Consider the following 71,364-nt stretch of genomic DNA (forward strand, 5'->3'; position numbering starts at 1 on the left):
TGGCTAAGGAGATTGCTCATTATGTTGACAGATGTTTAACTTGTTTACAGCACAAGGGACATGTTTCAGGGCCTAATCCAATTCAGGTGTACCCAGCAACTAAAGCTCCTTGGGAACGAATATCGATGGATTTATTGACAAATTTTGCGGAAACAGAGAAAGGGAACAAACATTTGCTTGTAATGGTCGATAATTTTTCACGGTTTTGCGAACTAGTTCCTATCCCGAACAAAACAGCAGAAACCATAGCCAGCGCATTCCATGACCAAATAATTTGTAGATATAGTATGCCTAAAGTAATCCTTTCAGATAATGGTCCAGAATTCAGTAATAGTATTCTAACTAGCTTGTGTGATTTATATAACATCAAAAAATGTAGCATTATGCCTTACCATCCGGCAAGTAATGGACTAGCTGAACGTACTAACAGGAAAGTGTTAGATGCCTTGAGAGTCACGTTGAATTTTGATAACAACAATTGGGATGATTTTATACCCTTAATTCAGTGTGCTATAAATTCTTCAATTAATGTTTCTACTGGTGACACACCTCACGCTATTCTTTATGGTACAGATAAGATCCTCCCTAATGAATTGATTAACGTACCTCCTACTCCCTTATATAACGTAGATGATTTTGTTCAAGTGAAGCGTAGACAAATGCAATTAGTATTCAAGAAAATACGAGAACAACTGTCCAAAGCAACAGCCGAGTTCACTCTAGCAAGGAATGCACGAGCTAAACCCAATAAAATAACTATTGGATCTGTAGTAATGATACTTAACCAACACAGGTCTGGTCCTATGTACAAGTTAACTAAGAAATTTTTGGGTCCATATAAGGTAATCGAGCTTATTAAAGGTAACAAATACAGACTTAAGAACTTGTTAACAGGAGAGTATATAAATGAACATTTAGACCACATGAAGTTAGCTAAAATGACTGTTGACGAGACTGATGAGGAAGATGACAATGAACTTACCCAGACAGATACTCCTACTCGGACACCACCTCCTGTGGTTGACAGACCACTGGATGTTCAGCAACCCCATACTAGCAATTATAATCTTAGATCTAGACCTCTCGTTTCAACCGTGCACTCACCACACGTCCATTGGCTAGATGTTAACGAGGATATCTCTCAAGATGATAGTTTGTCACATGAAGTTTCATCTGTTCCGGACCTTCAGTCAGAGCCAGAGTTGTATAGTGCTCTGGATGAGCTAGGTGTAGATATCCGCAGAATTTATAATTGATTGCACTCTGCAGTTATTCTGTTTTTTTTTTTCAAAACAATCATTTGCAGTATTTCTACCACATGTGTCTTATTATTACCATTATATATAATGTATAGTTTTTCTCAACTTTATTTTGTTATGAATTAGATGCCATTGTCAAGTCTACTACCATTTGTATTTTTACAGTGCTTGTCATAAGAGTTATTATTGTTCTAGCAACCACATTGTGGCCAGTGAATCCTGACTGCTATCACGCAGATGTTAGTCTTCTTGATCCAGGTCTTGTATATGCTTGTAAATATATTGCACATTATATATATTGTACATTGGTCTTGTAAATATATTGTATATTTCGAAAAAAAAAAAAAAAAAAAAAAAAAAAGAGAAAAAAAAAAAAATTATCTATCTTGAAATTCAATTGTGGTTGTTAGGTCAAAACTTTGTTCTATTAATGTAATAATTGTTTAATTTTGTATGGTTTTCAAGCACATGCCATTGACACATGTTAATAATTTTGTTTAGGCAATACCTTGAGTTGTATTGTTCATATCTGATCAGTAGACATACACATGTTCTTAATACTCTGATTTAATCAAAGCATTGTTACCATGATTTTCACCTATTATGATGAATTTTTTTTTGGTGCATATATGCCGAGTTGTTTGTATTACGCACACCTGATCTTCTTTCAATGTTTTATTATGCAAATTTCACATGTAAGCCATTATTGTATGCCACCGAGGTCCTTTCAGTATCATTGTAACTATATAGCTAGCCAGAGCTTGTCGACAAGGGACGTCGACTTGGTAGCGTGTCCGAGCGGTGTTATACTCAAATTCTGTCAGTTGAAATGTAACCAATCACAGGCGAGTAGGCCTCTGACGTCATGCCAGACAGAGGAGCATCAGGCATGCTCCCAGCAGCCTCTGTTATCCTCACAGACCCAGAGTAGGTGGACCTCGGCTGGCCAGTTATACACCTGTTTGCCTCACTCAATAAATATATACAGAAGCGACTACTGTGTCTACATTCAACCCGAACAAGGCAAACGAATATGGCTCCTGATGGTAGTGTGGCTCCTACTGGTAGTGTGATGGTTCTTGCTGGTAGTGTAGTTGCTCCTGCTGCTAGTGTGGCTCCTGCAGGTAGTGTGACGGCTCCTGCAGGTAGTGTGGTGGATCCTGCTGGTAGTGTGGCCTCTGCTGGTAGTGTGACTCCTACTGGTAGTGTGGCTCCTGCTGGTAGTGTGGCTCCTGCTAGTAGTGTGGCTCCTTCTGGCAGTGTGGCTCCTGCTTGTAGTGTGGTGGTTCCTGCTGGTAGTGTGGCTCATGCTGGTAGTGTGGCTCCTGCTAGTAGTGGGGCTCTTGCTGGAAGTGTGGTGGCTCCTGCTGGTAGTGTGGCTCCTGATGGAAGTGTGACGGCTCCTTCTGGTAGTGTGGTGGATCCTGCTGGTAGTGTGGATCCTGCTGGTAGTGTGGCTCCTGCTGGTAGAGTGACTCCTGCTGGTAGTGTGGCTCCTGCTGGTAGTGTGACTCCTACTGGTAGTTTGGCTCCTGCTGGTAGTGTGGCTCCTGCTGGTAGTGTGGGTCCTGCTGGTAGTGTGGCTCCTGCTGGTAGTGTGGGTCCTGCTGGTATTGTGGCTCCTGCTGGTAGTGTGGGTCCTGCTGGTAGTGTGGCTCCTGCTTGTAGTGTGGTGTCTCCTGCTGGTAGTGTGGCTCATGCTGGTAGTGTGGCTCCTGCTAGTAGTGTGGGTCTTGCTGGAAGTGTGGTTGCTCCTGCTGGTAGTGTGGCTCCTGATAGTAGTGTGATGGCTCCTTCTGGTAGTGTGGTGGATCCTGCTGGTAGTTTGGATCCTGCTGGTAGTGTGGCTCCTGCTGGAAGTGTGGTGGATCCTGCTGGTAGTGTAACTGCTGCTGGTAGTGTAACTCCTGCTGGTAGTGTGGCTCCTACTGGTAGTGTGGTGGCTCCTGCTGGTAGTGTAGTGGCTCCTTCTGTTAGTGTGGCTCCTGCTGGTAATGTGGTGGCTCCTGCTGGTAGTGTGGTGGCTCCTGCTAGTAGTGTGATGGCTCCTGCTGGTAGTGGGCCTCCTGCTGGTAGTGTGGTGGCACCTGCTGGTAGTGTAGTGGCTCCTGCTGGTAGTGTCGCTCCTGCTGGTAGTGTGGTGGCTCCTGCTGGTAGTGTGGCTCCTGCTGGTAATGTGGTGGCTCCTGCTGGAAGTGTGGTGGCTCCTGCTGGTAATGTGGCTGTTGCTGGTAGTGTGGCTCCTGCTGGTATTGTGGTGGCTCCTGCTGGTAGTGTAGCTCCTGCTGGTAATGTGGTGGCTCCTGCTGGTAGTGTGGTACGTGGCTTCTGCTGGTAAGGTGGTGGCTCCTGCTGGAAGTGAGGTGGCTCCTCCTTGTAATGTGGCTCCTGCTGGTAGTGTGGTGGCTCCTGCTGGCAGTGTGGTGGCTCCTGCTGGTAGTGTGGCTCCTGCTGGTAATGTGGTGGCTCCTGCTGGAAGTGTGGTGGCTCCTGCTGGTAGTGTGGTGGCTCCTGCTGGTAATGTGGTGGCTCTTGCTTGTAGTGTGGTGGCTCCTGCTGCTAGTGTGGTGACTCCTGCTAGTAGTGGGGCTCCTGCTGGTAACGTGGTAGCTCCTGCTGGTAGTGTGGTGGCTCCTGCTGGTAGTATGGTGGCTCCTTCTTGTAGTGTGGTGGCTCCTGCTGGTAGTGTGGCTCGTGCTGGTAGTGTGGTGGCTCCTGCTGGTAGTGTCGCTCCTGCTGGTAGTGTGGTGGCTCCTGCTGGTAGTGTGGCTCCTGCTGGTAATGTGGTGGCTCCTGCTGGAAGTGTGGGGGCTCCTGCTGGTAATGTGGCTCTTGCTGGTAGTGTGGCTCCTGCTGGTAGTGTGGTGGCTCCTGCTGGTAGTGTGGTGGCTCCTGCTGGTAGTGTAGCTCCTGCTGGTAATGTGGTGGCTGCTGCTGGTAGTGTGGTGGCTTCTGCTGGTAATGTGGTGGCTCCTGCTGGAAGTATGGTGGCTCCTGCTGGTAATGTGGCTCCTGCTGGTAGTGTGGCTCCTGCTGGGAGTGTGGTGGCTCCTGCTGGCAGTGTGGTGGCTCCTGCTGGTAGTGTGGCTCCTGCTGGTAATGTGGTGGCTCCTGCTGGTAGTGTGGCTCCTGCTGGTAGTGTGGTGGCTCCTGCTGGTAATGTGGTGGCTCCTGCTTGTAGTGTGGTGGCTCCTGCTGCTAGTTTGGTGGCTCCTGCTGGTAGTGTGGCTCCTGCTGGTAGTGTGGTGGCTCCTGCTGGTAGTGTGGTGGCTCCTGCTGGTAGTATGGTGGCTCCTTCCTGTAGTGTGGTGGCTCCTGCTGGTAGTGTGGCTATTGCTCGTAGTGTGGTGGCTCCAGATGGTAGTGTGGTGGCTCCTGCTGGCAGTGTGGTGGCTCCTGCTGGTAGTGTGGTGGCTAATGCTGGTAATGTTGCTCCTGTTGGTAGTGTGGTGGCTCCTGCTGGTAGTGTGGCTCCTGCTAGTAGTGTGGGGTTTCTTGCTGGTAGTGTGGTGGCTCCTGCTGGTAGTGTGGTGGCTCCTGCTGGTAGTGTGGTGACTCTTGCTGGTAGTGTGGTCCCTGCTGGTAGTGTGGTGGCTTCTGCTGTTAGTATGGCTCCTGCTGGTAGTGTGGTGGCTCTTGCTGATCGTGTGGTGGCTCCTGCTGGTAGTGTAGCTCCTGCTGGTGGAGTGGTGGCTCCTGCTGGTAGTGTAGTGGCTCCTGCTGGTAGCGTGGCTCCTGCTGGTAGTGTGGCTCCTGCTGGTAGTGTGATGGCTCCTGCTTGTAGTGTGGTGGCTCCTGCTAGTAGTGTGGCTCCTGCTGGTAATGTGGCTCTTGCTGGTAGTGTGGAGGCTCTTCCTGGTAGTGTGGCTCCTGCTGGTAGTGCGATGGCTCCTGCTGGTAGTGTGGTAGATCCTGCTGGTAGTGTGGCTCCTGCTGGTAGTGTGGCTCCTGCTGGTAGTGTGACTCCTACTGGTAGTGTGACTCCTACTGGTAGTGTGGCTCCTGCTGGTAGTGTGGCTCCTGCTGGTAGTGTGGCTCCTATTGGTAGTGTGATGGCTCATGCTGGTAGTGTGGTGGCTCCTGCTGGTAGTGTGGCTCCTGCTGGTAGTGTGGCTCCTGCTGGTAGTGTGGCTCATGTTGGTAGTGTGGTGGCTCCTACTGGTAGTGTGGCACCTGCTGGTAGTGTGGCTTCTGCTGTTAGTGTGACTCCTACTGGTAGTGTAATGGCTCCTGCTGGTAGTGTGGTGGATCCTGCTGGTAGTGTGACTCCTGCTGGTAGTGTGGCTACTGCTGGTAGTGTGGTGGCTCTTGCTGATAGTGTGGTGGCTCCTGCTAATAGTGTGGCTCCTGCTGGTAGTGTGGTGGCTCCTGCTGGTAGTGTAGTGGCTCCTGCTGGTAATGTGGCTCCTGCTGGTAGTGTGGCTCCTACTGGAAGTGTGGCTCCAGCTGGTAGCGGATGGCTCCTGCTGGTAGTGAGGTGGCTCCTGCTGGTAGTGTGGCTCCTGCTGGTAGTGTGGCTCCTGCTTTTAGTGTGGCTCCTGCTGGTAGTGTGGCTCTTGCTGGTAGTATGGTGGCTCTTGCAGGTAGTGTGGCTCCTGCTGGTAGTGTGATGTCTCCTGCTGGTAGTGTGGTAGATCCTGCTGGTAGTGTGGCTCCTGCTGATAGTGTGGTGGCTCCTGCTGGTAGTGTGGCTCCTGCTGGTAATGTGGTGGCTCCTGCTGATAGTGTGGTGGCTCCTGCTGGTAGTGTGGCTCCTGATGGTAGTGTGGTGGCTTCTGCTGGTAATGTGGTGGCTCCTGATGGTAGTGTGGTGGCTCCTGCTGGTAGTGTGGATCCTGCTGGTAGTGTGGTGGCTCTTGCTGCTAATATGGTGGCTCCTGCTGGTAGTGTGGTTCCTGCTGGTAGTGTGGCTCCTGCTGGTAGTTTGGCTCCTGCTGGTAGTGTGCTGGCTCCTGCTGGTAATGTGGTGGCTTCTGCTGGTAGTGTGGCTCCTGCTGGTAGTGCGGTGGCTCCTGCTGGTATTGTGGTGGCTCCTGCTGGTAGTATGGTGGCTTCTGCTGGTAGTGTGGCTCCTGCTTGTAGTGTGGCTCCTGCTGGTAGTGTGGCTCCTACTGGTAGTGTGGTGGCTCCTGCTGGTAGTGTGGCCCATGCTCGTAGTGTGGTGGCTCCTGCTGGTAATGTAGTGGCTTTTTCTGGTAGTGTGGCTCCTGCTGGTAGTGTCGTGGCTTCTGTTGGTAGTGTGGCTCCTGCTGGTAATGTGGTGGCTTCGGCTGGTAGTGTGGTGGCTCCTACTGATAGTGTAACTCCTACTGGTAGTGTGGCTCCTGCTGGTAGTGTGGCTCCTGCTGGTAGTGTGGCTCCTGCTGGTAGTGTGGCTTCTATTGGTAGTGTGATGGCTCCTGCTGGTAGTGTGGTGGCTCCTGCTGGTAGTGTGGCTCTTGCTGGTAGTGTGGCTCCTGCTGGTAGTGTGGCTCATGTTGGTAGTGTGGTGGCTCCTGCTGGTAGTGTGGCTCCTGCTGGTAGTGTGGCTCCTGCTGTTAGTGTGACTCCTACTGGTTGTGTGATGGCTCCTGCTGGTAGTGTGGTGGATCCTGCTGGTATTGTGGCTCCTGCTGGTAGTGTTGCTCCTGCTGGTAGTGTGGCTTCTGCTGGTAGTGTGGTGGCTCTTGCTGATAGTGTGGTGGCTCCTGCTGGTAGTGTGGCTTCTGCTGGTAGTGTGGTGGCTCCTGCTGGTAGTGTAGTGGCTCCTGCTGGTAATGTGGCTCTTGCTGGTAGTGTGGCTTCTACTGCTAGTGTGGCTCCTGCTGGTAGCGGATGGCTCCTCCTGGTAGTGTGGTGGCTCCTGCTGGTAGTGTGGCTTCTGCTGGTAGTGTGGCTCCTGCTTTTAGTGTGGCTCCTGCTGGTAGTGTGGCTCCTGCTGGTAGTGTGGTGGCTCCTGCTGGTAGTGTGGCTCCTGCTGGTAATGTGGTGGCTCCTGCTGGTAATGTGGTGGCTCCTGCTGGTAGTGTGGTGGCTCCTGCTGGTAGTGAGGATCCTGATGGTAGTGTGGTGGCTTCTGCTGGTAATGTGGTGGCTCCTGATGGTAGTGTGGTGGCTCCTGCTGGTAGTGTGGATCCTGCTGGTAGTGTGGTGGCTCTTGCTGCTAATATGGTGGCTCCTGCTGGTAGTGTGGTTCCTGCTGGTAGTGTGGCTCCTGCTGGTAGTTTGGCTCCTGCTGGTAGTGTGCTGGCTCCTGCTGGTAATATGGTGGCTTCTGCTGGTAGTGTGGCTCCTGCTGGTAGTGCGGTGGCTCCTGCTGGTATTGTGGTGGCTCCTGCTGGTAGTATGGTGGCTTTTGCTGGTAGTGTGGCTCCTGCTTGTAGTGTGGCTCCTGCTGGTAGTGTGGCTCCTACTGGTAGTGTGGTGGCTCCTGCTGGTAGTGTGGCCCATGCTCGTAGTGTGGTGGCTCCTGCTGGTAATGTAGTGGCTTTTTCTGGTAGTGTGGCTCCTGCTGGTAGTGTCGTAACTACTGTTGGTAGTGTGGCTCCTGCTGGTAATGTGGTGGCTTCGGCTGGTAGTGTGGTGGCTCCTACTGATAGTGTAACTCCTACTGGTAGTGTGGCTCCTGCTGGTAGTGTGGCTCCTGCTGGTAGTGTGGCTCCTGCTGGTAGTGTGGCTTCTATTGGTAGTGTGATGGCTCCTGCAGGTAGTGTGGTGGCTCCTGCTGGTAGTGTGGCTCTTGCTGGTAGTGTGGCTCCTGCTGGTAGTGTGGCTCATGTTGGTAGTGTGGTGGCTCCTGCTGGTAGTGTGGCTCCTGCTGGTAGTGTGGCTCCTGCTGTTAGTGTGACTCCTACTGGTAGTGTGATGGCTCCTGCTGGTAGTGTGGTGGATCCTGCTGGTATTGTGGCTCCTGCTGGTAGTGTTGCTCCTGCTGGTAGTGTGGCTTCTGCTGGTAGTGTGGTGGCTCTTGCTGATAGTGTGGTGGCTCCTGCTGGTAGTGTGGCTTCTGCTGGTAGTGTGGTGGCTCCTGCTGGTAGTGTAGTGGCTCCTGCTGGTAATGTGGCTCTTGCTGGTAGTGTGGCTTCTACTGCTAGTGTGGCTCCTGCTGGTAGCGGATGGCTCCTCCTGGTAGTGTGTTGGCTCCTGCTGGTAGTGTGGCTTCTGCTGGTAGTGTGGCTCCTGCTTTTAGTGTGGCTCCTGCTGGTAGTGTGGCTCCTGCTGGTAGTGTGGTGGCTCCTGCTGGTAGTGTGGCTCCTGCTGGTAATGTGGTGGCTCCTGCTGGTAGTGTGGTGGCTCCTGCTGGTAGTGTGGCTCCTGATGGTAGTGTGGTGGCTTCTGCTGGTAATGTGGTGGCTCCTGATGGTAGTGTGGTGGCTCCTGCTGGTAGTGTGACTCCTGCTGGTAGTGTGGTGGCTCCTGCTGCTAATATGGAGGCTCCTGCTGGTTGTGTGGCTCCTGCTGGTAATGTGGCTCCTGCTGGTAGTTTGGCTCCTGCTGGTAGTGTGCTGGCTCCTGCTGGTAATGTGGTGGTTTCTGCTGGAAGTGTGGCTCCTGCTGGTAGTGCGGTGGCTCCTGCTGGTATTGTGGTGGCTCCTGCTGGTAGTATGGTGGCTTCTGCTGGTAGTGTGACTCCTGCTTGTAGTGTGGCTCCTGCTATTAGTGTGGCTCCTACTGGTAGTGTGGTGGCTCCTGCTGGTAGTGTGGCCCATGCTCGTAGTGTGGTGGCTCCTGCTGGTAGTGTAGTGGCTTTTTCTGGTAGTGTGGCTCCTGCTGGTAGTGTGGTGGCTCCTGCTGGTAGTAAGTCTCCTTCTGGTAATGTGGTGGCTTCTGCTGGTAGTGTGGTGGCTCCTGCTTGTAGTATAGCTCCTGCTGGTAGTGTGGCTCCTGCTAGTAGTGTTGCTCCTGCTGGTAGTGTGGTGGCTCCTGCTGGTAGTGTGGTGGCTCTTGCTGGTAGTGTGGTGGCTCCTGCTGGTAGTGTAGCTCCTGCTAGTAGTGTGGTGGCTCCGGCTGGTAGTATGGATCCTGCTGGTAATGTGGTGGCTCCTGCTGGTAGTGTGGCTCCTGCTGGTAATGTGGTGGCTCCTGCTGGTAGTGTGGCTCCTGCTGGTAGTGTGGTGGCTCCTGCTGGTAGTGTGGCTCTTGCTGGTAATGTGGTGGCTCCTGCTGGTAGTGTGGTGGAATCCTGCTAGTAGTGTGGCTCCTGCTGGTAGTGTTGCTCCTGCTATTAGTGTCACGGCTCCTGCTGGTAGTGTGGTGGATCCTGCTGGTAGTGTGGCTCCTGCTGGTACTGTGGCTCCTGCTGGTAGTGTGGCTCCTGCTGGTAGTGTGACTCCTACTGGTAGTGTGGCTCCTGCTGGTAGTGTGGTTCCTGCTGGTAGTGTGGCTCCAATTGGTAGTGTGATGGCTCTTGCTTGTTGTGTGGTGGCTCCTGCTGGTAGTGTGGCTCATGCTGGTAGTGTGGCTCCTGATGGTAGTGTGGCTCTTGCTGGAAGTGTGGTTGCTCCTGCTGGTAGTGTGGCTCCTGCTGGTAGTGTGATGGCTCCTTCTGGTAGTGTGGTGGCTCCTGCTTGTAGTGTGGCTCCTGCTGGTAGTGTGGCTCCTGCTGGTAGTGTGACTCCTAATCGTAGTGTGGCTCCTGCTGGTAGTGTGACTCCTGCTGGTATTGTAACTCCTGCTGGTAGTGTGGCTCCTGCTGGTAGTGTGGCTCCTGCTGGGAGTTTGGCTCCGGCTGGTAGTGTGCTGGCTCCTGCTGGTAATGTGGTGGCTTCTGCTGGTAGTGTGATGGCTCCTGCTGGTAGTGTGGTGGCTCCTGCTGGTAGTGTGGCTCTTGCTGGTAGTGTGGCTCCTGCTGGTAGTGTGGCTCATGTTGGTAGTGTGGTGGCTCCTGCTGGTAGTGTGGCTCCTGCTGGTAGTGTGGCTCCTGCTGTTAGTGTGACTCCTACTGGTAGTGTGATGGCTCCTGCTGGTAGTGTGGTGGCTCCTGCTGGTAGTGTGGTGGCTCCTGCTGGTAGTGTGGCTCCTGCTGGTAATGTGGTGGCTCCTGCTGGTAGTGTGGTGGCTCCTGCTGGTAGTGTGGCTCCTGATGGTAGTGTGGTGCCTTCTGCTGGTAATGTGGTGGCTCCTGATGGTAGTGTGGTGGCTCCTGCTGGTAGTGTGACTCCTGCTGGTAGTGTGGTGGCTCCTGCTGCTAATATGGTGGCTCCTGCTGGTTGTGTGGCTCCTGCTGGTAGTGTGGCTCCTGCTGATAGTTTGGCTCCTGCTGGTAGTGTGCTGGCTCCTGCTGGTAATGTGGTGGCTTCTGCTGGTAGTGTGGCTCCTGCTGGTAGTGCGGTGGCTCCTGCTGGTATTGTGGTGGCTCCTGCTGGTAGTATGGCGCTTCTGCTGGTAGTGTGGCTCCTGCTTGTAGTGTGGCTCCTGCTATTAGTGTGGCTCCTACTGGTTGTGTGGTCGCTCCTGCTGGTAGTGTGGCCCATGCTCGTAGTGTGGTGGCTCCTGCTGGTAGTGTAGTGGCTTTTTCTGGTAGTGTGGCTCCTGCTGGTAGTGTGGTGGCTCCTGCTTGTAGTATGGCTCCTGCTGGTAGTGTGGCTCCTGCTAGTAGTGTTGCTCCTGCTGGTAGTGTGGTGGCTCCTGCTGGTAGTGTGGTGGCTCTTGCTGGTAGTGTGGTGGCTCCTGCTGGTAGTGTAGCTCCTGCTAGTAGTGTGGTGGCTCCGGCTGGTAGTATGGATTCTGCTGGTAATGTGGTGGCTCCTGCTGGTAGTGTGGCTCCTGCTGGTAATGTGGTGGCTCCTGCTGGTAGTGTGGCTCCTGCTGGTAGTGTGGTGGCTCCTGCTGGTAGTGTGGCTCTTGCTGGTAATGTGGTGGCTCCTGCTGGTAGTGTGGTGGACTCCTGCTAGTAGTGTGGCTCCTGCTGGTAGTGTTGCTCCTGCTATTAGTGTCACGGCTCCTGCTGATAGTGTGGTGGATCCTGCTGGTAGTGTGGCTCCTGCTGGTACTGTGGCTCCTGCTGGTAGTGTGGCTCCTGCTGGTAGTGTGACTCCTACTGGTAGTGTGGCTCCTGCTGGTAGTGTAGTTCCTGCTGGTAGTGTAGTTCCTGCTGGAAGTGTGGCTCCAATTGGTAGTGTGATGGCTCTTGCTTGTAGTGTGGTGGCTCCTGCTGGTAGTGTGGCTCATGCTGGTAGTGTGGCTCCTGATGGTAGTGTGGCTCTTGCTGGAAGTGTGGTTGCTCCTGCTGGTAGTGTGGCTCCTGCTGGTAGTGTGATGGCTCCTTCTGGTAGTGTGGTGGATCCTGCTTGTAGTGTGGCTCCTGCTGGTAGTGTGGCTCCTGCTGGTAGTGTGACTCCTAATCGTAGTGTGGCTCCTGCTGGTAGTGTGACTCCTGCTGGTAGTGTAACTCCTGCTGGTAGTGTGGCTCCTGCTGGTAGTGTGGCTCCTGCTGGGAGTTTGGCTCCGGCTGGTAGTGTGCTGGCTCCTGCTGGTAATGTGGTGGCTTCTGCTGGTAGTGTGGTGGCACCTGCTGGTAGTGTGGTGGCTCCTGCTGGTAGTGTGGTGGCTCTTGCTGGTAGTGTGGTGGCTCCTGCTGGTTGTGTGGCTCCTGCTGGTAGTGTGGTGGCTTATTAGGCAAATCATGCCATGCATAGTAGGCCGAGTACGAGGTTCTGGCTACTAGGTACATATATATATATATATATATATATATTTATATATATATATATATATATATATATATATATATATATGCAGGATAACCACATGTGAAATATATATATGTATATATATATATATATATATATATATATATATATATATATATATATATATATATATATATATATATATATATATATAAGCCTATACTTGCATAAACCACAAGTGAAGATAAACAATCTTTGGACAACACCCACCAGTGGGACTCGAACCCAGAAAGCACAACTACCTTCCAGTAGCTGGCATAACTAGTATGCTTTAACCCACTACGCCATCAGACCTTACAAGAAGTAGATAGTTCGAGATATATATCTCAAACATCTCTACCTCCCGAAGGCACCAGATGAGTGAGGGGTCAGTCTGCATTTTTCGTCAAGCCACTGTCAATGTGAGAGAACTCGTGTCCAGCTTATAAGCCTATACTTGCATAAACCACAAGTGAAGATAAACAATCTTTGGACAACACCCACCAGTGGGACTCGAACCCAGAAAGCACAACTACCTTCCAGTAGCTGGCATAACTAGTATGCTTTAACCCACTACGCCATCAGACCTTACAAGAAGTAGATAGTTCGAGATATATATCTCAAACATCTCTACCTCCCGAAGGCACCAGATGAGTGAGGGGTCAGTCTGCATTTTTCGTCAAGCCACTGTCAATGTGAGAGAACTCGTGTCCAGCTTATAAGCCTATACTTGCATAAACCACAAGTGAAGATAAACAATCTTTGGACAACACCCACCAGTGGGACTCGAACCCAGAAAGCACAACTACCTTCCAGTTTGGACAACACCCACCCAGAGTCCCACTGGTGGGTGTTGTCCAAAGATTGTTTATCTTCACTTGTGGTTTATGCAAGTATAGGCTTATAAGCTGGACACGAGTTCTCTCACATTGACAGTGGCTTGACGAAAAATGCAGACTGACCCCTCACTCATCTGGTGCCTTCGGGAGGTAGAGATGTTTGAGATATATATCTCGAACTATCTACTTCTTGTAAGGTCTGATGGCGTAGTGGGTTAAAGCATACTAGTTATGCCAGCTACTGGAAGGTAGTTGTGCTTTCTGGGTTCGAGTCCCACTGGTGGGTGTTGTCCAAAGATTGTATATATATATGCAATTGATCATGAAACAATGATCATTTGTATGGGGAAAATCCACAGAGAAATGGGAAAGGAAGATGAACGTTTCGGCTGATCAAAGCAGTTGTCAACACCAGACTGACCAAAAGAAACAAAGGTAGGGTACAGGCCAACAACCAGAGCCTGACCAAACCATCCCCAGGGAGAGAATTACCCAGAAACAGGAATAAATTAGCTTAGAATAGTGAAAAGAATAAAGGGGTCAGAAAATAGGGATGAAAGATTCAAGGCAAAGAAAGCCTCACTGAACACACAATATATAAATATAATATTGTAATGAGATATAGGAACCCTTCATTTCCCATTTCTCTGTGGATTTTTCGCATATATATATATATATATATATATATATATATATATATATATATATATATATATATATATATATATATATATATATATATATATATATGTCGTACCTAGTAGCCAGAACGCACTTTTCAGCCTACTTAATAAGCCAAGTTTTCCTGAATTAATATATTTTCTCTAATTTTTTTCTCATGAAATGATAAAGCTACCCATTTCATTATGTATGAGGTCAATTTTTTTATATTGGAGTTAAAATTAACGTAGATATATGACCAAACCGAACCAACCCTACCTAACCTAACCTAACCTATCTTTATAGGTTAGGTTCGGTTAGGTAGCCGAAAAAGTTAGGTTAGGTTAGGTAGGTTAGGTAGTCAAAAAAACATTATTTCATGAAAACTTGGCTTATTAGGCAAATCGGGCCTTGCAAAATAGGCTGAGAAGTGCGTTCTGGCTATTAGGTACGACATATATATATATATATATATATATATATATATATATATATATATATATATATATATATATATATATGTCGTACCTAGTAGCCAGAACTCACTTCTCAGCCTACTATGCAAGGCCCGATTTGCCTAATAAGCCTAGTTTTCGTGAATTAATGTTTTTTCGACTACCTAACCTACCTAACCTAACCTAACCTAACATTTTCGGCTACCTAACCTAACCTAACCAATAAAGATAGGTTAGATTAGGTTAGGTAGGGTTGGTTAGGTTCGGTCATATATCTACGTTAATTTTAACTCCAATAAAAAAAAATTGACCTCATACATAATGAAATGGGTAGCTTTATCATTTCATAAGAAAAAAATTAGAGAAAATATATTAATTCAGTAAAACTTGGCTTATTAGGCAAATCGGGCCTTGCATAGTAGGCTGAGAAGTGAGTTCTGGCTACTAGGTACGACATATATATATATATATATATATATATATATGTCGTACCTAGTAGCCAGAACGCACTTCTCGGCCTACTATGCAAGGCCCGATTTGCCTAATAAGCCAAGTTTTCCTGAATTAATATATTTTCTCTAATTTTTTTCTTATGAAATAATAAAGCTACCCATTTCATTATGTATGAGGTAAAAAAAAAATTATTTGAGTTAAAATTAACGTAGATATATGACCGAACCTAACCAACCCTACCTAACCTAACCTAACCTATCTTTATAGGGTTGGTTAGGTTAGGTAGCCGAAAAAGTTAGGTTAGGTTAGGTTAGGTAGGTTAGGTACTCGAAAAACAATTAATTCATGAAAACTTGGCTTATTAGGCAAATCGGGCCTTGCATAGTAGGCTGAGAAGTGCGTTCTGGCTACTAGGTACGATATATATATATATATATATATATATATATATATATATATATATATATATATATATATATATATATATATATATATATAAATATATATATATATATATATATATATATATATATATATATATATATATATATATATATATATATAACTGAAAACTCACACCCCAGAAGTGACTCGAACCCATACTCCCAGGAGCAACGCAACTGGTATGTACAAGACGCCTTAATCCACTTGACCATCACGACCGGACAAAATGAGGTGATAGCCTAAGCTATTTGAACCACCCCACCGCCGGCACTCGGATAGTAATCTTGGGCATAGCATTTTACCAAATCACCTCATTCTTTGGGGCACACGTGAGGAACACAAATGCGAACAAGCCTGAATGGTCCCCAGGACAATATGCAACTGAAAACTCACACCCCAGAAGTGACTCGAACCCATTCTCCCAGGAGCAACGCAACTGGTATGTACAAGACGCCTTAATCCACTTGACCATCACGACCGGATAAAATGAGGTGATAGCCTAAGCTATTTGAACCACCCCACCGCCGGCACTCGGATAGTAATCTTGGGCATAGCATTTTACCAAATCACCTCATTCTTTGGGGCACACGTGAGGAACACAAATGCGAACAAGCCTGAATGGTCCCCAGGACAATATGCAACTGAAAACTCACACCCCAGAAGTGACTCGAACCCATACTCGCAGGAGCAACGCAACTGGTATGTACAAGACGCCTTAATCCACTTGACCATCACGACCGGACAAAATGAGGTGATAGCCTAAGCTATTTGAACCACCCCACCGCCGGCACTCGGATAGTAATCTTGGGCATAGCATTTTACCAAATCACCTCATTCTTTGGGGCACACGTGAGGAACACAAATGCGAACAAGCCTGAATGGTCCCCAGGACAATATGCAACTGAAAACTCACACCCCAGAAGTGACTCGAACCCATACTCCCAGGAGCAACGCAACTGGTATGTACAAGACGCCTTAATCCACTTGACCATCACGACCGGACAAAATGAGGTGATAGCCTAAGCTATTTGAACCACCCCACCGCCGGCACTCGGATAGTAATCTTGGGCATAGCATTTTACCAAATCACCTCATTCTTTGGGGCACACGTGAGGAACACAAATGCGAACAAGCCTGAATGGTCCCCAGGACAATATGCAACTGAAAACTCACACCCCAGAAGTGACTCGAACCCATACTCCCAGGAGCAACGCAACTGGTATGTACAAGACGCCTTAATCCACTTGACCATCACGACCGGACAAAATGAGGTGATAGCCTAAGCTATTTGAACCACCCCACCGCCGGCACTCGGATAGTAATCTTGGGCATAGCATTTTACCAAATCACCTCATTCTTTGGGGCACACGTGAGGAACACAAATGCGAACAAGCCTGAATGGTCCCCAGGACAATATGCAACTGAAAACTCACACCCCAGAAGTGACTCGAACCCATACTCCCAGGAGCAACGCAACTGGTATGTACAAGACGCCTAAATCCACTTGACCATCACGACCGGATAAAATGAGGTGATAGCCTAAGCTATTTGAACCACCCCACCGCCGGCACTCGGATAGTAATCTTGGGCATAGCATTTTACCAAATCACCTCATTCTTTGGGGCACACGTGAGGAACACAAATGCGAACAAGCCTGAATGGTCCCCAGGACAATATGCAACTGAAAACTCACACCCCAGAAGTGACTCGAACCCATACTCCCAGGAGCAACGCAACTGGTATGTACAAGACGCCTTAATCCACTTGACCATCACGACCGGACAAAATGAGGTGATAGCCTAAGCTATTTGAACCACCCCACCGCCGGCACTCGGATAGTAATCTTGGGCATAGCATTTTACCAAATCACCTCATTCTTTGGGGCACACGTGAGGAACACAAATGCGAACAAGCCTGAATGGTCCCCAGGACAATATGCAACTGAAAACTCACACCCCAGAAGTGACTCGAACCCATACTCCCAGGAGCAACGCAACTGGTATGTACAAGACGCCTTAATCCACTTGACCATCACGACCGGATAAAATGAGGTGATAGCCTAAGCTATTTGAACCACCCCACCGCCGGCACTCGGATAGTAATCTTGGGCATAGCATTTTACCAAATCACCTCATTCTTTGGGGCACACGTGAGGAACACAAATGCGAACAAGCCTGAATGGTCCCCAGGACAATATGCAACTGAAAACTCACACCCCAGAAGTGACTCGAACCCATACTCGCAGGAGCAACGCAACTGGTATGTACAAGACGCCTTAATCCACTTGACCATCACGACCGGACAAAATGAGGTGATAGCCTAAGCTATTTGAACCACCCCACCGCCGGCACTCGGATAGTAATCTTGGGCATAGCATTTTACCAAATCACCTCATTCTTTGGGGCACACGTGAGGAACACAAATGCGAACAAGCCTGAATGGTCCCCAGGACAATATGCAACTGAAAACTCACACCCCAGAAGTGACTCGAACCCATACTCCCAGGAGCAACGCAACTGGTATGTACAAGACGCCTTAATCCACTTGACCATCACGACCGGACAAAATGAGGTGATAGCCTAAGCTATTTGAACCACCCCACCGCCGGCACTCGGATAGTAATCTTGGGCATAGCATTTTACCAAATCACCTCATTCTTTGGGGCACACGTGAGGAACACAAATGCGAACAAGCCTGAATGGTCCCCAGGACAATATGCAACTGAAAACTCACACCCCAGAAGTGACTCGAACCCATACTCCCAGGAGCAACGCAACTGGTATGTACAAGACGCCTTAATCCACTTGACCATCACGACCGGACAAAATGAGGTGATAGCCTAAGCTATTTGAACCACCCCACCGCCGACACTCGGATAGTAATCTTGGGCATAGCATTTTACCAAATCACCTCATTCTTTGGGGCACACGTGAGGAACACAAATGCGAACAAGCCTGAATGGTCCCCAGGACAATATGCAACTGAAAACTCACACCCCAGAAGTGACTCGAACCCATACTCCCAGGAGCAACGCAACTGGTATGTACAAGACGCCTTAATCCACTTGACCATCACGACCGGACAAAATGAGGTGATAGCCTAAGCTATTTGAACCACCCCACCGCCGGCACTCGGATAGTAATCTTGGGCATAGCATTTTACCAAATCACCTCATTCTTTGGGGCACACGTGAGGAACACAAATGCGAACAAGCCTGAATGGTCCCCAGGACAATATGCAACTGAAAACTCACACCCCAGAAGTGACTCGAACCCATACTCCCAGGAGCAACGCAACTGGTATGTACAAGACGCCTTAATCCACTTGACCATCACGACCGGACAAAATGAGGTGATAGCCTAAGCTATTTGAACCACCCCACCGCCGGCACTCGGATAGTAATCTTGGGCATAGCATTTTACCAAATCACCTCATTCTTTGGGGCACACGTGAGGAACACAAATGCGAACAAGCCTGAATGGTCCCCAGGACAATATGCAACTGAAAACTCACACCCCAGAAGTGACTCGAACCCATACTCCCAGGAGCAACGCAACTGGTATGTACAAGACGCCTTAATCCACTTGACCATCACGACCGGACAAAATGAGGTGATAGCCTAAGCTATTTGAACCACCCCACCGCCGGCACTCGGATAGTAATCTTGGGTATAGCATTTTACCAAATCACCTCATTCTTTGGGGCACACGTGAGGAACACAAATGCGAACAAGCCTGAATGGTCCCCAGGACAATATGCAACTGAAAACTCACACCCCAGAAGTGACTCGAACCCATACTCCCAGGAGCAACGCAACTGGGATGTACAAGACGCCTTAATCCACTTGACCATCACGACCGGACAAAATGAGGTGATAGCCTAAGCTATTTGAACCACCCCACCGCCGGCACTCGGATAGTAATCTTGGGCATAGCATTTTACCAAATCACCTCATTCTTTGGGGCACACGTGAGGAACACAAATGCGAACAAGCCTGAATGGTCCCCAGGACAATATGCAACTGAAAACTCACACCCCAGAAGTGACTCGAACCCATACTCCCAGGAGCAACGCAACTGGTATGTACAAGACGCCTTAATCCACTTGACCATCACGACCGGACAAAATGAGGTGATAGCCTAAGCTATTTGAACCACCCCACCGCCGGCACTCGGATAGTAATCTTGGGCATAGCATTTTACCAAATCACCTCATTCTTTGGGGCACACGTGAGGAACACAAATGCGAACAAGCCTGAATGGTCCCCAGGACAATATGCAACTGAAAACTCACACCCCAGAAGTGACTCGAACCCATACTCCCAGGAGCAACGCAACTGGTATGTACAAGACGCCTTAATCCACTTGACCATCATGACCGGACAAAATGAGGTGATAGCCTAAGCTATTTGAACCACCCCACAGCCGGCACTCGGATAGTAATCTTGGGCATAGCATTTTACCAAATCACCTCATTCTTTGGGGCACACGTGAGGAACACAAATGCGAACAAGCCTGAATGGTCCCCAGGACAATATGCAACTGAAAACTCACACCCCAGAAGTGACTCGAACCCATACTCCCAGGAGCAACGCAACTGGTATGTACAAGACGCCTTAATCCACTTGACCATCATGACCGGACAAAATGAGGTGATAGCCTAAGCTATTTGAACCACCCCACCGCCGGCACTCGGATAGTAATCTTGGGCATAGCATTTTACCAAATCACCTCATTCTTTGGGGCACACGTGAGGAACACAAATGCGAACAAGCCTGAATGGTCCCCAGGACAATATGCAACTGAAAACTCACACCCCAGAAGTGACTCGAACCCATACTCCCAGGAGCAACGCAACTGGTATGTACAAGACGCCTTAATCCACTTGACCATCATGACCGGACAAAATGAGGTGATAGCCTAAGCTATTTGAACCACCCCACCGCCGGCACTCGGATAGTAATCTTGTACATACCAGTTGTGTTGCTCCTGGGAGTATGGGTTCGAGTCACTTCTGGGGTGTGAGTTTTCAGTTGCATATTGTCCTGGGGACCATTCAGGCTTGTTCGCATTTGTGTTCCTCACGTGTGCCCCAAAGAATGAGGTGATTTGGTAAAATGCTATGCCCAAGATTACTATCCGAGTGCCGGCGGTGGGGTGGTTCAAATAGCTTAGGCTATCACCTCATTTTGTCCGGTCGTGATGGTCAAGTGGATTAAGGCGTCTTGTACATACCAGTTGCGTTGCTCCTGGGAGTATGGGTTCGAGTCACTTCTGGGGTGTGAGTTTTCAGTTGCATATTGTCCTGGGGATCATTCAGGCTTGTTCGCATTTGTGTTCCTCACGTGTGCCCCAAAGAATGAGGTGATTTGGTAAAATGCTATGCCCAAGATTACTATCCGAGTGCCGGCGGTGGGGTGGTTCAAATAGCTTAGGCTATCACCTCATTTTGTCCGGTCGTGATGGTCAAGTGGATTAAGGCGTCTTGTACATACCAGTTGCGTTGCTCCTGGGAGTATGGGTTCGAGTCACTTCTGGGGTGTGAGTTTTCAGTTGCATATTGTCGTGGGACCATTCAGGCTTGTTCGCATTTGTGTTCCTCACGTGTGCCCCAAAGAATGAGGTGATTTGGTAAAATGCTATGCCCAAGATTACTATCCGAGTGCCGGCGGTGGGGTGGTTCAAATAGCTTAGGCTATCACCTCATTTTGTCCGGTCGTGATGGTCAAGTGGATTAAGGCGTCTTGTACATACCAGTTGCGTTGCTCCTGGGAGTATGGGTTCGAGTCACTTCTGGGGTGTGAGTTTTCAGTTGCATATTGTCCTGGGGACCATTCAGGCTTGTTCGCATTTGTATTCCTCACGTGTGCCCCAAAGAAGGAGGTGATTTGGTAAAATGCTATGCCCAAGATTACTATCCGAGTGCCGGCGGTGGGGTGGTTCAAATAGCTTAGGCTATCACCTCATTTTGTCCGGTCGTGATGGTCAAGTGGATTAAGGCGTCTTGTACATACCAGTTGCGTTGCTCCTGGGAGTATGGGTTCGAGTCACTTCTGGGGTGTGAGTTTTCAGTTGCATATTGTCCTGGGGACCATTCAGGCTTGTTCGCATTTGTGTTCCTCACGTGTGCCCCAAAGAATGAGGTGATTTGGTAAAATGCTACGCCCAAGATTACTATCCGAGTGCCGGCGGTGGGGTGGTTCAAATAGCTTAGGCTATCACCTCATTTTTTCCGGTCGTGATGGTCAAGTGGATTAAGGCGTCTTGTACATACCAGTTGCGTTGCTCCTGGGAGTATGGGTTCGAGTCACTTCTGGGGTGTGAGTTTTCAGTTGCATATTGTCCTGGGGACCATTCAGGCTTGTTCGCATTTGTGTTCCTCACGTGTGCCCCAAAGAATGAGGTGATTTGGTAAAATGCTATGCCCAAGATTACTATCCGAGTGCCGGCGGTGGGGTGGTTCAAATAGCTTAGGCTATCACCTCATTTTGTCCGGTCGTGATGGTCAAGTGGATTAAGGCGTCTTGTACATACCAGTTGCGTTTCTCCTGGGAGTATGGGTTCGAGTCACTTCTGGGGTGTGAGTTTTCAGTTGCATATTGTCCTGGGGACCATTCAGGCTTGTTCGCATTTCTGTTCCTCACGTGTGCCCCAAAGAATGAGGTGATTTGGTAAAATGCTATGCCCAAGATTACTATCAGAGTGCCGGCGGTGGGGTGGTTCAAATAGCTTAGGCTATCACCTCATTTTGTCCGGTCGTGATGGTCAAGTGGATTAAGGCGTCTTGTACATACCAGTTGCGTTGCTCCTGGGAGTATGGGTTCGAGTCACTTCTGGGGTGTGAGTTTTCAGTTGCATATTGTCCTGGGGACCATTCAGGCTTGTTCGCATTTGTGTTCCTCACGTGTGCCCCAAAGAATGAGGTGATTTGGTAAAATGCTATGCCCAAGATTACTATCCGAGTGCCGGCGGTGGGGTTGTTCAAATAGCTTAGGCTATCACCTCATTTTGTCCGGTCGTGATGGTCAAGTGGATTAAGGCGTCTTGTACATACCAGTTGCGTTGCTCCTGGGAGTATGGGTTCGAGTCACTTCTGGGGTGTGAGTTTTCAGTTGCATATTGTCCTGGGGACCATTCAGGCTTGTTCGCATATATATATATATATATATATATATATATATATATATATATATATATATATATATATATCAGGGTTGCCTCAGGGTTGGTTGTATGAATGTCAGGCAAAACAACCTTTATTTGCTCTATTATGTGCTGGTTGGTGGAGGTTATTTCGCACTTGGAAGGGTTCAGGGAAGGTTTGCATATATATATATATATATATATATATATATATATATATATATATATATATATATATATATGCAAACCTTCCCTGAACCCTTCCAAGTGCGAAATAACCTCCACCAACCAGCACATAATAGAGCAAATAAAGGTTGTTTTGCCTGACATTCATACAACCAACCCTGAGGACAGCACACTACTAGGTGCTTCTCTTGGAAGGAATGCCATCGACGGGATCCTCGGTAATAAGATCACTGACCTGAAGAGGATGAACGAGAGGATTGAAGACATCGATGCTCATGATGCACTTTACCTCATCACCAGATGCTTGTCCCTTCCCAGGCTGACCTACTTTCTAAGATGTTCGAAATCTTTCAACAGTATTAAATTAGAAGAGTATGACAGCTTGCTGAAATCAACAGTAGAAAAAGCCCTCAATCTTTCCCTCAGCGACTCACAGTGGAAACAGGCCTCCCTTCCTGTCAGACTCGGGGGCCTTGGCGTGCGCACAGCAACACAAATTGCTGTACCAGCGTTCCTGTCCTCTTCAGTGGTGTCTGACAACCTGGTGAAGGAAATCCTACCTGAGCACCTAGTTCAACAGGCAGGGGTGCATGATCCCAGCTTCACAGACAGCACAATCAAATGGGTCTCTCTCGCAGGACCAGCACCCCAACCACCGCCTTCTGAAGCCCATAAGCAATCCAGCTGGGATCGCCCTATTGCCGACCAAGAAGCTGCAACTTTGCAAGAAGCTGCGACGACACCACATGACACTGCCCGACTTAGAGCTGTAGCAGCTCCCTATGCAGGTGATTTCCTATTAGCAACCCCAATGTCAGCAACCGGCACCCGTCTCACACCGCAGGCCCTCCGAATTGCCGTGGCTCTCCGCGTAGCTGCCCCAATCCACGCCGAATACAGGTGTATTTGCGGCGAGGCAGAGGCCGACAGATATGGACGGCATGGCCTTCTTTGCCAAAGGACGGGAAGATGGCATGCAAGACACGGCGAGGTTAATGACATTATTAAGAGAAGCCTTACCACAGCCGGTTGTCCAGTAGAGAGAGAGCCCCGTTACCTAATGTCCCGCAACTCTGATAAGCCTGTCGGTCGCCCAGACGGAATTATGGTGAACCCCTGGAAGAATGGTAGACAGTTGGTGTGGGACTATACTTGCGTTTCAACTTTAGCCAATACCTATGTTGACTTCAGTGCTACACAAGCAGGAGGAGCTGCCAATCACCGGGAAGCGGCCAAGTCACGTAAATACAGAGACCTTGAGCACCACTACAATTTTGTCCCCATTGCCAAAGAGACACTTGGTGCCTGGGGTAAAAGTGCTTCTAGCTTTTTAAAGGAGTTGGGGTCAAAGCTAATCGAAACAACTAGAGACCCTAGAGCTGCCAGTTTTCTTTTTCAGCGCCTTTTTGTGGCAATCCAGAGAGGAAATGTTCACTGCATCCATGGTTCCTGCCCGCCATATGAGGAGCTGGAGGAGCTATTCAACTTGTGACAAGCAGCCTTGTACCCTGCATGTAATCAATATTGTAACTTTTTTTGTGTAATGACATTTTCAAATAAAGTTAGATAAATATACACACTTAACAAAAGAATATATATATATATATATATATATATATATATATATATATATATATATATATATATTTATATATATATATATATATATATTTATATATATATATATATATATATATATATATATATATATATATATATATATATATATATATATATATATATGAGATAAGGCTAAGGTCTAAGGAGATAAGGCCTAAATGATAAGGCGTCTTGTACATACCAGTTGCGTTGCTTCTGGGAGTATGGGTTCGAGTCACTTCTGGGGTGTGAGTTTTCAGTTAGTTATATATATATATATATATATATACCTATGTATATATATATATATGTCGTACCTAGTAGCCAGAACGCACTTCTCAGCCTACTATGCAAGGCCCAAATTGCCTAATAAGCCAAGTTTTCATGAATTAATATATTTTTTCTAATTTTTTTCTTATGAAATGATAAAGCTACCCATTTCATTATGTATGAGGTCACTTTTTTTTATTGGAGTTAAAATTAACGTAGATATATGACCGAACCTAACCAACCCTACCTAACCTAACCTAACCTATCTTTATAGGTTAGGTTTGGTTAGGTAGCCGAAAAAGTTAGGTTAGGTTAGGTTAGGTAGGTTAGGTAGTCGAAAAACAATTAATTCATGAAAACTTGGCTTATTAGGCAAATCGGGCCTTGCATAGTAGGCTGAGAAGTGAGTTCTGGCTACTAGGTACGACATATATATATATATATATATATATATTGTGATGGTAACGCGTTGGTGTTCGGCTGTTCAAAGCTAGGGGTATGGCCTCGTCACATAGTATAAAAAAAAATAGAAAATCTGGAACTTCGTCTGTGGTAAGGTAAGGAGAAGACACACAAAACACAAGTAAATTTTAACAATGGAATTTTAATTACGTTAAATAAATCAAAACATGAATAAAATGGACTTACAAATTCGTATAATAAAATCAATCAAAATAATAAGAATAATTAAATGACAATGAAAAGTTACGTTAAGACAAGTGAGCAAAATAACAAGAAGTGCAATATACAAGTAAATGAGAGGTGCGGGAATATCGGCTTTAAGCTATCACCTCTCTTAGTACACGTACGCCAAAGCTTACGTCTAGCAGGGAGAAGTGTTAACTGTGTGAAAGCACTGAATATTCTGAGGACTGAGGTCGTGGCGGCCCCAGACATCAAGTAGTATGGTGGGCGAGTGCAGTTGCAGCCAGACCGGCGACCAATCAGCGAGGAGCCGGCAGCAAGACGGGTATTTGGCGGTTTGAGTCTGAGCAGGTGTCCCTGGCTGCATACGTTTTGCTCTCTGGCAAACCTTGCTGGTGTTGTTGTCGTTGTTGGACATTTCTTCCATAGTAGTTTTATATAGATGTAACGACGTATTTGTGGAGGGAAGAGCAGGCTCAATCCCTTGAAGGAGATTATCGTCACAACTCTCCCCCGAAGCCTGCGGTTCTGGAAGAAGTACGTCGTTATGTGGTGGAGTAATGGATGGAGTCGCTTCTACTTCATAAACTCTGGAGAGGGCATCGGCTATGGTGTTGTCAGAACCCTTGATATAGCGGATCTCCAGGTTGAAATCTTGTAAATACAGAGCCCATCGTAGAAGACGCTGGTTGGTGAATTGGGCTTGATGTAGGAAGCGGAGAGGGTTGTGGTCTGAGAAGATGGTGGTAGACCTGGCGCCTTGTACGTACGGAGCGAAGTGTTGGAGGTTCAGGACGATGGATAGTAGCTCCTTTTCAATAGTGCTGTAGTTCCTCTGGTGTGGTTTCAGTTTATAGCTGTAATAGCTGACAGGTAGAACCTCCTCGCCTCGTTGTTGCATCAGGACACCACCAACGCCGGTACCACTGGCGTCGACATGAAGGACGAAAGGCTTGGTGATATCTGGAGAGGCGAGAATGGGATTAGAACAGAGGAGGAATTTGAGTTGTTCGAAAGCAACGGTTTGCTGCATGGTCCAATTATACCGTTGCTTGGGACTGGTTAATAGAATTAGAGGTGTGGCGACTGTACTGAAATTCCTCACAAACCTACGGTAGTAGGAGGCAAGACCAAGGAAGCGCAGGAGCTGCTTCCTGGTGGTAGGCTGTGGATACTGTTGGATGGCTTGAGTGCGTGAGTCTAACGGAGCTATGCTGCCACTCCCAATAACATGACCCAGATAACGCACTTTACCTTTCGCGAAAGTGGACTTGCCCAGGTTGATGGTGAGGTCGGCTGTCAGGAGCTTGGAGAACAGACGTCGCAGCTGGAGCAGATGTTCACTCCAGGTGTTGGAGGCTACGACGATATCGTCCAGGTAGGCGTATGTGTTATCCAAGCCCTGGATGACACGGTTGACAGCTCTCTGAAAGGTGGCCGGGGCATTACATAGTCCGAAAGGAAGGCGTTCATATCTGAAAAGTCCAAAAGGAGTGATGAAGGCAGATATCTCTTTAGCTCGCTCCGTTAGACACACTTGATAGTACCCCTTAAGCAAGTCCACTTGGGACAAGTACTGGGCACTACCAATGGCATCAAGGATGTCATCTATCCTTGGCAAGGGGTAAGCATCCTTGACAGTTACATTGTTCAGTTTACGATAGTCGGTACATAACCGCACCTTACCTTGGGGTTTGGGCACCAAGATACAAGGTGAGGCCCAGGGGGACTCACGAGGTGTAGCCAGTCCATGATCCAAGAGGTACTGCACCTCAGCACGCATGACTTCCTTCTTGCTCGGGCTGATTCGGTAGAAGGGTTGACGAATCGGCCGGGTGTCGGGGAGCAGTTGGATGTCGTGCTGGGTAACATTACACTCTTGGGGGTCATCTCGGAACAACTCTTGATGTTCTCTGAAGATCTTGACGAGAGGTGCACTATGATTATCCTGAAAGTATTTGGGAAGATCATTAAGGATTTCGGAATTAGAAAGCGCTGACTCCTTGTCAGTGCTTTCGGGAGGAGAAGCTGGGAAGGTCTCACTGTGGATGAAGGGTTCTGTGAAGGTGGAATAGTTAATTAGGACAGTGGGAGGAGTACCATTATATTGCTTCAGGAGGTTGACGTGGCACAGCTGGGTCTTCCGCCGCCTATCTGGAGTCTCTATTACGTAGTTGTTGTTATTCCTGCACTCTTTGACGCGGTAGGGTCCTGAAAACCTGTTTTGGAAAGGTGAACCTGGGATAGGGAAGTATGCAAGGACGAAGTCTCCCGGCTTCAATTTTCTTACTTTGCTGGTCTGGTCGTAATGAATCTTCATTCTCTCCTGGGCTTTCAATAGATTATCATGGGCAAAGCGGTGGACTCTCTCTAGAATATGTTGAAGGTTTTGAAGAAACTGGGGCACATTCTGATGCTCACTGAAGGTGGCATCTCGGAGAGAGTCTTTGAAAGCCTTAAGGGGAGTACGGCACTTACGGCCGTAGAGCATCTCATAAGGAGATACTCCTAGGGACTCATTGGGGAGACTTCTGTAAATACACATTATAAGGTCAATCTGCTTATCCCAATCCTTAGAGGTTTCACTACAAAACTTTTTCAAGAGTGCTTTGATAGTCTGATGACTACGTTCAAGAGAACCCTGTGAAGCAGGATGATAGGGGCTGGACAATACCTGTTTGATGTTGAACTCCTCCAGTGTCCTTTTGAAGAGATCACTGGTGAAGTTGGTACCACAGTCGCTCTGAATCTCCCTGGGAAATCCGTATTGAGTGAAGATCTTCAATAGATGTTTTATAACCGTAGCAGCCGTGATGTTCTTCACTGGAACTGCTATGGGAAATCTGGTGGTAGGACACAGGATGGTTAGGATGTAGGCGTTACCCGAACTGGTCCGAGGTAAAGGACCAACACAGTCTATTATGAGTCTGTGGAAAGGTTCCGCAGGCACCTGTATGGGAATCAGTGGCGCTCTGGGAATGGAGATGTTCGGTTTGCCTGCCATCTGACATATATGACACTGTTTTACGTACTGTTTGACGCTATTTACCATACCTGGCCAGTAGTAGTCTTGACGAATTCCATGGTAAGTCTTGTTGAAGCCGTAGTGGGAGAGTGCTCCGTGGGCCAGGTGTAGAATAGTGGGCCGCAGGCTGGTAGGAATCACAAGTTGGTCGATGTTGGCCCAATCGTCCTCCTCCTTCAGTTTATTGGGTCTATATCTGCGGTAGAGCAAGTCGTTCTCTAGGAAGAACCCAGGAATACTGTCGGGTTGAGTCTCAGCCTGGAAAAACAATGGTGTTAAAGTAAGATCTTCCCTCTGCAACTTACGGAACTCCAACTTGGTCAGATGCGGGGGTAGTTTCTGAGGGTCTTGAGGGACAGCGGTAGCAGTAGAGTCAGCTGGCTGTGGACGTGCGGCTTGTGCACGGGTGGTCACGAGAACCGGAGGAGAAACTTCATCACTCTCTTGAACCTCTACTGGAACATACTCTAGAATAGGGTTACTTGGCACAGAGTTACACACCTGGGGTTTGTCCATGACGATCAGGTTGGTCGGTTGCAGGTCTTCTGCCAAGTCGTTGCCTAGGAGAAGTTGCACTCCAGGCATGGGAAAAGGCTTTTCCCTGACGGCGACTTGGACTTCTCCCTTCACGTAGGGACAATCCAGGTGGACTCGGGCGAGAGGGTATGGAGTGGTAGCAGTGAGGTCAGTGATGAAGACAGTTTCTCCGGTGTAGACGATGTTGGGCACAGCCGACTTCAAGATGATCGATTGAAGAGCCGCTGTGTCCCTCAAGATCTTCAATTTGAAACGTCCCTCCGGATTTGAACCGTTGGCAGAGACAGTTCCAGTATACAGGTGGTTACTGAAAAGAGAAAGATCATTAACATTAACACCAACATTCATCACAGGCTTACCGGACTTAGGAGGAGTTGGTTTGGGTTTTTGTTGGTCAGTGGTTCCCTTGTATTGAGACTTACCACACTTGTCTATGGTATGTCCATAGAGTCTACAATACTTGCAGTACAGTTGTGAACCAGCTTGATCGGGGCTCACTTTCTCGTAACTGTACCACGACTTCTTACTGGAGGATGGTTCGGGTGTCAGCCAGTGGATGAGGCTGTAAGTGTCAGCCGACTTAGCACACTTCAGGTAGTCGGTTTCTTCTTTATCTGCTAAGTAGAGGCGGACAGGAGGCGGCACACGTCTCAAGAATTCTTCAACAAGCATCAGGTTGACGAGTTCTGTAAAAGTAGAGACATGTGCTGCTTCCAGCCATTTCATGAAATATCTCCGTTTCGTGTTAGCAAACTCAAGGAAGGTAGTGGTACTTGCCTTCAGGTGGTCACGGAATTTCCTTCTATAACTTTCAGTAGAGAGGAGGTAGGCGTCCAACACTGCTTGTTTCAGAGTCGGGTAGTCATTCTCAGACGCCAGAGTACTGAGTGTGACTGCAGCTCTACCTGTAAGATGGACTCTGAGAAGTGTGGCCCATTGGTCGACAGGCCAACTGAGTTGATTAGCAAGGGTTTCAAAGGTGGTAAAGAACACATCAACTTCTGCTTCTACAAAGGATGGCATTAACTTACTTGCATGTGATATATTAAAACTGACGGGAAGATTGGCAGTAGCTTGTTGGCGTTGAGTGAAGTGTGAAGTTTCCAAGGCGATTTCTCGTTGACGACACTCTAGAGCCAGAGTCGCTTGTTGCTTGTCATGTTCGCGTTGCATCTCCAACTCGCGTTGTTTGGTTTCAAGCTGTACGCGTTCCCGTTCACGGAGTAATGCGACCTCACGTTCGTGTTCTTCTCTCCTCAAGGCGGCCTCGCGTTCTTGTTCTTCTCTCCTCAAAGCAGCTTCGCGTTCTCTGAGGGTGATTTCTCGTTCTTGTTCTTCCCTCCGTATGGCAGCTGTTCGTTCTTGTTGTTCGAGGGCTTCCCTTTGCTGTTCGCGGGCGTCCCTTTGCTGCTCACGTTCAATCTTGGCCAGCTCTAGTTTGAGTTTCATCGTTGCCAAGTCAGTTTTATCTGCAATATAGTAAGTTTCATGAGTTTCAGAGTCTATCTTACCTTGCTCTAAATAGTAATCCAGCAACAGGTTGTGTAGGTCATTTTTGTTGGCTTGGTAGGGAACTTCTAGTTGATACTCATGTGCAAGAGTTTGTAATTCAGTCTTCTTGGCACGACTTAAAGTCCCTATTTCACCTGCTGGATTTACACGGAAAGCTTGGAGACGAAACATGGTGAAATTAGCAAATAAAGGTACAACGAATATTCAATAGTGAATGTCAGAAACAGGACAACGTGGCAACTGGTACCTATCCTGTGAGATCTTTAACAATTAAAGTTAAGTAAAAGATGTTAAATGATTAAATTAAATCAAGGGCGCAGGAAATCTTGTACCCGGTACTCATGTAAGAGGATAAGGGCAAGAAAATCCTACTAACAAATGAAACAGAGTTTCGAAAACAAATGAAACAGTAAATTGCCTCAAAAGTAAAATTGGTAGTCCAAGGATGTAGGCATACCTTGCCAAGTCTCTATAGGACATAAAGCAAGTTTTTCCTACTTAAATTAATATGATACTTACAGAATTAACGAACTTTTGTGCTCTGAAAAAGTAAGCTAATTCCCTACCGTTGTATGTATCATCATCTCTGACTGACGTGTAGGGGTGCGAGGTGTCAACTGGTGACGAGAACTGCTGCTGAGGTCCCAATTCAGCAACTAAAGTTCGAGCTAGAGGAACTATGGCCCTCTTTGTCCTCCTACAGTCAGATTGCAGAAGATTGGGTACTCTTGACCCGGGGCAGACCAAAGTACCAGGGTACCAATATGATGATCTGTCAAAAATGAGAAATATCCAAGGGACAAAGATGGTAAACACGAGTAATAACACGGAGGGAGAGATGACCAATTAAGAGTATGACTGAGGCCTGCAGTCACCACGTAATCCAAAGTTGTCTCACCTTCACTATATGTTACTCTTGTAATGCACAATACACCGCACCATATAAGAAATGAAATTGAATATGAAAAATAGTAAAAGCTACGTTAACAAAGTTAAATATGCTTACCATAAATTACCACTTGGTACCAGTACCTGAGTGAAGCTCCTAGGACAGGCCCCCATATAATATGTGATGGTAACGCGTTGGTGTTCGGCTGTTCAAAGCTAGGGGTATGGCCTCGTCACATAGTATAAAAAAAAATAGAAAATCTGGAACTTCGTCTGTGGTAAGGTAAGGAGAAGACACACAAAACACAAGTAAATTTTAACAATGGAATTTTAATTACGTTAAATAAATCAAAACATGAATAAAATGGACTTACAAATTCGTATAATAAAATCAATCAAAATAATAAGAATAATTAAATGACAATGAAAAGTTACGTTAAGACAAGTGAGCAAAATAACAAGAAGTGCAATATACAAGTAAATGAGAGGTGCGGGAATATCGGCTTTAACCCTTGCACTGCTCACCTATTTTCGGCAAAAACGTCTTGGTGCAATTGACAAGGACATATTTTTGTTATTTTTACAAATGTTCAGGTAAATTTAATGTCAAAATGTTTCCAAAGTCAACTATTTCCATTTCAAAACAAAAATAGTAATGAAAACATTAAAAAACATTAAAATATAGCCAAATTAAAAAACAAAAAGCACAACTCTCTGAGCGCCTAAAGGCGCTTTGCGCAGTGCAGTGGTTAAGCTATCACCTCTCTTAGTACACGTACGCCAAAGCTTACGTCTAGCAGGGAGAAGTGTTAACTGTGTGAAAGCACTGAATATTCTGAGGACTGAGGTCGTGGCGGCCCCAGACATCAAGTAGTATGGTGGGCGAGTGCAGTTGCAGCCAGACCGGCGACCAATCAGCGAGGAGCCGGCAGCAAGACGGGTAGTTTGGCGGTTTGAGTCTGAGCAGGTGTCCCTGGCTGCATACGTTTTGCTCTCTGGCAAACCTTGCTGGTGTTGTTGTCGTTGTTGGACATTTCTTCCATAGTAGTTTTTTATAGATGTAACGACGTATTTGTGGAGGGAAGAGCAGGCTCAATCTCTTGAAGGAGATTATCGTCACAATATGTATATATATATATATATATATATATATATATATATATATATATATATATATATATATATATATATATATATTTATATATATATATATATTTATAAATATATATATATATATATATATATATATATATATATATATATATATTTCCAAGGATTCTAATAATGGAACCAGAAACTTTGCCAGTTTATAATTAAAAGTGCCAATCGCTGATAGAATAGGACGAATCGGTATACCGATTCGGTATACATAATCGGTATACCGATTGGCACTTTTAATTATAAACTGGCAAAGTTTCTGGTTCCATTATTAGAACCATTAACGCATAATGAATTTACTGTGAGAAATTCACAGGATTTTGTAAAAGAACTTTCCTCTTTAAATTTTGAGTTCCCAACTATAATGGCCAGTTTCGATGTTGAATCACTTTTTACTAATATTCCTTTGTTGGAAACCATTGATATCTGTGTAAGTCAATTATTTGCTGACACTAACTTAGTGTCTGGATTTTGTAGTAAAATATTCAGACGGCTGTTAGAAATAGCAGTTAAAGACTCCATCTTTATGTTTAATAATATTTATTATAAACAAATTGATGGAGTAGCAATGGGGTCTCCTTTAGGTCCTGCACTGGCTAATGCTTTTTTGAGTTTTCATGAAATAAATTGGCTTGATAATTGTCCTTCGGCCTTTAAACCAGTCTTGTACAGGAGATATGTAGATGACACTTTTTTGCTGTTTAAAGACCAATGTCATATTGAGAAATTTAGAGAGTATCTTAATGCACAACACAGTAATATACGTTTTACTGCAGAGTGTGAAGTTGATAATTCATTGTCGTTTCTTGATGTAAAAGTGAATAACCTTAATGGGTTCAACACTAATGTTTTTAGGAAACCAACCTTTACTGGTTTAGGTTTAAATTTTAATTCTTTTGTTCCTGATATTTTAAAGAAAAATGCAATTAACACTCTACTGAATAGGGCCTTTGTTTTATGTTCTAATTGCAATAACTTTGATCAAGAAATTAATTTTCTTGTGAAATTTTTTTCAAATAATGGTTATCCTTTGCATATGGTTTATACCTTTATAAGGAATTTCTTATATAAGAAGTTTCACCCATCGTGTAGGATTACTACAGTGGAAAGGGATCTTAAATATATTAAATTACCATTTTATGGCAGTATTAGCTTTTCTGTAAGGAGTCGTTTGAGGAGACTGTTGCAGCAGTGTTATCCTCAAGTAGACTTTAGATTTATTTTTGTCAACACAAATACCATAGGCTCTTATTTTAAATTTAAAGATAAAGTGCCTACCCCCTTGTGCTCAAATGTCGTATATATGTATAATTGTTCCATCTGTAATGCTGGATATATCGGGAGTTCCATTCGGAACTTTAAGATTAGGATACTTGAGCACCGGGGATTATCTTTTAGGACTGGATTACCATTGTCTAAACCAGCATTTTCGGAGATTAGAAACCATTGTTATGAGTTTGATCATTCTCTGCTGGAATCTGATTTTAAAATTCTGGACACTTGTATGAGTGGCCAGTCAGATTTGAGAGTAATGGAATCCTTATATATAAAGGAGCTGCGGCCTCTGTTAAATAGCAACCTTTCAGCTGTTCAATTGTACACTGTATAGTGCACAGTAGGCCCTGTAATTTGATTTATAGTTCTTTTTGGTAGTTTAATTTTATTATAATTTTGTTTAGTTTACCATGTCTTTGCCCTTTCTTACTTATTTCAAGTCTTGACATTGTACATTAATATAATATTTTATTTAGGATATATAATACATTTTTTGGTATTCAATTTTATTTAATATTTGAGTTTTTTATAAGATTTTGGTTAGTACTTTATAATTGTCGTTTATTCTGTTTGTATTTTACATACATTTTTTGTAGATTTGTAGTCATTATATAAATATTTGTTATAGTGTTTAGTATCTATGTGTTAGGTATCAAGTTTCACTTCTGATCACTTCACGTAAGTTTAATAGAATGGTTTGTTTTAGTAGTTATAAATTTCATCTTGTAGTTTATTGGATTTTTAAATTAGCTTTAATATATGTGACAGTTAATAAGTTTTATTTGTATTGATCACCTTAAGTGCGCTTAAGTGTCTTGTTTTTTTAAGCATTTTCCTTTCTTTGATAGGCAATTATATTCAGTATGAGTTCTTTGTTTACCAGTTATTTGATTGTGATTTCTGTTTTTTCTTTTAGATCTGATGATGAATACGAGAAGTATTCGAAACGTTATGCATTTTAAAGTAAAGAATCTGAAACAAGATGTTCAGTATATCCCTGGTTTTCCTATTCATCTTAAAATTAAGATTCCCGAAGGGAACATCGATCATAATTATATATATGACAATGTCAGACCACGGAGGAAAATGAAACAGGAATTTCCTTAAGTACTTTCGTATATTAAATGCATCTTCAGAAGGAATACATTAAATACATCTTTTTCTGAAGATGTATTTAATATACGAAAGTACTTAAGGAAATTCCTGTTTCATTTTCCTCCGTGGTCTGACATTGTCACATTCTTAATCACGTGTTTATTTTCGTGATATACACACATAAATATATATATATATATATATATATATATATATATATATATATATATATATATATATATATATATATATATGTGTGTGTGTGTGTGTACATACAAAAGAATGGGGGTGGTAGGAGAAGATAATATTAGTGTTCAGTGAGAAACCACAAGGTCTCCTCTGAATACTTTTTATTTTCTTCTCCGAGGCTATGGGTCCCCACATTGGCACCAGAGGTGGTACCCTCACAAACTTTATATATATATATATATATATATATATATATATATATATATATATATATATATATATATATATATATATATATATATATATATATATATAAATATATATATATATATATATATATATATATATATAAATATATATATATATATATATTTTTTTTTACTTTTTACTTTTTACTTTTTTACTGTTTACTATTTTACTGTTACTTTTTGGCAATGCATGCTTAGGTGTACCAGACAGAGGAGGCAAGACACTGGCCTCATCCGTCAATAAAGCAATTAGGGATTTTCCTAGGGCTGACAACCTAGTCCGCCTCCCCAAACACACCAAACACCGCCGAGGCAGACCAAGTACGACAATCAGCGACAACAGTAAATTAGGTACCCAAGTCAGCAAGAAAATTGAAGAGGGCAATACAGTCGGGGCACTCAGGTTAATCACAAGCGAGGACAAAATTTTGCCCAGGGATGAAACCACAGCCCAAGCACTGAGAGAAAAACACCCCGTCAGGGCCGTAGGTGGACCTCCCCCACAGGTCAGGCTCGCCCCTAACCAGGAACCTCTCGTCCTCCGGGAGTCAGAGGTTTATAAAGCTATCGTTTCATTTCCCCCGGGCTCCTCAGGAGGCTACACAGGGGTAAGACCTCAACATGTGAAGGAAATGGTGAACCCTGTTCTTGGCCCAGCTGCAGAAGCGCTCCTGACAGAAATCACAACGTTTGTCAACAACTGCCTCGCCGGGTTAATCCCTGATGAAATCAAACCATTCTTCTTTGGTGCATCCCTATGTGCCCTCAAAAAGAAGGGGGGAGGAATCAGACCCATTGCCGTTGGTAATACCCTTCGCCGCCTAGTTGCAAGGGCTGCTGTCAGAAGTATCCGAACGGAAGCAGCCACCATGCTGCAACCCAACCAGCTGGGGTTTGGAGTCCCCCAAGGCTGTGAAGCAGCGGCTCATGCTGCACGAGCCTACATTAGCTCTCTTACTGAAGACCAGGCAGTAGTAAAATTAGATTTTAAAAACGCTTTCAACTCGGTCAAAAGGGAAGCAATCCTCACTGCAGTCCAGGAACATTGCCCAAGCATTCTCCCGTTTGTGTCAGCAGGCTACAGCAAAGACTCAACCCTTCTGTTTGGCAAACATGAAGTCACCTCAGCAGAGGGAATTCAACAGGGTGACCCACTTGCACCGTTCCTCTTTTGCATAGCGGTTCGAGAAATTACAACCAGACTGTCCAGCGAGCTCAACATCTGGTTCCTGGATGATGGCACTCTGGCAGGCACACAAGATTCCCTGCTAGAAGACTTACAGCTGGTGAAGACACGGGGGGAGTCCATGGGTCTCGTTCTTAGCCCCTCCAAGTGCGAAATTATTGCATCTAGTGAAGTAATCATTAGAGCAGTGAAATCAGTTCTACCAGAAGCCTCAGTCGTTAAACCTACCGACAGCACACTACTCGGAGCACCTCTGGGCCACAATGCCATTGCTGCAGTCCTTGACGAAAAGTTTAGAGACCTAAAGAGGATGGAAGAGAGAATTGGGGACTTGGACTCCCACGATGCCCTCTACCTTCTCACAAAGTGCCTTACCTTGCCCAGGCTAACATACTTCTTAAGGTGTGCACCAACATTTGGCAACCCACTTCTAAATCAATATGATGAGCTCCTCAGGTCAATATTCAGGAAGGCGCTCAACCTAGATTTAGATGACAGTCAGTGGGACCAAGCAACACTACCAGGGAGATTTGGAGGGATAGGCATACGAAAGGCAACTGAGGTAGCACTTCCAGCATTCTTATCCTCATGTACAGCAGCCAACGAATTGGTAGGGCAGATCCTACCAGAGCGTATGAGAGAGACAGCGGGAACTCATGATCAAACGTTCATCGAAGCAGCCAGACAATGGGACACCATTGCACACCCTCAACCCCGACCACAAGTCCCAAAAGACCACAAGCAGGCCCACTGGGATAGCCCCATAATGGAAAAGACTGTCACAGCAATGATTGACAACGCTGATGCTGAAAACAAAGCCCGCCTCCTAGCGGTAACAGCACCCCACGCCGGGGATTTTTTATTTGCTGTGCCCAATGCAGCCCTGGGAACTCGCCTCAGTCATGACGCTCTCCGCATTGGAGTTGCCCTTCGCCTTGCCGCCCCCATCCTCACCGAACATAGGTGCATCTGCGGAACTGCGATGGCAGACCAATATGGTCGTCATGGTCTGGTATGTCGTAAATCACAGGGTAAAATTGCAAGACATGAAGAAGTCAACGACATCATCAAGAGGAGCCTCGCCACAGCCCGCTGCCCAGCACAAAGAGAACCACACTTATCCAGACCTAACGACCCTCAGAAGCGCCCTGATGGGGTCACCTTGCTACCTTGGAAGGATGGTAAGCAAGTGGTATGGGAATACACGTGCGCTGCCACACTGGCCAGTACCTACCTCCACTACAGCACACGTGAAAGCGGTGGTGCTGCTTCTTTCAGGGAATCGCAGAAAATTATTAAATACAGAGGTCTAGCACACTGCTACAGCTTTGTTCCGATCGGCTCGGAGACCCTCGGTTCGTGGGGAAAATGTGCATTGAAGTTCCTGAAGGAATTGGGGGACAAATTGATCAGCGCTACAAAAGACCAGAGAGCAAAAAGTTTCTTGTTCCAGCGCCTCAGTGTTGCGATTCAGAGGGGAAATGCCTGCTGCGTCTTGGGCACTAGTCCAACTTCAGAGGAATTCGAAGAAGTGTTTGACTTGCAACAATGATCGAACCCGTCTGTGACATTCATCAATGTTTCCCATTGTTGTGTTTTTCAAGAGATCCATAACCTTTAAGCACCTTTTTGCATTATTATTTTTGTATCAACCCATGTATATCTTGTAACCATCAAATGCATAATAAAGCACAAAAAATATTTAAGGAAGGGGGTGGTAGGAGAAAAGCACACAGAAACTGTATTGGAGGGGATCTAAACATTCCCTCTAAAGCGTTATGCGTGGTTTCCTCCGAGGCTATGGGTCCCCCTTCTTCCAGCTAGAGGCGGTACTCCCTTCCATTTTCAAATATATATATATATATATATATATATATATATATATATATATATATATATATATATATATATATATATATATATATATATATATATATATATATATGTCGTACCTAATAGCCAGAACGTACTTCTCAGCCTACTATTCAAGGCCCGATTTGCCTAATAAGCCAAGTTTTCATGAATTAATGTTTTTTCGTCTACCTAACCTACCTAACCTAACCTAACCTAGCTTTTTTTTGCTACCTAACCTAACCTTACCTATATATATAGGTTAGGTTAGGTTAGGTAGGGTTGGTTAGGTTTGGTCATATATCTACGTTAATTTTAACTCCAATAAAAAAAATTGACCTCATACATAGAGAAAAGGGTTGCTTTATCATTTCATAAGAAAAAAATTATAGTAAATATATTAATTCAGGAAAACTTGGCTTATTAGGCAAATCGGGCCTTGAATAGTAGGCTGAGAAGTGAGTTCTGGCTACTAGGTACGACATATATATATATATATATATATATATATATATATATATATATATATATATATATATATATATATATATATATATATATATATATATATATATAGGGGTACCACCACTGGTTTAATTAAAGGGACCCACATTTATATATATATATATATATATATATATATATATATATATATATATATATATATATATATATATATATATATATATATATATATATATTAGTATATTTTGGTAGCAGTCTTTCCTGCTTTCCTGTAGACATATATTATTAAATATGACCGAAAAAGTCAGATTAATAATTCTAACACGAATTTTCTCAATCTTTCGTACATTACGCTTCACTGTTGGAGGGAAATCAAAAATCACTTCTCCAAAATTCATTTTTATTTCTAGTCTGACGCGACACGGGCGCGTTTCGTAAAACTTATTACATTTTCAAAGACTTCACAAATACACAACTGATTAGAACTTGCGTTTCCCTGATTTTATATCTACATTTGAGTGAGGTGGGAAGGGTGATGTGGCATTAACACAAGACAGAACACTAGGGGATATTAATAGGGTATTAAAAGTATCAACACAAGACAGAACAGAAACAATGGGTATTGAATAGAAGTGTTTGTAGAAAGCCTATTGCTCCATATTTCTTGATGCTTCTATATTGGAGCGGAGTCTTGAGGTGGGTAGAATAAAGTTGTGCAATAATTGGCTGTTGATTGCTGGTGTTGACTTCTTGATGTGTAGTGCCTCGCAAACGTCAAGCCGCCTGCTATCGCTGTATCTATCGATGATTTCTGTGTTGTTTACTAGGATTTCTCTGGCGATGGTTTGGTTGTGGGAAGAGATTATATGTTCCTTAATGGAGCTCTGTTGCTTATGCATCGTTAAACGCCTAGAAAGAGATGTTGTTGTCTTGCCTATATACTGGGTTTTTTGGAGCTTACAGTCCCCAAGTGGGCATTTGGAGGCATAGACGACGTTAGTCTCTTTTAAAGCGTTCGGTTTTGTGTCTGGAGAGTTTCTCATGAGTAGGCTGGCCGTTTTTCTGGTTTTATAGTAAATCGTCAGTTGTATCCTCTGATTTTTGTCTGTAGGGATAACGTTTCTATTAACAATATCTTTCAGGACCCTTTCCTCCGTTTTATGAGCTGTGGAAAAGAAGTTCCTGTAAAATAGTCTAATAGGGGGTATAGGTGTTGTGTTAGTTGTCTCTTCGGAGGTTGCATGGCTTTTCACTTTCCTTCTTATGATGTCTTCGATGAAACCATTGGATCTTATTTGTTTCATGTTATTTGCCATGATCTAACCATTGGATCATGGCATGTTTCAAGTCCATGTCAACTAAGACCCTCTGCTCGATGGTACCCATGTAGAAGTTTGCAAACAGGACACTTTACTTAACAATAGAACCGCTATAAAAGACACCTAAGGGAGAACCCATGGCAACCACCATCTACTTGCTTATACATGTTCCAATCTGGACTCAAGAATAGCGCATCTTTAGGGGGGTCGCCAGGGGTTCTACCCTAGGTGTCCTATTTGCGAACTTCTACATGGGTATCATAGAGCAGAGGGTCTTATTTGACATAGACTTGAAACCCGCCATATACCTGCAGGTATTTTCAAGACATTTGTATGCAGGTACCTGATGTCAGACGTCTGCAGCAGCGAAATGAGGCATTCGAGCAGAGTTCTGTGACAAGTTTCACTTACGAAATGGAGAATAATGGGAAGCTGCCCTTTCTAAATGTAACAGTCACGGAAAGGAGCGGAGGTTTCCGCACTGCAGTGTACACTAAGGAAACAAAAATAAGAATGTGCCTCAGTGCCAATAGTGCCTGCCCAGACAGGTACACGAGCAGTCTTGCCAACGCTTACGTCGACCGTGCTCTCAGTCACCAACACATCCTCCGAATTGACTGTACGTTTTAATACTAAGTGAAAATAAGTATAATTCCTGATTGTCATACTTAGTACATATTTGCACTTATGGGGCTGTTACATTTCTCTTCCCATTTTTGGAGGACGGGCTGCAGTCACAGCTCAGGATGAAAGCAAGTCGATGAAGAACTCTGTAGGGTTAGGCAAGTCCTAGTCAACAATGGCTTCTCTGACGGTTATGCTGAAGACGTCATAGGAAAAGGTCTGAAGGAAAGGTGAAAGGAAAGGTAAAACGCCATGCAACCTCTTGAAGAATCAACTAGCACAACACTTGTACCCCCTATCAGACTGTTTTACAGGAACTTCTTTTCGACGGCTCACAAAATAGAGGAAAGGGTCCTGAAAGATATTATTAATAAGAACCTTATTCCTAATGGCAAAAATCAGAAAATACGATTGACAGTTTACTACAAAAAAAAAAAAAAAAAAAAACGGCTAACCTACTCATGAAAAACTCGCAAGACACAAACAGAACGCCTTGAAGGAAACCAACGTCGTCTATGCCTTCACATGCCCACTTGAAGACTATAAGCCCCAAAGAACTCAGTATATAGGCATGACAACAACGTCTCTTTCTAGGCGATTAACAATGCACAAACAACATTGTAGATCTATACAATTTGCTTGTAAATTGTCAATTGTATTTTCTGATTTTTGCCTGTAGGGATAACGTTCCTATCAACAATATCTTTCAGGACCCTTTGCTCCATTTTATGAGCCATCGAAAAGAAGTTCCTGTTAAATAGTCTAATAGGGGGGTACAAGTATTGTGTTTGTTGGCTCTTCAGAGGTTGCATGGCGTTTCACCTTTCTTTTTATGATGTCTTCAACAAAACCGTTAGAGAAGCCGTTGTTGACTAGGACCTGCCTTACCTTATAGAGTTCTTCATCGACTTGCTTTTAACCAGAGCTGTGACTGAGAGCTTAGTCGACGTAAGCGTTGACAACACTCCTCTTGTACCTGTCTGGGCAGTCACTATTGGCATTGAGGCACATTCCTATGTTTGTTTCCTTAGTGTAGACTGCAGTGTGGAAGCCTCCGCTACTTTCCATGACTTTCATCCAGAAAGGGCAGCTTCCCATTATTCTAGATCTCGTAAGTGAAACTCAACACAGAATTCTGCTCAAATGCCTCCTCCAGCTGCTGCAGATGTCTGGTACCAGGTTCCTGCGTAAAAATGTCGTCAACATACCTGCAGTATATGGCCGGTTTCAAGTCATGTCAACTAAGACCCTCTGCTCGATAGTACCCACGTAGCAGTTCGCAAACAGGACACCTAGGGGAGAACCCATGGTGACCCCATCCACTTGCCTATACATGTGCCCATCTGGGCTCAAAGAAGGGTGCGTCTTTAGTGCAGGCTTGGAGTAATTTCCTCAGTGTGTTTTCTGGCATGTCAAGAGGAGTGCAAGCCGGGTCACGGTACACTCTGTCCGCTATCACCCCGATTATATTAGATATTAAGTCACTTCACATCCTCTCAGGTGTACCTTATATATTTAAAACTCTGAATTGTAATGCCAGTCCTGACCTTAAACGCTTCCTAGAAAGTTTTAACAGAACGCCATGCGCACCACACAAGAAACAAATACCTATTTGAGATTCCTAGAGTGCGACTTAACCAAACTTGAAATGCTCTGCAAATCAAGGGACTCAAAATGAGGAAGGACTTTCCCATTCACGTCAATGGCTATACCTCTCTCAATCAGTTTAAGAGCAAAACTAAGTACTACCTAATAAACTCCATATATCCTTCTTTACTCTCTAAATGTCAATCCACGTTTTGCTATATTCAGACAATACTGTTTGTTGAGCAACTTGTATAACTGCTTATTATCCGCCATATTGCCTACCCCCCCTTTTCCCTTTTTCAACTCAATTTATGCTTTGATCTCAATTAGTATTAAGTTTTACTCTTAACAGTTTTTCCCACACCTTGCCCAAAACGTTGTGCGTATTACTGGCTTTAGGCATTGTATGTACTAGCTTTATCTAGAAATCCAACTTTATGTTTGTAACTCATCTTTTGTGTATGAACTTTTACCTGATTAAACATATGATTTGATAATGATCCGGGACAGACCGAAACGTTGTAGTCTCCTCATCTTCTGGTGTGTGGTTCAGCCTTCTGACCTGTAATGCTAATCCTGCCCGTAAACGCTGCCTAAAGAGTTGTAACAGAACCCTTGGGCACCACACTAGAAACAAATATCTATATGATATTCAAAATGTGTGACTTAACCGAACGAAAAACAGCAAATCAAGGGTCCAAAAATGTGGAACTACCTTCCCAATCACGTCAAGGCCTGCCCATCTCTCAACCAGTTTAAGAAAAAACTAAGTACAGTACTACCAAATCAAGTTGATGTAACCTATCTGCTGTTCTGTTGGAATTGCTGCTGGTAATTCAACATGTAATTATTGTAATTTTTTCCCCCATATCTTGCTCAAAAAGTTGTATGTTTAATAACTTTAGGCATAGTATATCCTAGATTTATCTAAAAATCCAACATTCTGCTTGAATGGCACTTTGCATACAATAGGTATCATTCTGTTTTTGCATAATTCCTTATGTAAACTTGTTCATTTTTTTTGCACACAGCAATGTGCTGCTGCTCTATTTTATATGAAATATTACACAATGTAGATAAATAACTAACGATAAGTTCATCTAATATTCCCATCTCACAGGATGGTTAGGCATACATGGAGTCAGGGCAGCAAATAACAGCCTTAATACAAACACAAATCAACTCTGCGTAAAATACTAACTATATGTTCAAGGTACAAGCAAACACTCACTAAGAGAGGTTTTTACAGAAATTAGTTACTGATAAAGGGAAATCTTTACCTTATATAGTTATATTACTCCCTGACTGACATTAATAATTATCCAAGTCAGAAATCTATTCTAACTAAAGGAAGTAGATTATATTAGCCTGGAGAGGGGGATATCTGGGAGTTAAATACCCCAGAATTCCCACCTCTTTTAGGGCTCTGAGTATGGTGTAGTGGATACAAGTGCGTACCTGCCATCTTGATGGCCACGGTTCGGGTCTCCTGGTGGGTGTGTGTGTCTAAAGTTCTATACTTCAAAACTTGTGGTTTAAAGCAAGTCAGTGCATTAAGAATGGACACCATGTTCTTCCATATAACAGGGCTCGATGGAAAACGTGAGTGATCCCTCACTGTCTCGTTGCCTGGAGAGGGGGGGGGGGGGAGATATCTTGCAGTTAAATACCCTGGAATTCCCACCTCTTTTAGGGTTCTGAGTATGGTGCAGTGGATACAAGTGCATACCTGCCATCTTGATGGGACAGGGTTCGAGTCTCCACGAAGAACCGGAGCCATCCGAGGCAGGCGAAGCACCCGAAGCACGAACCACAGACGCCATATCTGTAGTGGAGGCCGAAACACCGGCACTGGCATCCTCAGGCAAAAATGTGTTTAAAGCAAGTCAGTGTATTAAGCATGGACACCGTGTTCTCCCATATAACAGGGCTTGATGGAAAACGTGAGTGATCCCTCACTGTCTCGTTGCCTGGAGAGACCATAGCTTCTCCCCTTCCCCTTTCCTTCCCTCGTTTTTCTTTCCCTCCCTTGTTTCCTTCCTCTCCCCCTCCCATTTGTCAGTCCGACAATCTGATCATTCTTCCCCTCCCACTGTTGCCCTCTTCCTATCATAAAACGATTTATTTATTTATTTACAAGAAGGTACAGTTGAATTGAAATTGAAATAAGCTTATTGAGGGATTTGTGAAATTACGTAATAATGGTATTTTGACATTCTTATTATCTGTTACCAACTGGCTTCCCTGAAGCAACTCCAAAGATATCTTCTATTTGAAAAGAATTGTAAAATTTGTCCTTTATCTTTGAACTTCATACAAGATAACGATTTCATGAGCGCTTGAGTGAGTAAATAAACATTGACCTGATAGTCTCATGACCAATGTCGTCGCTGCTCTGGGTAAACCACAAGTGGAGGACCACAAACAAAGAAGTCTAACTACAATAACCTTGAATTTCTTTGTTAGTGGTTGGACCACTCTGCTGGTAGTGTGGTGGCTCCTGCTGGTAATGTGGCTCCTGCTGGTAGTGTGGTTCCTGCTGGTAGTGTGGTGGCTCCTGCTGGTAGAGTGGTTCCTGCTGGTAGTATGGTGGCTCCCTGCAGGTAGTGTGGATCCTGCTGGTAATGTGGTGGCTCCTGCTGGTAGTGTGGCTCCTGCTGGTAGTGTGGTGGCTCCTGCTGGTAGTGTGGCTCCTGCTGGTAATGTGGTGGCTCCTGCTGGTAGTGTGGTGGCTCTTGCTGGTAGTGTGGTGGCTCCTGCTGGTAGTGTGGTGGCTCATGCTGGTAGTGCGGTGGCTCCTGCTGGAAGTGTGGTGGCTCCTGCTGGTAGTGTGGCTCCTGCTGGTAGTGTGGCTCCTACTGGTAGTGTGGTGGCTCTTGCTGGTAGTGTGGCCCCTACTGGTAGTGTGGTGGCTCTTGCTGAGATTGTGGTGGCTCATGCTGGTAGTGTGGCTCCTGCTGGTAGTGTGGTGGCTCCTGATGGTAGTGTAGTGGCTCCTGCTGGTAATGTGGCTCCTGCTGGTAGTGTGGCTCCTACTGGTAGTGTGGTTCCTGCTGGTAGTGTGATGGCTCCTGCAGGTAGTGTGGTGGCTCCTGCTGGTAGTGTGGCTCCTGCTGGTAGTGTGGCTTCTGCTTTTAGTGTGGCTCCTGCTGGTAGTGTGGCTCTTGCTGGTAGTGTGGTGGGTCTTGCTGGTAGTGTGGCTCCTGCTGGTAGTGTGATGGCTCCTACTGGTAGTGTGGTAGATCCTGCTGGTAGTGTGGCTCCTGCTGGTAGTGTGGTGGCTCCTGCTGGTAGTGTGGCTCCTGCTGGTAATGTGGTGGCTCCTGCTGGTAGTGTGGTGGCTCCTGCTGGTAGTGAGGCTCCTGCTGGTAGTGTGATGGCTCCTGCTGCTAATATGGTGGCTCCTGCTGGTAGTGTGGCTCCTGGTTGTAGTGTGGCTCCTGCTGGTAGTTTGGCTCCTGCTGGTAGTGTGCTGGCTCCTGCTGGTAATGTGGTGGCTTCTGCTGGTAGTGTGGCTCCTGCTGGTAGTGCGTTGGCTCCAGCTGGTATTGTGGTGGCTCCTGCTGGTAGTATGGTGGCTTCTGCTGGTAGTGTGGCTCCTGCTTGTAGTGTGGCTCCTGCTGGTTGTGTGGCTCCTACTGGTAGGGTGGTGGCTCCTGCTGGTAGTGTGGCCCATGCTGGTAGTGTGGTGGCTCCTGCTGGTAGTGTAGTGGCTCCTTCTGGTAGTGTGGCTCCTGCTGGTAGTGTGGTGGCTCCTGCTGGTAGTGTGGCTCCTGCTGGTAATGTGGTGGCTTCTGCTGGTAGTGTGGTGGCTCCTGCTGGTAGTGTGGTGGCTCCTGCTTGTAGTGTGGCTCCTGCTGGTAGTGTGGCTCCTGCTAGTAGTGTGGCTCCTGCTGCTAGTGTGGTGGCTCCTGCTGGTAGTGTGGTGGCTCTTGCTGGTAGTGTGGTGGCTCCTGCTGGTAGTGTAGCTCCTGCTGGTAGTGTGGTGGCTCCTGCTGGTAGTGTGGCTCCTGCTGGTAATGTGGTGGCTCCTGCTGGTAGTGTGGCTCCTGCTGGAAGTGTGGTGGCTCCTGCTGGTAGTGTGGCTCCTGCTGGTAATGTGGTGGCTCCTGCTGGTAGTGTGGTGGACTCCTGCCAGTAGTGTGGCTCTTGCTGGTAGTGTGGCTCCTACTGGTAGTGTGATGGCTCTTGCTGGTAGTGTGGTGGCTCCTGCTGGTAGTGTGGCTCCTGCTATTAGTGTGATGGCTCCTGCTGGTAGTGTGGTGGATCCTGCTGGTAGTGTGGCTCCTGCTGGTAGTGTGGCTCCTGCTGGTAGTGTGACTCCTACTCGTAGTGTGGCTCCTGTCGGTAGTGTGGCTCCTGCTGGTAGTGTGGCTCCAATTGGTAGTGTGATGGCTCCTGCTTTTAGTGTGGTGGTTCCTGCTGGTAGTGTGGCTCATGCTGGTAGTGTGGCTCCTGATAGTAGTGTGGCTCTTTCTGGAAGTGTGGTTGCTCCTGCTGGTAGTGTGGCTCCTGCTGGTAGTGTGATGGCTCCTTCTGGTAGTGTGGTGGATCCTGCTGGTAGTGTGGCTCCTGCAGGTAGTGTGGCTTCTGCTGGTAGTGTGACTCCTAATGGTAGTGTGGCTCCTGCTGGTAGTGTGGCTCCTGCTGGTAGTGTAACTCCTGCTGGTAGTGTGGCTCCTGCTGGTAGTGTGGCCCATGCTGGTAGTGTGGTGGCTCCTGCTGGTAGTGTAGTGGCTCCTTCTGGTAGTTTGGCTCATGCTGGTAGTGTGGTGGCTCCTGCAGGTTGTGTGGCTCCTGCTGGTAATGTGGTGGCTTCTGCTGGTAGTGTGGTGGCTCCTGCTGGTAGTGTGGTGGCTCCTGCTTGTAGTGTGGCTCCTGCTGGTAGTGTGGCTCCTGCTAGTAGTGTGGCTCCTGCTGGTAGTGTGGTGGCTCCTGCTGGTAGTGTGGTGGTTCTTGCTGGTAGTGTGGTGGCTCCTGCTGGTAGTGTGGCTCCTGCTGGTAGCGTGATGGCTTCTGCTGGTAGTGTGGATCCTGCTGGTAATGTGATGGCCCCTGCTAGTAGTGTGGTGGCTCCTGCTAGTAGTGTGGCTCCTGCTGGTAGTGTGGCTCCTACTGGTAGTGTGATGGCTCTTGCTAGTAGTGTGGTTGCTCCTGCTGCTAGTGTGGCTCCTGCTAGTAGTGTGACGGCTCCTGCTGGTAGTGTAGTGGCTCCTCCTGGTAGTGTGACTCCTACTGGTAGTGTGGCTCCTGCTGGTAGTGTGGCTCCTGCTGGTAGTGTGGCTCCTGCTGGTAGTGTGGCTCCTGCTTGTAGTGTAGTGGCTCCTGCTGGTAGTGTGGCTCTTGCTGGAAGTGTTGTTGCTCCTCCTGGTAGTGTGGCTCTTGATAGTAAAGTGATGGCTCCTTCTGGTAGTGTGGTGGATCCTGCTGGTAGTGTGGATCCTGCTGGTAGTGTGGGGTTTCTTGCTGGTAGTGTGGTGGCTCCTGCTGGTAGTGTGGTGGCTCCTGCTGGTAGTGTGGTGGCTGCTGCTGCGTAAAAATGTCGCCAACATACCTGCAGTATATGGCCGGTTTCAAGTCATGTCAACTAAGACCCTCTGCTCGATAGTACCCACGTAGCAGTTCGCAAACAGGACACCTAGGGGAGAACCCATGGTGACCCCATCCACTTGTCTATACATGTGCCCATCTGGGCTCAAAGAAGGGTGCGTCTTTAGTGCAGGCTTGGAGCAATTTCCTCAGTGTGTTTTCTGGCATGTCAAGAGGAGTGCAAGCCGGGTCACGGTACACTCTGTCCGCTATCACCCCGATTATATTAGATATTAAGTCACTTCACATCCTCTCAAGTGTACTTTATATATTTAAAACTCTGAATTGTAATGCCAGTCCTGACCTTAAACGCTTCCTAGAAAGTTTTAACAGAACGCCATGCGCACCACACAAGAAACAAATACCTATTTGAGATTCCTAGAGTGCGACTTAACCAAACTTGAAATGCTCTGCAAATCAAGGGACTCAAAATGAGGAAGGACTTTCCCATTCACGTCAATGGCTATACCTCTCTCAATCAGTTTAAGAGCAAAACTAAGTACTACCTAATAAACTCCATATATCCTTCTTTACTCTCTAAATGTCAATCCACGTTTTGCTATATTCAGACAATACTGTTTGTTGAGCAACTTGTATAACTGCTTATTATCCGCCATATTGCCTACCCCCCCTTTTCCCTTTTTCAACTCAATTTATGCTTTGATCTCAATTAGTATTAAGTTTTACTCTTAACAGTTTTTCCCACACCTTGCCCAAAACGTTGTGCGTATTACTGGCTTTAGGCATTGTATGTACTAGCTTTATCTAGAAATCCAACTTTATGTTTGTAACTCATCTTTTGTGTATGAACTTTTACCTGATTAAACATATGATTTGATAATGATCCGGGACAGACCGAAACGTTGTAGTCTCCTCATCTTCTGGTGTGTGGTTCAGCCTTCTGACCTGTAATGCTAATCCTGCCCGTAAACGCTGCCTAAAGAGTTGTAACAGAACCCTTGGGCACCACACTAGAAACAAATATCTATATGATATTCAAAATGTGTGACTTAACCGAACGAAAAACAACAAATCAAGGGTCCAAAAATGTGGAACTACCTTCCCAATCACGTCAAGGCCTGCCCATCTCTCAACCAGTTTAAGAAAAAACTAAGTACAGTACTACCAAATCAAGTTGATGTAACCTATCTGCTGTTCTGTTGGAATTGCTGCTGGTAATTCAACATGTAATTATTGTAATTTTTTCCCCCATATCTTGCTCAAAAAGTTGTATGTTTAATAACTTTAGGCATAGTATATCCTAGATTTATCTAAAAATCCAACATTCTGCTTGAATGGCACTTTGCATACAATAGGCATCATTCTGTTTTTGCATAATTCCTTATGTAAACTTGTTCATTTTTTTTGCACACAGCAATGTGCTGCTGCTCTATTTTATATGAAAATTTTACACAATGTAGATAAATAACTAACGATAAGTTCATCTAATATTCCCATCTCACAGGATGGTTAGGCATACATGGAGTCAGGGCAGCAAATACCAGCCTTAATACAAACACAAATCAACTCTGCGTAAAATACTAACTATATGTTCAAGGTACAAGCAAACACTCACTAAGAGAGGTTTTTACAGAAATTAGTTACTGATAAAGGGAAATCTTTACCTTATTTAGTTATATTACTCCCTGACTGACATTAATAATTATCCAAGTCAGAAATCTATCCTAACTAAAGGAAGTAGATTATATTAGCCTGGAGAGGGGGGATATCTGGGAGTTAAATACCCCAGAATTCCCACCTCTTTTAGGGCTCTGAGTATGGTGTAGTGGATACAAGTGCGTACCTGCCATCTTGATGGCCACGGTTCGGGTCTCCTGGTGGGTGTGTGTGTCTAAAGTTCTATACTTCAAAACTTGTGGTTTAAAGCAAGTCAGTGCATTAAGAATGGACACCATGTTCTTCCATATAACAGGGCTCGATGGAAAACGTGAGTGATCCCTCACTGTCTCGTTGCCTGGAGAGGGGGGGGGGGAGATATCTTGCAGTTAAATACCCTGGAATTCCCACCTCTTTTAGGGTTCTGAGTATGGTGCAGTGGATACAAGTGCATACCTGCCATCTTGATGGGACAGGGTTCGAGTCTCCACGAAGAACCGGAGCCATCCGAGGCAGGCGAAGCACCCGAAGCACGAACCACAGACACCATATCTGTAGTGGAGGCCGAAACACCGGCACTGGCATCCTCAGGCAAAAATGTGTTTAAAGCAAGTCAGTGTATTAAGCATGGACACCGTGTTCTCCCATATAACAGGGCTTGATGGAAAACGTGAGTGATCCCTCACTGTCTCGTTGCCTGGAGAGACCATAGCTTCTCCCCTTCCCCTTTCCTTCCCTCGTTTTTCTTTCCCTCCCTTGTTTCCTTCCCCTCCCCCTCCCATTTGTCAGTCCGACAATCTGATCATTCTTCCCCTCCCACTGTTGCCCTCTTCCTATCATAAAACGATTTATTTATTTATTTACAAGAAGGTACAGTTGAATTGAAATTGAAATAAGCTTATTGAGGGATTTGTGAAATTACGTAATAATGGTATTTTGACATTCTTATTATCTGTTACCAACTGGCTTCCCTGAAGCAACTCCAAAGATATCTTCTATTTGAAAAGAATTGTAAAATTTGTCCTTTATCTTTGAACTTCATACAAGATAACGATTTCATGAGCGCTTGAGTGAGTAAATAAACATTGACCTGATAGTCTCATGACCAATGTCGTCGCTGCTCTGGGTAAACCACAAGTGGAGGACCACAAACAAAGAAGTCTAACTACAATAACCTTGAATTTCTTTGTTAGTGGTTGGACCACTCTGCTGGTAGTGTGGTGGCTCCTGCTGGTAATGTGGCTCCTGCTGGTAGTGTGGTTCCTGCTGGTAGTGTGGTGGCTCCTGCTGGTAGAGTGGTTCCTGCTGGTAGTATGGTGGCTCCCTGCAGGTAGTGTGGATCCTGCTGGTAATGTGGTGGCTCCTGCTGGTAGTGTGGCTCCTGCTGGTAGTGTGGTGGCTCCTGCTGGTAGTGTGGCTCCTGCTGGTAATGTGGTGGCTCCTGCTGGTAGTGTGGTGGCTCTTGCTGGTAGTGTGGTGGCTCCTGCTGGTAGTGTGGTGGCTCATGCTGGTAGTGCGGTGGCTCCTGCTGGTAGTGTGGTGGCTCCTGCTAGTAGTGTGGCTCCTGCTGGTAGTTTGACTCCTACTGGTAGTGTGGCTCCTGCTGGTAATGTGGTGGCCCCTGCTAGTAGTGTGGTGGCTCCTGCTAGTAGTGTGGCTCCTGCTGGTAGTGTGGCTCCTACTGGTAGTGTGATGGCTCTTGCTGGTAGTGTGGTTGCTCCTGCTGCTAGTGTGGCTCCTGCTAGTAGTGTGACGGCTCCTGCTGGTAGTGTAGTGGCTCCTCCTGGTAGTGTGACTCCTACTGGTAGTGTGGCTCCTGCTGGTAGTGTGGCTCCTGCTGGTAGTGTGGCTCCTGCTGGTAGTGTGGCTCCTGCTTGTAGTGTAGTGGCTCCTGCTGGTAGTGTGGCTCTTGCTGGAAGTGTTGTTGCTCCTCCTGGTAGTGTGGCTCCTGATAGTAAAGTGATGGCTCCTTCTGGTAGTGTGGTGGATCCTGCTGGTAGTGTGGATCCTGCTGGTAGTGTGGGGTTTCTTGCTGGTAGTGTGGTGGCTCCTGCTGGTAGTGTGGTGGCTCCTGCTGGTAGTGTGGTGGCTGCTGCTGCGTAAAAATGTCGCCAACATACCTGCAGTATATGGCCGGTTTCAAGTCATGTCAACTAAGACCCTCTGCTCGATAGTACCCACGTAGCAGTTCGCAAACAGGACACCTAGGGGAGAACCCATGGTGACCCCATCCACTTGCCTATACATGTGCCCATCTGGGCTCAAAGAAGGGTGCGTCTTTAGTGCAGGCTTGGAGCAATTTCCTCAGTGTGTTTTCTGGCATGTCAAGAGGAGTGCAAGCCGGGTCACGGTACACTCTGTCCGCTATCACCCCGATTATATTAGATATTAAGTCACTTCACATCCTCTCAAGTGTACTTTATATATTTAAAACTCTGAATTGTAATGCCAGTCCTGACCTTAAACGCTTCCTAGAAAGTTTTAACAGAACGCCATGCGCACCACACAAGAAACAAATACCTATTTGAGATTCCTAGAGTGCGACTTAACCAAACTTGAAATGCTCTGCAAATCAAGGGACTCAAAATGAGGAAGGACTTTCCCATTCACGTCAATGGCTATACCTCTCTCAATCAGTTTAAGAGCAAAACTAAGTACTACCTAATAAACTCCATATATCCTTCTTTACTCTCTAAATGTCAATCCACGTTTTGCTATATTCAGACAATACTGTTTGTTGAGCAACTTGTATAACTGCTTATTATCCGCCATATTGCCTACCCCCCCTTTTCCCTTTTTCAACTCAATTTATGCTTTGATCTCAATTAGTATTAAGTTTTACTCTTAACAGTTTTTCCCACACCTTGCCCAAAACGTTGTGCGTATTACTGGCTTTAGGCATTGTTTGTACTAGCTTTATCTAGAAATCCAACTTTATGTTTGTAACTCATCTTTTGTGTATGAACTTTTACCTGATTAAACATATGATTTGATAATGATCCGGGACAGACCGAAACGTTGTAGTCTCCTCATCTTCTGGTGTGTGGTTCAGCCTTCTGACCTGTAATGCTAATCCTGCCCGTAAACGCTGCCTAAAGAGTTGTAACAGAACCCTTGGGCACCACACTAGAAACAAATATCTATATGATATTCAAAATGTGTGACTTAACCGAACGAAAAACAACAAATCAAGGGTCCAAAAATGTGGAACTACCTTCCCAATCACGTCAAGGCCTGCCCATCTCTCAACCAGTTTAAGAAAAAACTAAGTACAGTACTACCAAATCAAGTTGATGTAACCTATCTGCTGTTCTGTTGGAATTGCTGCTGGTAATTCAACATGTAATTATTGTAATTTTTTCCCCCATATCTTGCTCAAAAAGTTGTATGTTTAATAACTTTAGGCATAGTATATCCTAGATTTATCTAAAAATCCAACATTCTGCTTGAATGGCACTTTGCATACAATAGGCATCATTCTGTTTTTGCATAATTCCTTATGTAAACTTGTTCATTTTTTTTGCACACAGCAATGTGCTGCTGCTCTATTTTATATGAAAATTTTACACAATGTAGATAAATAACTAACGATAAGTTCATCTAATATTCCCATCTCACAGGATGGTTAGGCATACATGGAGTCAGGGCAGCAAATACCAGCCTTAATACAAACACAAATCAACTCTGCGTAAAATACTAACTATATGTTCAAGGTACAAGCAAACACTCACTAAGAGAGGTTTTTACAGAAATTAGTTACTGATAAAGGGAAATCTTTACCTTATTTAGTTATATTACTCCCTGACTGACATTAATAATTATCCAAGTCAGAAATCTATCCTAACTAAAGGAAGTAGATTATATTAGCCTGGAGAGGGGGGATATCTGGGAGTTAAATACCCCAGAATTCCCACCTCTTTTAGGGCTCTGAGTATGGTGTAGTGGATACAAGTGCGTACCTGCCATCTTGATGGCCACGGTTCGGGTCTCCTGGTGGGTGTGTGTGTCTAAAGTTCTATACTTCAAAACTTGTGGTTTAAAGCAAGTCAGTGCATTAAGAATGGACACCATGTTCTTCCATATAACAGGGCTCGATGGAAAACGTGAGTGATCCCTCACTGTCTCGTTGCCTGGAGAGGGGGGGGGGGGAGATATCTTGCAGTTAAATACCCTGGAATTCCCACCTCTTTTAGGGTTCTGAGTATGGTGCAGTGGATACAAGTGCATACCTGCCATCTTGATGGGACAGGGTTCGAGTCTCCACGAAGAACCGGAGCCATCCGAGGCAGGCGAAGCACCCGAAGCACGAACCACAGACACCATATCTGTAGTGGAGGCCGAAACACCGGCACTGGCATCCTCAGGCAAAAATGTGTTTAAAGCAAGTCAGTGTATTAAGCATGGACACCGTGTTCTCCCATATAACAGGGCTTGATGGAAAACGTGAGTGATCCCTCACTGTCTCGTTGCCTGGAGAGACCATAGCTTCTCCCCTTCCCCTTTCCTTCCCTCGTTTTTCTTTCCCTCCCTTGTTTCCTTCCCCTCCCCCTCCCATTTGTCAGTCCGACAATCTGATCATTCTTCCCCTCCCACTGTTGCCCTCTTCCTATCATAAAACGATTTATTTATTTATTTACAAGAAGGTACAGTTGAATTGAAATTGAAATAAGCTTATTGAGGGATTTGTGAAATTACGTAATAATGGTATTTTGACATTCTTATTATCTGTTACCAACTGGCTTCCCTGAAGCAACTCCAAAGATATCTTCTATTTGAAAAGAATTGTAAAATTTGTCCTTTATCTTTGAACTTCATACAAGATAACGATTTCATGAGCGCTTGAGTGAGTAAATAAACATTGACCTGATAGTCTCATGACCAATGTCGTCGCTGCTCTGGGTAAACCACAAGTGGAGGACCACAAACAAAGAAGTCTAACTACAATAACCTTGAATTTCTTTGTTAGTGGTTGGACCACTCTGCTGGTAGTGTGGTGGCTCCTGCTGGTAATGTGGCTCCTGCTGGTAGTGTGGTTCCTGCTGGTAGTGTGGTGGCTCCTGCTGGTAGAGTGGTTCCTGCTGGTAGTATGGTGGCTCCCTGCAGGTAGTGTGGATCCTGCTGGTAATGTGGTGGCTCCTGCTGGTAGTGTGGCTCCTGCTGGTAGTGTGGTGGCTCCTGCTGGTAGTGTGGCTCCTGCTGGTAATGTGGTGGCTCCTGCTGGTAGTGTGGTGGCTCTTGCTGGTAGTGTGGTGGCTCCTGCTGGTAGTGTGGTGGCTCATGCTGGTAGTGCGGTGGCTCCTGCTGGTAGTGTGGTGGCTCCTGCTAGTAGTGTGGCTCCTGCTGGTAGTTTGACTCCTACTGGTAGTGTGGCTCCTGCTGGTAATGTGGTGGCCCCTGCTAGTAGTGTGGTGGCTCCTGCTAGTAGTGTGGCTCCTGCTGGTAGTGTGGCTCCTACTGGTAGTGTGATGGCTCTTGCTGGTAGTGTGGTTGCTCCTGCTGCTAGTGTGGCTCCTGCTAGTAGTGTGACGGCTCCTGCTGGTAGTGTAGTGGCTCCTCCTGGTAGTGTGACTCCTACTGGTAGTGTGGCTCCTGCTGGTAGTGTGGCTCCTGCTGGTAGTGTGGCTCCTGCTGGTAGTGTGGCTCCTGCTTGTAGTGTAGTGGCTCCTGCTGGTAGTGTGGCTCTTGCTGGAAGTGTTGTTGCTCCTCCTGGTAGTGTGGCTCCTGATAGTAAAGTGATGGCTCCTTCTGGTAGTGTGGTGGATCCTGCTGGTAGTGTGGATCCTGCTGGTAGTGTGGGGTTTCTTGCTGGTAGTGTGGTGGCTCCTGCTGGTAGTGTGGTGGCTCCTGCTGGTAGTGTGGTGGCTGCTGCTGCGTAAAAATGTCGCCAACATACCTGCAGTATATGGCCGGTTTCAAGTCATGTCAACTAAGACCCTCTGCTCGATAGTACCCACGTAGCAGTTCGCAAACAGGACACCTAGGGGAGAACCCATGGTGACCCCATCCACTTGCCTATACATGTGCCCATCTGGGCTCAAAGAAGGGTGCGTCTTTAGTGCAGGCTTGGAGCAATTTCCTCAGTGTGTTTTCTGGCATGTCAAGAGGAGTGCAAGCCGGGTCACGGTACACTCTGTCCGCTATCACCCCGATTATATTAGATATTAAGTCACTTCACATCCTCTCAAGTGTACTTTATATATTTAAAACTCTGAATTGTAATGCCAGTCCTGACCTTAAACGCTTCCTAGAAAGTTTTAACAGAACGCCATGCGCACCACACAAGAAACAAATACCTATTTGAGATTCCTAGAGTGCGACTTAACCAAACTTGAAATGCTCTGCAAATCAAGGGACTCAAAATGAGGAAGGACTTTCCCATTCACGTCAATGGCTATACCTCTCTCAATCAGTTTAAGAGCAAAACTAAGTACTACCTAATAAACTCCATATATCCTTCTTTACTCTCTAAATGTCAATCCACGTTTTGCTATATTCAGACAATACTGTTTGTTGAGCAACTTGTATAACTGCTTATTATCCGCCATATTGCCTACCCCCCCTTTTCCCTTTTTCAACTCAATTTATGCTTTGATCTCAATTAGTATTAAGTTTTACTCTTAACAGTTTTTCCCACACCTTGCCCAAAACGTTGTGCGTATTACTGGCTTTAGGCATTGTTTGTACTAGCTTTATCTAGAAATCCAACTTTATGTTTGTAACTCATCTTTTGTGTATGAACTTTTACCTGATTAAACATATGATTTGATAATGATCCGGGACAGACCGAAACGTTGTAGTCTCCTCATCTTCTGGTGTGTGGTTCAGCCTTCTGACCTGTAATGCTAATCCTGCCCGTAAACGCTGCCTAAAGAGTTGTAACAGAACCCTTGGGCACCACACTAGAAACAAATATCTATATGATATTCAAAATGTGTGACTTAACCGAACGAAAAACAACAAATCAAGGGTCCAAAAATGTGGAACTACCTTCCCAATCACGTCAAGGCCTGCCCATCTCTCAACCAGTTTAAGAAAAAACTAAGTACAGTACTACCAAATCAAGTTGATGTAACCTATCTGCTGTTCTGTTGGAATTGCTGCTGGTAATTCAACATGTAATTATTGTAATTTTTTCCCCCATATCTTGCTCAAAAAGTTGTATGTTTAATAACTTTAGGCATAGTATATCCTAGATTTATCTAAAAATCCAACATTCTGCTTGAATGGCACTTTGCATACAATAGGCATCATTCTGTTTTTGCATAATTCCTTATGTAAACTTGTTCATTTTTTTTGCACACAGCAATGTGCTGCTGCTCTATTTTATATGAAAATTTTACACAATGTAGATAAATAACTAACGATAAGTTCATCTAATATTCCCATCTCACAGGATGGTTAGGCATACATGGAGTCAGGGCAGCAAATACCAGCCTTAATACAAACACAAATCAACTCTGCGTAAAATACTAACTATATGTTCAAGGTACAAGCAAACACTCACTAAGAGAGGTTTTTACAGAAATTAGTTACTGATAAAGGGAAATCTTTACCTTATTTAGTTATATTACTCCCTGACTGACATTAATAATTATCCAAGTCAGAAATCTATCCTAACTAAAGGAAGTAGATTATATTAGCCTGGAGAGGGGGGATATCTGGGAGTTAAATACCCCAGAATTCCCACCTCTTTTAGGGCTCTGAGTATGGTGTAGTGGATACAAGTGCGTACCTGCCATCTTGATGGCCACGGTTCGGGTCTCCTGGTGGGTGTGTGTGTCTAAAGTTCTATACTTCAAAACTTGTGGTTTAAAGCAAGTCAGTGCATTAAGAATGGACACCATGTTCTTCCATATAACAGGGCTCGATGGAAAACGTGAGTGATCCCTCACTGTCTCGTTGCCTGGAGAGGGGGGGGGGGGAGATATCTTGCAGTTAAATACCCTGGAATTCCCACCTCTTTTAGGGTTCTGAGTATGGTGCAGTGGATACAAGTGCATACCTGCCATCTTGATGGGACAGGGTTCGAGTCTCCACGAAGAACCGGAGCCATCCGAGGCAGGCGAAGCACCCGAAGCACGAACCACAGACACCATATCTGTAGTGGAGGCCGAAACACCGGCACTGGCATCCTCAGGCAAAAATGTGTTTAAAGCAAGTCAGTGTATTAAGCATGGACACCGTGTTCTCCCATATAACAGGGCTTGATGGAAAACGTGAGTGATCCCTCACTGTCTCGTTGCCTGGAGAGACCATAGCTTCTCCCCTTCCCCTTTCCTTCCCTCGTTTTTCTTTCCCTCCCTTGTTTCCTTCCCCTCCCCCTCCCATTTGTCAGTCCGACAATCTGATCATTCTTCCCCTCCCACTGTTGCCCTCTTCCTATCATAAAACGATTTATTTATTTATTTACAAGAAGGTACAGTTGAATTGAAATTGAAATAAGCTTATTGAGGGATTTGTGAAATTACGTAATAATGGTATTTTGACATTCTTATTATCTGTTACCAACTGGCTTCCCTGAAGCAACTCCAAAGATATCTTCTATTTGAAAAGAATTGTAAAATTTGTCCTTTATCTTTGAACTTCATACAAGATAACGATTTCATGAGCGCTTGAGTGAGTAAATAAACATTGACCTGATAGTCTCATGACCAATGTCGTCGCTGCTCTGGGTAAACCACAAGTGGAGGACCACAAACAAAGAAGTCTAACTACAATAACCTTGAATTTCTTTGTTAGTGGTTGGACCACTCTGCTGGTAGTGTGGTGGCTCCTGCTGGTAATGTGGCTCCTGCTGGTAGTGTGGTTCCTGCTGGTAGTGTGGTGGCTCCTGCTGGTAGAGTGGTTCCTGCTGGTAGTATGGTGGCTCCCTGCAGGTAGTGTGGATCCTGCTGGTAATGTGGTGGCTCCTGCTGGTAGTGTGGCTCCTGCTGGTAGTGTGGTGGCTCCTGCTGGTAGTGTGGCTCCTGCTGGTAATGTGGTGGCTCCTGCTGGTAGTGTGGTGGCTCTTGCTGGTAGTGTGGTGGCTCCTGCTGGTAGTGTGGTGGCTCATGCTGGTAGTGCGGTGGCTCCTGCTGGTAGTGTGGTGGCTCCTGCTAGTAGTGTGGCTCCTGCTGGTAGTTTGACTCCTACTGGTAGTGTGGCTCCTGCTGGTAATGTGGTGGCCCCTGCTAGTAGTGTGGTGGCTCCTGCTAGTAGTGTGGCTCCTGCTGGTAGTGTGGCTCCTACTGGTAGTGTGATGGCTCTTGCTGGTAGTGTGGTTGCTCCTGCTGCTAGTGTGGCTCCTGCTAGTAGTGTGACGGCTCCTGCTGGTAGTGTAGTGGCTCCTCCTGGTAGTGTGACTCCTACTGGTAGTGTGGCTCCTGCTGGTAGTGTGGCTCCTGCTGGTAGTGTGGCTCCTGCTGGTAGTGTGGCTCCTGCTTGTAGTGTAGTGGCTCCTGCTGGTAGTGTGGCTCTTGCTGGAAGTGTTGTTGCTCCTCCTGGTAGTGTGGCTCCTGATAGTAAAGTGATGGCTCCTTCTGGTAGTGTGGTGGATCCTGCTGGTAGTGTGGATCCTGCTGGTAGTGTGGGGTTTCTTGCTGGTAGTGTGGTGGCTCCTGCTGGTAGTGTGGTGGCTCCTGCTGGTAGTGTGGTGGCTGCTGCTGCGTAAAAATGTCGCCAACATACCTGCAGTATATGGCCGGTTTCAAGTCATGTCAACTAAGACCCTCTGCTCGATAGTACCCACGTAGCAGTTCGCAAACAGGACACCTAGGGGAGAACCCATGGTGACCCCATCCACTTGCCTATACATGTGCCCATCTGGGCTCAAAGAAGGGTGCGTCTTTAGTGCAGGCTTGGAGCAATTTCCTCAGTGTGTTTTCTGGCATGTCAAGAGGAGTGCAAGCCGGGTCACGGTACACTCTGTCCGCTATCACCCCGATTATATTAGATATTAAGTCACTTCACATCCTCTCAAGTGTACTTTATATATTTAAAACTCTGAATTGTAATGCCAGTCCTGACCTTAAACGCTTCCTAGAAAGTTTTAACAGAACGCCATGCGCACCACACAAGAAACAAATACCTATTTGAGATTCCTAGAGTGCGACTTAACCAAACTTGAAATGCTCTGCAAATCAAGGGACTCAAAATGAGGAAGGACTTTCCCATTCACGTCAATGGCTATACCTCTCTCAATCAGTTTAAGAGCAAAACTAAGTACTACCTAATAAACTCCATATATCCTTCTTTACTCTCTAAATGTCAATCCACGTTTTGCTATATTCAGACAATAACTGTTTGTTGAGCAACTTGTATAACTGCTTATTATCCGCCATATTGCCTACCCCCCCTTTTCCCTTTTTCAACTCAATTTATGCTTTGATCTCAATTAGTATTAAGTTTTACTCTTAACAGTTTTTCCCACACCTTGCCCAAAACGTTGTGCGTATTACTGGCTTTAGGCATTGTATGTACTAGCTTTATCTAGAAATCCAACTTTATGTTTGTAACTCATCTTTTGTGTATGAACTTTTACCTGATTAAACATATGATTTGATAATGATCCGGGACAGACCGAAACGTTGTAGTCTCCTCATCTTCTGGTGTGTGGTTCAGCCTTCTGACCTGTAATGCTAATCCTGCCCGTAAACGCTGCCTAAAGAGTTGTAACAGAACCCTTGGGCACCACACTAGAAACAAATATCAATATGATATTCAAAATGTGTGACTTAACCGAACGAAAAACAACAAATCAAGGGTCCAAAAATGTGGAACTACCTTCCCAATCACGTCAAGGCCTGCCCATCTCTCAACCAGTTTAAGAAAAAACTAAGTACAGTACTACCAAATCAAGTTGATGTAACCTATCTGCTGTTCTGTTGGAATTGCTGCTGGTAATTCAACATGTAATTATTGTAATTTTTTCCCCCATATCTTGCTCAAAAAGTTGTATGTTTAATAACTTTAGGCATAGTATATCCTAGATTTATCTAAAAATCCAACATTCTGCTTGAATGGCACTTTGCATACAATAGGCATCATTCTGTTTTTGCATAATTCCTTATGTAAACTTGTTCATTTTTTTTGCACACAGCAATGTGCTGCTGCTCTATTTTATATGAAAATTTTACACAATGTAGATAAATAACTAACGATAAGTTCATCTAATATTCCCATCTCACAGGATGGTTAGGCATACATGGAGTCAGGGCAGCAAATACCAGCCTTAATACAAACACAAATCAACTCTGCGTAAAATACTAACTATATGTTCAAGGTACAAGCAAACACTCACTAAGAGAGGTTTTTACAGAAATTAGTTACTGATAAAGGGAAATCTTTACCTTATTTAGTTATATTACTCCCTGACTGACATTAATAATTATCCAAGTCAGAAATCTATCCTAACTAAAGGAAGTAGATTATATTAGCCTGGAGAGGGGGGATATCTGGGAGTTAAATACCCCAGAATTCCCACCTCTTTTAGGGCTCTGAGTATGGTGTAGTGGATACAAGTGCGTACCTGCCATCTTGATGGCCACGGTTCGGGTCTCCTGGTGGGTGTGTGTGTCTAAAGTTCTATACTTCAAAACTTGTGGTTTAAAGCAAGTCAGTGCATTAAGAATGGACACCATGTTCTTCCATATAACAGGGCTCGATGGAAAACGTGAGTGATCCCTCACTGTCTCGTTGCCTGGAGAGGGGGGGGGGGGGGAGATATCTTGCAGTTAAATACCCTGGAATTCCCACCTCTTTTAGGGTTCTGAGTATGGTGCAGTGGATACAAGTGCATACCTGCCATCTTGATGGGACAGGGTTCGAGTCTCCACGAAGAACCGGAGCCATCCGAGGCAGGCGAAGCACCCGAAGCACGAACCACAGACACCATATCTGTAGTGGAGGCCGAAACACCGGCACTGGCATCCTCAGGCAAAAATGTGTTTAAAGCAAGTCAGTGTATTAAGCATGGACACCGTGTTCTCCCATATAACAGGGCTTGATGGAAAACGTGAGTGATCCCTCACTGTCTCGTTGCCTGGAGAGACCATAGCTTCTCCCCTTCCCCTTTCCTTCCCTCGTTTTTCTTTCCCTCCCTTGTTTCCTTCCCCTCCCCCTCCCATTTGTCAGTCCGACAATCTGATCATTCTTCCCCTCCCACTGTTGCCCTCTTCCTATCATAAAACGATTTATTTATTTATTTACAAGAAGGTACAGTTGAATTGAAATTGAAATAAGCTTATTGAGGGATTTGTGAAATTACGTAATAATGGTATTTTGACATTCTTATTATCTGTTACCAACTGGCTTCCCTGAAGCAACTCCAAAGATATCTTCTATTTGAAAAGAATTGTAAAATTTGTCCTTTATCTTTGAACTTCATACAAGATAACGATTTCATGAGCGCTTGAGTGAGTAAATAAACATTGACCTGATAGTCTCATGACCAATGTCGTCGCTGCTCTGGGTAAACCACAAGTGGAGGACCACAAACAAAGAAGTCTAACTACAATAACCTTGAATTTCTTTGTTAGTGGTTGGACCACTCTGCTGGTAGTGTGGTGGCTCCTGCTGGTAATGTGGCTCCTGCTGGTAGTGTGGTTCCTGCTGGTAGTGTGGTGGCTCCTGCTGGTAGAGTGGTTCCTGCTGGTAGTATGGTGGCTCCCTGCAGGTAGTGTGGATCCTGCTGGTAATGTGGTGGCTCCTGCTGGTAGTGTGGCTCCTGCTGGTAGTGTGGTGGCTCCTGCTGGTAGTGTGGCTCCTGCTGGTAATGTGGTGGCTCCTGCTGGTAGTGTGGTGGCTCTTGCTGGTAGTGTGGTGGCTCCTGCTGGTAGTGTGGTGGCTCATGCTGGTAGTGCGGTGGCTCCTGCTGGTAGTGTGGTGGCTCCTGCTGGTAGTGTGGCTCCTGCTGGTAGTGTGGCTCCTACTGGTAGTGTGGTGGCTCTTGCTGGTAGTGTGGCCCCTACTGGTAGTGTGGTGGCTCTTGCTGAGATTGTGGTGGCTCCTGCTGGTAATGTGGCTCCTGCTGGTAGTGTGGCTCCTACTGGTAGTGTGGTTCCTGCTGGTAGTGTGATGGCTCCTGCAGGTAGTGTGGTGGCTCCTGCTGGTAGTGTGGCTCCTGCTGGTAGTGTGGCTTCTGCTTTTAGTGTGGCTCCTGCTGGTAGTGTGGCTCTTGCTGGTAGTGTGGTGGGTCTTGCTGGTAGTGTGGCTCCTGCTGGTAGTGTGATGGCTCCTACTGGTAGTGTGGTAGATCCTGCTGGTAGTGTGGCTCCTGCTGGTAGTGTGGTGGCTCCTGCTGGTTGTGTGGCTCCTGCTGGTAATGTGGTGGCTCCTGCTGGTAGTGTGGTGGCTCCTGCTGGTAGTGAGGCTCCTGCTGGTAGTGTGATGGCTCCTGCTGCTAATATGGTGGCTCCTGCTGGTAGTGTGGCTCCTGGTTGTAGTGTGGCTCCTGCTGGTAGTTTGGCTCCTGCTGGTAGTGTGCTGGCTCCTGCTGGTAATGTGGTGGCTTCTGCTGGTAGTGTGGCTCCTGCTGGTAGTGCGTTGGCTCCAGCTGGTATTGTGGTGGCTCCTGCTGGTAGTATGGTGGCTTCTGCTGGTAGTGTGGCTCCTGCTTGTAGTGTGGCTCCTGCTGGTTGTGTGGCTCCTACTGGTAGGGTGGTGGCTCCTGCTGGTAGTGTGGCCCATGCTGGTAGTGTGGTGGCTCCTGCTGGTAGTGTAGTGGCTCCTTCTGGTAGTGTGGCTCCTGCTGGTAGTGTGGTGGCTCCTGCTGGTAGTGTGGCTCCTGCTGGTAATGTGGTGGCTTCTGCTGGTAGTGTGGTGGCTCCTGCTGGTAGTGTGGTGGCTCCTGCTTGTAGTGTGGCTCCTGCTGGTAGTGTGGCTCCTGCTAGTAGTGTGGCTCTTGCTGCTAGTGTGGTGGCTCCTGCTGGTAGTGTGGTAGCTCTTGCTGGTAGTGTGGTGGCTCCTGCTGGTAGTGTAGCTCCTGCTGGTAGTGTGGTGGCTCCTGCTGGTAGTGTGGCTCCTGCTGGTAATGTGGTGGCTCCTGCTGGTAGTGTGGCTCCTGCTGGAAGTGTGGTGGCTCCTGCTGGTAGTGTGGCTCCTGCTGGTAATGTGGTGGCTCCTGCTGGTAGTGTGGTGGACTCCTGCCAGTAGTGTGGCTCTTGCTGGTAGTGTAGCTCCTACTGGTAGTGTGATGGCTCTTGCTGGTAGTGTGGTGGCTCCTGCTGGTAGTGTGGCTCCTGCTATAAGTGTGATGGCTCCTGCTGGTAGTGTGGTGGATCCTGCTGGTAGTGTGGCTCCTGCTGGTAGTGTGGCTCCTGCTGGTAGTGTGACTCCTACTCGTAGTGTGGCTCCTGTCGGTAGTGTGGCTCCTGCTGGTAGTGTGGCTCCAATTGGTAGTGTCATGGCTCCTGCTTTTAGTGTGGTGGCTCCTGCTGGTAGTGTGGCTCATGCTGGTAGTGTGGCTCCTGATAGTAGTGTGGCTCTTTCTGGAAGTGTGGTTGCTCCTGCTGGTAGTGTGGCTCCTGCTGGTAGTGTGATGGCTCCTTCTGGTAGTGTGGTGGATCCTGCTGGTAGTGTGGCTCCTGCAGGTAGTGTGGCTTCTGCTGGTAGTGTGACTCCTAATGGTAGTGTGGCTCCTGCTGGTAGTGTGGCTCCTGCTGGTAGTGTAACTCCTGCTGGTAGTGTGGCTCCTGCTGGTAGTGTGGCCCATGCTGGTAGTGTGGTGGCTCCTGCTGGTAGTGTAGTGGCTCCTTCTGGTAGTTTGGCTCATGCTGGTAGTGTGGTGGCTCCTACTGGTAGTGTGGTTCTTGCTGGTAGTATCGTTGCTCCTGCTGGTAGTGTGGTAGCTCCTGCTCGTAGTGTGGTGGCTCCTGCTGGTAGTGCAGTGGCTCCTGCTGGTAGTGTGATAGCTCCTGCTGGTAGTGTGGTAGATCCTGCTGGTAGTGTGGCTCCTGCTAGTAGTGTGACTCCTGCTGGTAGTGTGGTGGCTCCTGCTGGTAGTGTGGATCCTGCTGGTAGTGTGGCTCCTGCTGTTAGTGTGACTCCTATTGGTAGTGTGATGGCTCCTGCTGGTAGTGTGGTGGATCCTGCTGGTAGTGTGGCTCCTGCTGGTAGTGTTGCTCCTGCTGGTTGTGTGACTCCTACTGGAAATGTGGCACCTGCTGGTAGTGTGGCTCCTGCTGGTAGTGTAGCTCTTATTGGTAGTGATGGCTCCTGCTGGTAGTGTGGTGGCTCCTGCTGGTAGTGTGGATCCTGTTGGTAGTGTGGCTCCTGCTGGTAGTGTGGCTCCTGCTGGTAGTGTGACTCCTACTGGTACTTTGGCTCCTGCTGGTAGTGTGGCTCCTGCTGGTAGTGAGGCTCCTGCTGGTAGTGTGGCTCCTGCTTGTAGTGTGGTGGCTCCTGCTGGTAGTGTGGCTCATGCTGGTGGTGTGGCTCCTGCTAGTAGTGTGGCTCTTGCTGGAAGTGTGTTTGCTCCTGCTGGTAGTGTGGCTCCTGATGGTAGTGTGATGGCTCCTTCTGGTAGTGTGGTGGCTCTTGCTGGTAGTGTGGCTCCTGCTGGTAGTGTGGTGGCTCCTGCTGGTAATGTGATGGCTCCTGCTGGTCGTGTGGTGGCTCCTGCTGGTAGTGTGGCTCCTACTGGTAGTGTGGTGGCTCCTGCTGGTAGTATGGCTCCTGCCGGTAGTGTGGTGGCTTCTGCTGGTAGTGTGGTGGCTCCTGCTGGTAGTGTGGTGGCTCCTGCTGGTAGTGTGGTGGCGCCTGCTGGTAGTGGGGTTCCTCATGCTGGTAGTGTGGTGGCTCCTACTGGAAGAGTGGTTCTTGCTGGTAGTATCGTTGCTCCTGCTGGTAGTGTGGTGGCTCCTGCTGGTAGTGTGGTGGCTCCTGCTGGTAGTGTAGTGGCTCCTGCTCGTAGTGTGGTGGCTCCTGCTGGTAGTGCAGTGGCTCCTGCTGGTAGTGTGATGGCTCCTGCTGGTAGTGTGGTAGATCCTGCTGGTAGTGTGGCTCCTGCTGGTAGTGTGGCTCCTGCTAGTAGTGTGACTCCTACTGGTAGTGTGGCTCCTGCTGGTAGTGTGGCTCTTGCTGGTAGTGTGGTGGCTCCTGCTGGTAGTGTGGATCCTGCTGGTAGTGTGGCTCCTGCTGTTAGTGTGACTCCTATTGGTAGTGTGATGGCTCCTGCTGGTAGTGTGGTGGATCCTCCTGGTAGTGTGGCTCCTGCTGGTAGTGTTGCTCCTGCTGGTTGTGTGACTCCTACTGGTAATGTGGCTCCTGCTGGTAGTGTGACTCCTGCTGGTAGTGTGGCTCCTGCTGGTAGTGTAGCTCTTATTGGTAGTGATGGCTCCTGCTGGTAGTGTGGTGGCTCCTGCTGGTAGTGTGCATCCTGTTGGTAGTGTGGCTCCTGCTGGTAGTGTGACTCCTGCTGGTAGTGTGGCTCCTGCTGGTAGAGTGACTCCTACTGGTAGTTTGGCTCCTGCTGGTAGTGTGGCTCCTGCTGGTAGTGAGGCTCCTGCTGGTAGTGTGGCTCCTGCTTGTAGTGTGGTGGCTCCTGCTGGTAGTGTGGCTCATGCTGGTGGTGTGGCTCCTGCTAGTAGTGTGGCTCTTGCTGGAAGTGTGTTTGCTCCTGCTGGTAGTGTGGCTCCTGATGGTAGTGTGATGGCTCCTTCTGGTAGTGTGGTGGATCCTGCTGGTAGTGTGGATCCTGCTGGTAGTGTGGCTCCTGCTGGTAGTGTTACTCCTACTGGTAGTGTGGCTCATGCTGGTAGTGTGGCTCCTGCTGGTAGTGTAAGTCCTGCTGGTAGTGTAACTCCTGCTGGTAGTTTGGTTCCTCCTGCTGGTAGTGTAGTGGCTCCTTCTGGTAGTATGGCTCCTGCTGGTAATGTGGTGGCTCCTGCTGGTAATGTGGTGGCTCCTGCAAGTAGTGGGGTGGCTCCTGGTGGTAGTGTGGCTCCTGCTGGTAGTGTGGTGGCTCCCACTGGTAGTGTGGCTCCTGCTGGTAGTGTGGTGGCTCCTGCTGGTAGTGTGGTGGCTCTTGCTGGTAGTGTGGTGGCTCCTGCTGGTAGTGGGCCTTCTGCTGGTAGTGTGTTGGCTCCTGCTGGTAGTGTAGTGGCTCCTGCTGGTAGTGTAGCTCCTGCTGGTAGTGTGGATCCTGCTGGTAGTGTGGCTCCTGCTGGTAGTGTGGCTCTTGCTGGTAGTGTGGTGGCTCCTGCTGGTAGTGTGGATCCTGCTGGTAGTGTGGCTCCTGCTGTTAGTGTGACTCCTATTGGTAGTGTGATGGCTCCTGCTGGTAGTGTGGTGGATCCTGCTGGTAGTGTGGCTCCTGCTGGTAGTGTTGCTCCTGCTGGTTGTGTGACTCCTACTGGTAATGTGGCACCTGCTGGTAGTGTGGCTCCTGCTGGTAGTGTAGCTCTTATTGGTAGTGATGGCTCCTGCTGGTAGTGTGGTGGCTCCTGCTGGTAGTGTGGATCCTGTTGGTAGTGTGGCTCCTGCTGGTAGTGTGACTGCTGCTGGTAGTGTGGCTCCTGCTGGTAGTGTGACTCCTACTGGTAGTTTGGCTCCTGCTGGTAGTGTGGCTCCTGCTGGTAGTGAGGCTCCTGCTGGTAGTGTGGCTCCTGCTTGTAGTGTGGTGGCTTCTGCTGGTAGTGTGGCTCATGCTGGTGGTGTGGCTCCTGCTAGTAGTGTGGCTCTTGCTGGAAGTGTGTTTGCTCCTGCTGGTAGTGTGGCTCCTGATGGTAGTGTGATGGCTCCTTCTGGTAGTGTGGTGGCTCTTGCTGGTAGTGTGGCTCCTGCTGGTAGTGTGGTGGCTCCTGCTGGTAATGTGATGGCTCCTGCTGGTCGTGTGGTGGCTCCTGCTGGTAGTGTGGCTCCTACTGGTAGTGTGGTGGCTCCTGCTGGTAGTATGGCTCCTGCCGGTAGTGTGGTGGCTTCTGCTGGTAGTGTGGTGGCTCCTGCTGGTAGTGTGGTGGCTCCTGCTGGTAGTGTGGTGGCGCCTTCTGGTAGTGGGGTTCCTCATGCTGGTAGTGTGGTGGCTCCTACTGGAAGAGTGGTTCTTGCTGGTAGTATCGTTGCTCCTGCTGGTAGTGTGGTGGCTCCTGCTGGTAGTGTGGTGGCTCCTGCTGGTAGTGTAGTGGCTCCTGCTCGTAGTGTGGTGGCTCCTGCTGGTAGTGTAGTGGCTCCTGCTGGTAGTGTGATGGCTCCTGCTGGTAGTGTGGTAGATCCTGCTGGTAGTGTGGCTCCTGCTGGTAGTGTGGCTCCTGCTAGTAGTGTGACTCCTACTGGTAGTGTGGCTCCTGCTGGTAGTGTGGCTCCTGCTGGTAGTGTGGCTCCTATTGGTAGTGTGATGGCTCCTGCTGGTTGTGTGGTGGCACCTGCTGGTAGTGTGGCTCCTGCTGGTAGTGTGGCTCTTGCTGGTAGTGTGGTGGCTCCTGCTGGTAGTGTGGATCCTGCTGGTAGTGTGGCTCCTGCTGTTAGTGTGACTCCTATTGGTAGTGTGATGGCTCCTGCTGGTAGTGTGGTGGATCCTCCTGGTAGTGTGGCTCCTGCTGGTAGTGTTGCTCCTGCTGGTTGTGTGACTCCTACTGGTAATGTGGCTCCTGCTGGTAGTGTGACTCCTGCTGGTAGTGTGGCTCCTGCTGGTAATGTAGCTCTTATTGGTAGTGATGGCTCCTGCTGGTAGTGTGGTGGCTCCTGCTGGTAGTGTGTATCATGTTGGTAGTGTGGCTCCTGCTGGTAGTGTGACTCCTGCTGGTAGTGTGGCTCCTGCTGGTAGAGTGACTCCTACTGGTAGTTTGGCTCCTGCTGGTAGTGTGGCTCCTGCTGGTAGTGAGGCTCCTGCTGGTAGTGTGGCTCCTGCTTGTAGTGTGGTGGCTCCTGCTGGTAGTGTGGCTCATGCTGGTGGTGTGGCTCCTGCTAGTAGTGTGGCTCTTGCTGGAAGTGTGTTTGCTCCTGCTGGTAGTGTGGCTCCTGATGGTAGTGTGATGGCTCCTTCTGGTAGTGTGGTGGATCCTGCTGGTAGTGTGGATCCTGCTGGTAGTGTGGCTCCTGCTGGTAGTGTTACTCCTACTGGTAGTGTGGCTCATGCTGGTAGTGTGGCTCCTGCTGGTAGTGTAAGTCCTGCTGGTAGTGTAACTCCTGCTGGTAGTTTGGTTCCTCCTGCTGGTAGTGTAGTGGCTCCTTCTGGTAGTGTGGCTCCTGCTGGTAATGTGGTGGCTCCTGCTGGTAATGTGGTGGCTCCTGCAAGTAGTGGGGTGGCTCCTGGTGGTAGTGTGGCTCCTGCTGGTAGTGTGGTGGCTCCCACTGGTAGTGTGGCTCCTGCTGGTAGTGTGGTGGCTCCTGCTGGTAGTGTGGTGGCTCTTGCTGGTAGTGTGGTGGCTCCTGCTGGTAGTGGGCCTTCTGCTGGTAGTGTGTTGGCTCCTGCTGGTAGTGTAGTGGCTCCTGCTGGTAGTGTAGCTCCTGCTGGTAGTGTGGCTCGTGCTGGTAGTGTGGTGGCTCCTGCTGGTAGTGTCGCTCCTGCTGGTAGTGTGCTGGCTCCTGCTGGTAGTGTGGCTCCTGCTAGTAATGTGGTGGCTCGTGATGGAAGTGTGGTGGCTCCTGCTGGTAATGTGGCTTTTGCTGGTAGTGTGGCTCCTGCTGGTAGTGTGGTGGCTCCTGCTGGTAGTGTGGTGGCTCCTGCTAGTAGTGTAGCTCCTGCTGGTAATGTGGTGGCTCCTGCTGGTAGTGTGGTGGCTTCTGCTGGTAATGTGGTGGCTCCTGCTGGAAGTGTGGTGGCTCCTGCTGGTAATGTAGCTCCTGCTGGAAGTGTGGCTCCTGCTGGTAGTGTGGTGGCTCTTGCTGGAAGTTTGGCTCCTGCTGGTAGTGTGGTGGCTCTTGCTGGCAGTGTGGTGGCTCCTTCTGGTAGTATGGCTCCTGCTGGTAATGTGGAGGCTCCTGCTGGAAGTGTGGTGGCTCCTGCTGGTAGTGTGGCTCCAACTGGTAGTGTGGTGGCTCCTGCTGGTAGTGTGGCTCCTGCTGGTAGTGTGGTGGCTCCTGCTGGTAATGTGGTGGCTCCTGCTGGTAGTGTGGTGGGTCCTGCTGGTAGTGTGGCTCCTACTGGTAGTGTGGTGGCTCCTGCTGGTAGTATGGCTCCTGCCAGTAGTGTGGTGGCTTCTGCTGGTAATGTGGTGGCTCCTGCTGGTAGTGTGGTGGGTCCTGCTGGTAGTGTGGCTCCTACTGGTAGTGTGGTGGCTCCTGCTGGTAGTATGGCTCCTGCCAGTAGTGTGGTGGCTTCTGCTGGTAGTGTGGAGGCTCCTGCTGGTAGTGTGGTGGCTCCTGCTGGTAGTGTTGTGGCGCCTGCTGGTAGTGTGGTTCTTGCTGGTAGTATCGTTGCTCCTGCTGGTAGTGTGGTGGCTCCTGCTGGTAGTGTGGTGGTTCCTGCTAGTAGTGTAGTGGCTCCTGCTGGTAGTGTGGTGGCTCCTGCTGGTAGTGCAGTGGCTCCTGCTGGTAGTGTGATGGCTCCTGCTTTTAGTGTGGTAGATCCTGCTGGTAGTGTGGCTCCTGCTGGTAGTGTGGCTCCTGCTGGTAGTGTAGCTCTTTTTGGTAGTGATGGCTCCTGCTGGTAGTGTGGCTCTTGCTGGTAGTGTGATGGCTCCTGCTGGTAGTGTGGTGGATCCTGCTGGTAGTGTGGTGGCTCATGCTGGTAGTGTGGTGGCTACTTCTTGTAGTGTGGCTCCTGCTGGTAGTGTGGCGTCTGCTGGTAGTGTGGCTCCTGCTGGTAATGTGGTGGCTCCTGCTGGTAGTGTGTTGGCTCATGCTGGTAGTGTGGTGGCTACTTTTTGTAGTGTGGCTCCTGCTGGTAGTGTGGCTTCTGCTGGTAGTGTGGTGGCTCCTGCTGGAAGTGTGGTGGCTCCTGCTGGTAATGAGGCTCCTGTTGGTTGTGTGGCTTCTGCTGGTAGTGTGGTGGCTCCTGCTGGCAGTGTGGTGGCTCCTGCTGGTAGTGTGGCTCCTGCTGGTAATGTAGTGGCTCCTGCTGGAAGTGTGGTGGCTCCTGCTGGTAGTGTTGCTCCTGCTGGTAGTGTGGTGGCTCCTGCTGGTAATGTGGTGGCTCCTGCTGGTAGTGTGGTGGCTCCTGCTGGTAGTGTGGCTCCTACTGGTAGTGTGGTGGCTCCTGCTGGTATTATGGCTCCTGCCGGTAGTGTGGTGGCTCCTGCTGGTAGTATATTGGCTCCTGCTTGCAGTGTGATAGCTCCTGCTGGTAGTGTGGTGGCTTCTGCTGGTAGTGTGGTGGCTCCTGCTGGTAGTGTGGTGGTTCCTGCTGGTAGTGTGGTGGCGCCTGCTGGTAGTGTGGTTGCTCCTGCTTGTAGTGTGGTGGCTCCTACTGGTAGTGTGGTTCCTGCTGGTAGTGTCATTGCTCCTGCTGGTAGTGTGGTGGCTCCTGCTGGTAGTGTGGTGGCTCCTGCTGGTAGTGTAGTGGCTCCTGCTGGTAGTGTGGTGATTCGTGCTGGTAGTGTGGTGGCTCCTGCTGGTAGTGTGGTGGCTTCTGCTGGTAGTGTGGCTGCTGCTGGTAGTGTGGTGGCTCCTGCTGGTAGTGTGGTGGCTCCTACTGGTAGTGTGGCTGCTGCTGGTAGTGTGGTGGCTCCTGCCTGTAGTGTGGTGGCTCCTGCTGGTAGTGTGGCTACTGCTGGTAGTGTGGTGGCTCCAGCTGGTAGTGTGGTGGCTCCTGCTGGTAGTGTGGTGGCTCCTGCTGGAAGTGTGGTGGCTCCTGCTGGTAGTGTGGCTCCTGCTGGTAGTGTGGTGGCTCCTGCTGGTAATGTGGTGGCTCCTGCTGGTAGTGTGGTGGCTCCTGCTGGTAGTGTGCCTCCTACTGGTAGTGTGGTGGCTCCTGCTGGTAGTATGGCTCCTGCTGGTAGTGTGGTGGCTCCTGCTGGAAGTGTAGTGGCTCCTGCTGGCAGTGTGGTGGCTCCTGCTGGTAGTGTGGTGGCTTCTGCTAGTAGTGTGGTGGCTCCTGCTGGTAGTGTGGTGGCTCCTGCTGGTAGTGTGGTGGCGCCTGCTGGTAGTGTGGTTGCTCCTGCTAGTAGTGTGGTGGCTCCTACTGGTAGTGTCGTTCCTGCTGGTAGTGTCGTTGCTCCTGCTGTTAGTGTGGTGGCTCCTGCTGGTAGTGTGGTGGCTCCTGCTGGTAGTCTAGTGGCTCCTGCTGGTAGTGTGGTGGCTCCTGCTGGTAGTGTGGTGGCTCCTGCTGGTAGTGTGGCTCCTGCTGTTAGTGTGGTGGCTCCTGCTGGTAATGTGGTGACTCCTGCTGGTAGTGTGGTGGCTCCTGCTGGTAGTGTGGCTCCTACTGGTAGTGTGGTGGCTCCTGCTTGTAGTGTGGCTCCTGCTGGTAGTGTGGTGGCTCCTGTTGGTAATGTGGTGGCTCCTGCTGGTAGTGTGGTGGCTCCTGCTGGTAGTGTGGCTCCTACTGGTAGTGTGGTGGCTCCTGCTGGTAGTATGGCTCCTGCCGGTAGTGTGGTGGCTTCTGCTGGTAGTGTGGTGGCTCCTGCTGGTAGTGTGGTGGCTCCTGCTGGTAGTGTGGTGGCGCCTGCTGGTAGTGTGGTTCTTGCTGGTAGTATCGTTGCTCCTGCTGGTAGTGTGGTGGCTCCTGCTGGTAGTGTGGTGGC

General features: G+C 47.2%; 1 protein-coding gene across 1 annotated transcript; it reads left to right on the forward strand.

Moving 5' to 3' along the window:
• The first annotated feature begins 2,292 nt into the window (after positions 1–2,292).
• On the forward strand, positions 2,293–43,261 carry LOC138358654 (uncharacterized). Its single transcript, XM_069316720.1, has 2 exons — positions 2,293–3,118; positions 43,254–43,261. Exons 1-2 carry the CDS (start codon positions 2,293–2,295, stop codon positions 43,259–43,261), a joined length of 834 nt encoding a protein of 277 aa, XP_069172821.1.
• The last annotated feature ends 28,103 nt before the right edge of the window (positions 43,262–71,364 follow it).

This window comes from Procambarus clarkii, chromosome 85 (assembly GCF_040958095.1).
Source record: "Procambarus clarkii isolate CNS0578487 chromosome 85, FALCON_Pclarkii_2.0, whole genome shotgun sequence".
Taxonomy (NCBI): domain Eukaryota; kingdom Metazoa; phylum Arthropoda; class Malacostraca; order Decapoda; family Cambaridae; genus Procambarus; species Procambarus clarkii.

What these genes read in the sequence shown, in the direction of transcription:
- LOC138358654 (XM_069316720.1), top strand. Translation starts at nt 2,293, where the DNA reads ATGGCTCCTGATGGTAGTGTGGCTCCTACTGGTAGTGTGATGGTTCTT.